The sequence below is a fragment of the Hemitrygon akajei genome, chromosome 3 (genome assembly GCF_048418815.1).
Source record: "Hemitrygon akajei chromosome 3, sHemAka1.3, whole genome shotgun sequence".
NCBI lineage: Eukaryota > Metazoa > Chordata > Chondrichthyes > Myliobatiformes > Dasyatidae > Hemitrygon > Hemitrygon akajei.
Window position 1 is genome coordinate 193960271 of NC_133126.1, and position 70983 is coordinate 194031253.

A 70983-nucleotide genomic window follows, 5' to 3' on the forward strand; every position below is an offset into this window, starting at 1 on the left:
TTTATGCAGTCCGTAACTTGCTTTTTCAGCCACGGTTGCCCACCCCTGTCATTTGAGAACTTTCTCCTCTGCGGGACTTATCTATCCTGCGCCTTGTGAACTATTCCTGGAAACTTCAGCCATCTTTGCGCTGCCGTTATCCCCACCAGTATCCTCCTCAATCCACTTGTGGAAGTCCCTCTCTCATCCTTCGGTAAATCGTTTATTCCATTGCGCTACAGATACATGTGAGCTATGCTTCTACCTCTCAAATTGCAGTATGAATTAAATCAGATTATGCGCTCTGATTCCCAAGTGTTTCTTTACATTAAGCTCGCTAATATAATCTGGGTTATGACATTACACCCAATCTAAGATAGCCTTTCCCACGTGGGCTCAAGCATAAGCTGCCCTAAAAAGACTTTTCTTAGGCATTCAGCAAATTCCTTCTCTTGCGATCCGACACCAACGTAATTTTCCTAATACCCTAGCATATTGAAATTCCGCATTGCAATTATTGTGCTATCCTTCATCGGTTAATGGCCTCGTGGATTACAATATTGGAGTACTGATTATGTACTTTGTATACATTAATGGTGAACTGTACAACAAATATATTGTAATTCGATTCCAGACCAAAGGAATCATCGATTTTCTTATCGAGAGATAAATGCAGGAATCAAACATTGAGAATGTAATGTATTGATTGAAATACCGATGGATGTATGTTGAATAGCAGCTTTTGAAATAGATTTCTAATTATACGGAAAAGAACTGCAAGGTTTTGTAAAAGTTCGACCAAATGGATCGTTATTTCAAAGGGCAGACAATAGGAGTAAACAGCTTCCATTTGTTCAATTCTTTTATTAAAAGTCCGTCCCATTCTTTAGTTTATAGTTCATTAAGTAATTATTTCACTGTTCAGTGAGCAATGCAGATTGGCTTCACCAATATGCCCGGAATTAGGTTCAGAGGAGATGTAAGGGGTAAGATTCTTAAGCAGAGAGTGGTAAGTGCGTGGAATGGGCTGCCGGCAACAGTCGTGTCTTTTAAGAGACTCCTGGAGAGGTACATGGAGCTTAGGAAAAAAGAGGGCTATGGGAAACCCGGGATAAGTTCTAAAGTAAGTTCAGATGGAGGACCGATTGGTTTGTATTGTGCTGTAGGTTTTCTATGTTTCTCTGTTTATGATATGGAATTGCATTATAAACACATCGATCTCTGTCTGAAACATTAAAATAACATGGATTACAAAGACGTTTTCTATAAAAGTACCATTTGATGTCATGTCAGTCTGGTGTAGGAGAATATGAAGAAAGCAAGCATAGGTAAGTGGTACATTCATCTGGGGAAGCCTCTGCAGCATCCGAAATGAAGAAATAGCTTCTTATCTCAATACTGAATGAGCAGCCCCGACCACGCCAACTTCTCGCAGCTGCCATCGGGACTGAAGTCCCATATTACCAGGTCCGTTCGGTTTTACACCAACAGGTATCATCCTAATTAGTCCAGTTCAGGAACACTATGGCAACTTGACAGCTTTTCACTGCTACACACTTCTGCTATATTTGGTTCTATTTGTGGTTACCACTAAAATTTGTGTTTCAAAGGTTCAAAGGTCCAATTTAATGTCAGAGAAATGTATATAATATATATCCTGAAAAGCTTTTTCTTCGCAAACGTCAACGAAAACAAAGAGCCCCAAAGAATGGACAGTTAAACGTGAGAACCCCAAAGTCCCCCCAGCTCCCACATCCCGCGCGTAAGCGGCAGAAAGCAACAATCCCTCTCCTGCCTCCCCAGCAAAAAAAAAAGCCCAGCCGCTACCGACCACGAGTGTGATCTAGGCGATAGCAAGGACACAGACCTTGCATTTACCCCAAAAACTATCGCATTTCATCCGGCATTCAACAAACCACAGGTTCTCTCTTCAGACCAGAGGTTTGGAATGTGTCTATTTAATGCAAGGAGTATTGGGAACAAATAGATGAGCTTGTAGCGTGGATCAGTACTTGGAGATATGATGTGGTGGCCATTATAGAGACTTGGATGGCTCAGAGACAGGAACTTCAAGTGCCGGGTTTTAGAGGTTTCCGAAAGAAGAGAGAGGGAGGCAAAAGAGGTGGGGCGTGGCACTGTCAATCAGAGATAGTGTCACGGCTGCAGAAAAGGTGGACGCTATGGAGAGATTGTCTACGGAGTCTCTGTGACTGAAGGTTGGGAACAGGAAAGGGTCAATAACTTTACTGCGAGTTTTTATACGCCGCCTAATAGTAACAGGGATATCCAGGAGCAGATATGGAAACAGATCCTGGAAAGGTGTAATAATAACAGCATTGTCGTGACGGGAGATTTTATTTTCCCAAATATCGATTTGTATCTCCCTAAAGCAAGGGGTTTAGATGGGGTGGAGTTTTTTAAGGTATGTTCAGAAAGGTTTCTTGACACAATATGTAGCTAAGCCTACAAGAGGAGAGGCTATACTTAATTTGGTATTGGGAAATGAACCTGGTCAGGTGTCAGATCTCTCAGTGGGAGAGCATTTTGGAGATAGTGATCATAGTTCTATCTCCTTTTCGATAACATTGGAGAGAGATAGGAACGGACAAGTTAGAAGAGCGTTTAATTGGAGTAAGGGAAACTATGAGACTATCAGGAAGGAAATTGAAAGCTTAAATTGGAAAGAGATGTTCTCAGCGAAAAGTACGCAGGAAATGTGGCAAATATTCAGGGGATATTTTTGTGGAGTTCTGCATTGGAACGTACGTTCCAAAAAGACAGGGAACTTATGGTAGGATACAGGAACCGTGGTGTACAAAGACTGTAATAAATCCAGTCAAGAAGAAAAGAAAAGCTTACAAAAGGTTCAGAGAGCTAGGTAATGTTATAAATCTAGAAGATTATAAGGCTAACAGGAAGGAACTTAAGAAGGAAATTAGGAGAGCCAGAAGGGGCTATGAGAAGGCCTTGGCGGGAAGGATTAAGGAAAACCCCAAGGCATTCTACAAGTATGTGAAGAGCAAGAGGATAAGATGTGAAAGAATAGGACTTATCAAGTGTGACATTGAGAACGTGTGTATGGAACCGGAAGAAATAGCAGAGGTACTTAATGAATACCTTACTTCAGTCTTCACTATTGAAAAGGATCTTGGTGATTGTAGTGATGACTTGCAGCAGACTGAAAAGGTTGAGCATGTAGATATTAAGAAGGAGGATATGCTGGAGCTTTTGGAAAGTATCAAGTTAGATAAGTCGCCGGGACCGGGTGAAGTGTACCCCAGGCTACCGTGGGAGGCGAGGGGGGAGATTGCTGAGCCTCTGGTGATGATATTTGCATTATCAATGGGAACAGAAAAGATTCCAGGTGATTGGAGGGTTGCGGATGTTGTTCCTTTATTCAAGAAAGGGAATAGAGATAACCCAGTAAATTATAGACCAGCGAGTCTTATCTCAGTGGTTGGTAAGTTGATAGAGAACATCATGAGAAGCAGGATTTATAAACATTTGGTGAGGTATAACATGCTTAGGAACAGTCAGCATGGCTTTGTCAAGGGCAGGTCGTGCCTTACGAACCTGATTGAATTTTTTGAAGATTTGACTAAACACATTGATCAAAGAAGAGCAGTAGATGTACTGTATATGGATTTCCGCAAGGCATTTGATAAGGTACCCCATGCAAGGTTTATTAATAAAGTAAGGAGGCATGGGATCCAAGGGGACATTGCTTTGTGGATCCAGAATTGGCTTGCCCACGGATGGCAAAGAGTGTTTGTAGATGGGTCATATTCTGCATGGAGGTCTGTGACCAGTGGTGTGCCTCAAGGATCTGTTCTGGGACACTTATTCTCGTGATTGTTATCAATGTCCTGGATGATGGAGTGGAGGGATGGGTTAGTAAGTTTGCTGATGACACAACGGTTGGCGGTGTTGTGGATGAGAGGTGAACTGATAGAGATGTATAAGATGATGAGAGGCATTGATAGTGTGGATACTCAGAGGCCATATCTCATCATTCTTATAACCATATAACAATTACAGCACGGGAGCAGGCCATTTCGGCCCTTCTAGTCCGTGCCGAACGCTTACTCCCACCTAGTCCCACTGACCCGCACTCAGCACATACCCCTCCATTCCTTTCCTGTCCATATACCTATCCAATTTAACTTTAAGTGACAATACCGAACCTGCCTCTACCACTTCTACTGGAAGCTCGTTCCACACAGCTACCACTCTCTGAGTAGAAATTCCTCCTCGTGTTACCCCTAAGCTTTTGCCCCCGAACTCTCAACTCATGTCCTCTTGCTTGAATCTCCCCTACTCGCAATGGAAAAAAGCCTATCCACGTCAACTCTATCGCCCTCATAATTTTAAATACCTCTATCAAGTCCCCCTTCAACCTTCTACACTCCAAAGAATAAAGGCCTAACTTGTTCAACCTTTCCCTGTAACTTAGGTGCTGAAACCCAGGTAACATTCCAGTAAATCTTCTCTGTACTCTCTCTATTTTGTTGACATCTTTCCCATAATTCGGTGACCAGAACTGTACACAATACTCCAAATTCGGCCTTACCAATGCCTTGTACAATTTTAACATTACATCCCAACTCAGTGCTCGGATTTATAAAAGCCAGCATACCAAAAGCATTCTTCACCACCCTATCCACATGAGATTCCACCTTCAGTGGACTATGCACCATTATTCCTAGATCACTCTGTTCTACTGCATTCTTCAACCCCCTACCATTTACCATGTATGTCCTATTTCGATTATTCCTACCAAAATGTAGCACCTCACACTTAACAGCATTAAACTCCATCTGCCATCTTTCAGCCCACTCTTCTAACTGGCCTAAATCTCTCTGCAAGCTTTGAAAATCTACTTCATTATCCACAACGCCACCTACCTTAGTATCATCTGCATGTTTACTAATCCAATTTACCACCCCATCATCCAGATCATTAATGTATATGACAAACAACATTGGACCCAGTACAGAACCCTGAGGCACACCACTAGTCAGCGGCCTCCAACCTGACAAACAGTTATCCACCACTACTCTCTGGTATCTCCCATCCAGCCACTGTTGAATCCATTTTACTACTTCAATATTAATACCTAACGATTGAACCTTCCTAACTGACCTTCCGTGCAGAACCTTGTCAAAGGCCTTACTGAGGTTCATATAGACAACATCCTCTGCTTTACCCTCGTCAACTTTCCTCGTAACCTCTTCAAAAAATTCAATAAGATTTGTCAAACATGACTTTCCATGCACAAATCCATGTTGACTGTTCCTAATCAAAACCCGTCTCTCCAGATAATTATATATACCATCCCTCAGAATACTTTTCATTAATTTACCCACCACTGACGTCAAACTGACAGCCAATAATTGCTCGGTTTGCTCTTAGAACCCTTTTTAAGCAATGGAACCACATGAGCAATACGCCAATCCTCCGGCACCATCGCCTTTTCTAATGACATTTGGAATATATCTGTTAGAGCTCCTGCTATTTCTACACTAACTTCCCTCAAGCTCATAGGAACATCCTGTCAGGATCCGGAGATTTATCCACTTTTATATTCCTTAAAAGCGCCAGTCCTCTTTAATCGTCATAGTTTTCATAACTTCCCTACTTGTTTCCCTTACCTTACACAATTCAATATCCTTCTCCTTAGTGAATACCGAAGAAAAGAAATTGTTCAAAATCTCCCCCATCTCTTTCGGCTCCACACATAGCTGTCCACTCTGATTCTCTAAGGGACCAATTTTATCCCTCACTATCCTTTTGCTATTAATAAAACTGTAGAAACACTTCGGATTTATTTTCACCTTAGTTGCCAAAGCAACCTCGTATCTTCTTTTAGCTTTTCTAATTTCTTTCTTAAGATTCTTCTTACATTCTTTATATTCCTCGAGCACCTCATTTACTCCATGCTGCCTATACTCCATTCTCCTTAGCCCCAATACACTGCCTTCACCACGAATACCTTCATGCTTTGACCACTCACCAATCTGTCAACCACTGGCTTAAATATTCATAAAGACTTGGCCTCCACATCTGCCGGTGTGAAGAGTTCCACAGCTTCACCCTTCTCTGGCTAAAGAAACTCTTCCATATCTTCGGTCCAAGAGGACGGCCCTCTATTCTCAAGCTGTTTCTTCCGCCGTAGGAAACATCCTCTGCATGTCCAATCTATAAAGACAATTCCACGCACTCAGCAGTCCCTGCGTCAAAAAGTTAACTCTGTACCTACTTGCAAGCACCTTAAAACTATGCCCTCTCGTGCTAGTTAATTCAGCCCTAGGGGAAAGTCTCTGACTATCCCCACGATCAATGCTCCTCATTATCTTGTACACATCTGTCACGTCGCATCCGTCGCTCCAAGGAGAAAAATCCGAGTTCACTCAACCTGTTTTCATAAGGCATGTTCCCTAATCCAGGCAACATCCTTGTAAATCTCCTCTGTGCCGTTTCTATGGTTTCCACTTCCTTGCTGTATAGAGGCCACCACAATTGAGCACATTACTCCAAGTAGAGTCTGACCAGGGCCTATACAGATGCAACATTACCTCTCGGCTCTTAACCTCAATCCCACGGTTGATGAAGGCCAATGCACTGTATGCCTTCTCAACCACAGAGTCAACCTGCATCGTAACTTTGAGTGTCCTATGGACTCGTGCCCAAAGATTCCTCTGATCCTTCACACTGCCAAGAGTCTTAACATTATTGCTATATTCTGCCATCATATTTGACCTACCAAAGTGAACCACCTCGGCCTTATCTGGATTGAACTCCATCTGCCACTTCTCCGCCCAATTTTGCATCCTATCAATGTCCTGTTGTAACCTCTGACAGCCTTCCACACCCTATCCACAGCACCCCCAACCTTTGTGTCATCTGACACAAAGACCTGACACCTGACCGAGTTCATTTCCCAATATCAGATCAAGTACATCCTCTCCTCTTGTAGGCGTATCTACATATTGTGTCAAGAAAGCTTCCTGAGCACATCTAAACTCTACCCCATCTAAACTCTTCAGTCTTTAGAGATGCCAGTCAATATTTGGGAAATTAAAATCTCCCTCCACAACAACCGTGTTATTGGTACTCCTCTCCAGAATCTGTTTTCCTATCTGATCCTCTATGTCCCTGTTACTATTGGGTGGTATATAAAAACCACCCAGTATAGTTATTGACCCCTTCCTATTCCTAGCTTCTACCCACAGAGAATGATTTTCAGAGAATGATGTCACATGACATCCGCCTTTTCTGCATCCGTGACACTCTCTGATCAGCAGTGCCACGCCCTCACCTATTTTGCCTTCCTCCCTTTCCTTTTTCAAACATCTAAAGCCTGGCACTGGAAGTAGCCATTCCTGCCCCTGCACCATCCAAGTCTCTGTAATGGCCACAACGTCATAGCTCCAAGTGCTGATCCACGCTCTAAGCTCATCACTTTATTCATAACACTCCTCGCATTAAAATAAACATATCTCAAACCATCAGTCTGACCGTGTCTCTTTCTCACTGTCTCCAAGCTTTCTCTATTTCTGAGCCAACCTGCTTTTCCTCCGTCACTTCAGTTCGGTTCCCCCCGCTTCCAGAAATTCTAGTTTAAACTCTCTCCAGTAGCCTTAGTAAACCTCCCCGCCAGGGTATTGGCTCCCCTCGGATTCAAGTGCAGCCCGTCCTTTTTTGTACAGGTCACACCTGCCCCAGAAGAGGTCCTAAAGATCCAGAAATCTGACTACCTGTGCCTTTCTTTTAATCCCTCAGCCACGTATTTATCCTCTACCTCATTCTATTCCGATACTCACTGTCACATGGCATAGGCAGTAATCCCGTGATTACTACCTTTGAGGTATTGCTCCTCAACCTCTTTCCTAACTCGCTGTAGTCTGTTTTCAGGACTTCCTCCCTTTTCCTACCCATGTCGTTGGTAGCAATATGTACCACGACCTCTGACTGTTCTCCTTCCTATTTCAAGATACCGTGGACGCGATCAGAAAAATCACGGACCCTGGCACCTGGGAGGCAAACTACCATCGGTGTTTCTTTCCTGCGTCCACAGAATCGACTTTCTGACCCCCCTAACTATCGAGTCCCCTGTCACTGCTGCCATCCTCTTCCTTTCCCTTCCCTTCTGAGCCACACGGTCAGACTCTGTGCCAGAGCTACGACCACTGTTACTTCCCCCTGGTAGGCCATCACTCCCAACTGTACTCAAACAGGAGTACTTATTTTTAAGGGGGACAACCACTGGGGAACTCCTAGCATCTGCCTCTTCCCCTTTCCTCTCCTAACTGTTACCCACTTCTCAGTCTCCTTGGGTCCTGGGGTGACTACCTGCCTGTAGCTCCTCTCTATCACCTCCTCACGCCCCCGACCAGACAAAGGTCATCGAGCTGCAGCTCCAGTTCCCTAACACGATCTCTCAGGAGCAGCAGCTCGAGCACCTGGTGCAGATGTGCTCGTCCGGGAAGCTGGGAGTCTCCAGTTCCTCCCACATCTGACACCGAGCACAGAAAACCGGCCTCACACACATACTTTGTCTGTATTCTAAACAGATAACCTACCTCGCCACCTCCCTTTATCGCCTAAGCCCCGTTGAGCCAAAGCCTTCCTATTCTGTCTCGCTCTACTCCGTCGCCAGTTCTGTAAATGTCTTCTTTTTAAACTCCTCCCTCTATTCTCACTGGCCGACCTAAACTCACTTGAGCAGTCGTACCCCGTTCAAACCGCTGAAGAAGTTCTTCTCAATTATAGTGAATTGTTACGCAATTGAGCTTGACTAGGACACGGAACTTGGATCTTGACTCGGACACGGAACTTGGATCTTGACTCGGACACGGAACTTGGATCTTGACTCGGACACGGAACTTGGATCTTGACTCGGACACGGAACTTGGATCTTGACTAGGACACGGAACTTGGATCTTGACTAGGACACGGAACTTGGATCTTGACTCGGACACGGAACTTGGATCTTGACTCGGACACGGAACTTGATTCTGAACTCGGGCTCGGAACTTGAATCTTGGCTCGGGCTCGGAACTTGGATCTTTACTCGGACTCGAAACTGGATCTTGCCGTGGACTTGGAACTTAGATGGGACTCAGCCTGGACTCAGAACTGGACTCGGAGCCTAAATTCGAAAGCAAAACCAGGAATAGGAACACGGAGCCTGGAACTGGAAAACGGCTTGGATCCACGAACTGGAACACGGCTTGAAAACTGGACCTGGATATGGATCACGAGCCTGAACTTGAAGGACTTGGACAATGAAGAGACAGAACCACACAACGACAGTCCTTTCATATCTAGGCTCTGAGTGGCGGCCAAACGGCCTGCAACACTCAGCTGGACAGCAGGCTCTCAACTCGACCCCAGGAACTGGACTCGGACCCGGAACTTGACTTGACTCGAGCTCGGAACTTGACTTGACTCGGGCTCGGAACTTGACTTGACTCGGGGTCAGAAGACGGTCCCTTATTCCCAGTGGCTCGGAACACGCAAACTGCACGGCTACGGTGAGTAATTCTCAGCCGGACATGAAAACGACAGGACTCGCATCCCGACTCGGAGTTGCAGCAAAATGGCCGGCAACTCAACTGGATACGAAAACGACTGAATTCACTGAGCAACCACAGGCACCAAAGCAGCTTAGAGTCCACGATCTTCGGTGGTTCCGGTGATGGTACAGACTTCTCAGCAGCCCAGAACGTAAATCGCCGGACTGGCTTCCGGTGACTAGCTTCTGATGAGCTTCTGGTGATGGTCGAGCCATGAGTAGCTGTAACCGGAACCTTTTATGTTGCTGGTTCGAAATGAAGATCAGGTGCCTTAATCAAGGCGCCCAACGGAACACGGGGAAAAGGAAATAACTGGAATGAGGAGTCAATGGTCTGGACCATGACAGTACCCCATCACCCCACCCCCCATGGGAGCCTCCGAGTGATCCAACAGGCTTTCCCAGATTATCGACGACCTGGGCGGGAGTGGGGGGGCGGGGGGGGGGGCACGAAGGGAGTCTGGTTAGCGGAAGTCTGAAGTCCGTGTCTGGGTCGCTGTGTTTGGCTGGTCCGTTCTGTTACATGCGTGCGTTGGGAGCGGACTCTAGTGCAAAACACAGACACAGGGCGAGTATAAACAGAACAGTGTTTATTGATAGTTACTAGGATGGTCAGAGATCGAGGACAAAAATGTCAACCTGGACGTAAATGTCAGATAACAAACTGATAAAACCTGGACTACGACTTGAACTCAGTCTTGACTTAGACTCGGACTCGGACTTGAAGTCGCCTCAGACTCGGAGCTTGGATCTTGATTCGGACTCAAAACTGAATCTTGATGTGGACTCGGAACTTAACTGGGACTCAGCCTGGACTCGGAACTGGGCTTGGAACCTGGAACTGGAACACGGACCACAAGCTGGACTTGAAGGACTTGGACAACGAAGAGACAGACTACCCAACTCGGAGTAATGGCAAACGGCCAGAACTACTTAACTGGAAGGGCTTGGACTACGAAGAGACAGAAACACACAAGGACAGTCCATTCATATCTAGTCTCAGCCTGCAACACAGGAACTCCATCAAGTTAGAGGCAACCCAGACGGAATATAAAGTGTTGTTCCTCCAAACTAAGGGTGGCTTCATCTTGACAGCAGAGGAGGCCATGGAGAGACATATCAGAATGGGAATGGGACGTGGAATTAAAATGTGTGGCCACTGAGAGATCCTGCTTTCTCTGGCGGACAGAGAACGAGACAGTCTCCCAGTCTGCGTCGGTTCTCACCAATATATAGAAGGCCACACCGGGAGCATGACCATTGATTTCTCTAACTTCCGAAAATGAGCTTCCTCCCCTTCTTACCCGTCCCTTATTTATTTATTTATTATTTCCTTTTTTTTTGTCTTTTTTTTCTCTCTGTCCCTCTCACAATCACTCCTTGCCTGCTCTCCATCTCCCTCCGGTTCTCCTCTCCCCCTTTCTTTCTCGCTCGGCCTCCCGTCCCATGATCCTTTCCCTTCTCCAGCTGCGTATCCCTTTTGCCAATCAACTTTCCAGCTCTTAGCTTCATCCCTCCACCTCCCTCTTCCAATTTTTTTTACTATTTCTTCTTTCAGTTAGTCCTGACGAAGGGTCTCAGCCCGAAACGTCGACTATAGCATCCTATAGATGCTGCCTGGCCTGTTGCGTTCCACCAGCATTTTGTGTGTGTATTAAGAATCACTGCTTTCTGTATAAGCATCTACGGGCCCGAGTGGATACAAAATGCTATTTTTTTTTAAATGTTCGCTCTACGCACGGTGTAATATCTAACGGCAACACAACTGCACGGAACTGATGATAATTAGAAACTGTCCGCCAGCAATCTTCTGTCCCAACTACACAGCAGAGTCTCCCAAATAAACAAAGGGAATCCCGGCTATTTTGTTGATTAGTTCTGGTTCTTTAAGAGTTGTCTTAAATGGTAAAGCATAGTTAGTTCTAAGGTAGGGATATGTTCGGCATAGCTCTGTGGGCCGAAGGGCCTGTATTGTGCTGTAGGTTTTCTATGTTTCTATGAATAGTCGGTTGCCCCACCCAATTAACCAGAATCCACTGTACATTACTTTTGCAGACAGGTTCCATCTTGTTCTGTATTTCATATTGTTCACCTCCAACTCTTCCCTTTTTAGACTTCTTTGGAGCCGTCCAAGGGAACAGGTGAGGATCTAGAACCCATTACAAGCCCATGCTCTCTCAGCTAGTTTGACAACACTTCCAAATAAGAGAAAATCTGCAGATGCTGGAAATGGCCCAAAACGTCGGCTGCACTTTTATCGATAAATAAAAGTTGAATTTTATTGAATTCCACAGGCATTTTGTCAGATTGACAATACTTCCTCCCACCCTGCTGCTTGCAAGAACATTTTATTCTCGCAGTATCCTCTGCAGCATCATATCTACTGTCAGGATGAGACTTTCCATCAAGATGCCTTTGTTTCTCCTGACCCATGGCTTCCCCTTTCCCATGATGAAGGCAGAACTCTTCGCCAAGTTTCATCTCTTTTGACTCTATTCATCTTCATAGGTGCTGCCTGACCTGCTAATTTCTTCCAGCATTTTGTGTGTGTCGCTTTGGATCTCCGGCATCCACAGAATCTTTTGTGCTTATCATCTATCTTCTATATGTCTGCTCAAGTCCCATGACAAAGAAAGGATGGGATTCCCCGGTCCTGATCTTCTACTGCACCAAATTCTACATTCATTGCTTCATCTTCAGTAATTTCTGCCACCTACAGCTAGATTCCAGAACCTGACACATCTTCTCCTCCCCTCCCAGCATTCCAAAGACATCCTCCATTAGCATATTTCATGGCTCTGTTTCTCATCATCCTCTACTCGTCGCCTTTTTATCCACTTTTCCATTTAACTTCGGGAGATGCAGTATCTGCACACTAATCTTGTCCCGTCCCACCATCCAGGACGCCAAAGAATCTTTACCAGGTGAATTGCCTGCATTTTTTCTAAATGTATTGCATTTGGTTCCCACACGTGGTTTACTCTACATTTGAGAAACCCAACGTAAACTGGGTGACCACATTGAGGAACATACACTCCGTCCATTCGGGTAATGCAGAGTTACCGAATACCTCGGTTCCCTTTAGTTTCTTTCTTATGACTAATAATTAACAAATATTAGTCATCCTCCACCCAGCTGAAAAGTTCTCACATAATACAACCCCACACATTTCCTCGAAGACGTTACTTTGGGAACCTATATGTTTCGAGTTATACCAGTCTCTGAAATATGTGAAGTATTCTTTTTTTTTTCAGTCTTACATGAGTCCCGAATCTAATCTGTTATTGATTTACACAGGTGACTGTAATTTGAAAATCCTTTCAAAACTGCTGTCATGTTCCAGCTTTCCTCACCTCCGTGTGGTCTATCTCCCAATCTCTCCTTGCTTCGCGTTCTAGTTCAAGGGGGAGGGACTATTTTTTTTTGTTAACACCGCAATTATTTTCACTATAAATCCCCCCACTCTGTATCTGAATGCCGAAATCCTTGGGTCGAATTGCCCCAAGGTCAGAGGAACAACGTTTATGAATCCAGAGCAAGATAGTTAGATTGGAGGCCTGATGCCTGCGAGACTGCCACCAAGGACTGGAGGCCGGGATGCAGCCTGTGTATCGGAGGGTGGATGGGAAATCTGTTATCTTGTTTTGTTTTGTTGATGTTGTCACTGCTCGTGTTATTCTGCTGAACACTGTGGGCATGCTAAGTGGTGACACTTACAAGGTAGCCCCAGAACATCCTTGGGTGTGTTGTTTGTCAGAACAAAAGGTGCATTTCCATAAGACCATAAGATAAAAGAGCATTGAGTCCATTGAGTCTGCTCTGCTATTTCATGAAGGCTAGTCCTATTTTCCTCTCAGTCCCAATCTCCTGCCTGCTCTCCATATCCCTTCATGACCTGACCAATCAAGATTCAATCAACCTCTGCCTCAAATGTGCATAAAGACTTAGCCTCCACAGCTGTCTGTGAGAAAGAATTCCACAAATTCACCACTCAGTGGCAAAATGAATTCTTCCTCATCTTCAATCTGAAAGGGGAGCCCTCTAGTCTAGGTTGTGTCCTGCTGTCTTGGACTCACATACCATAGGCAACATCCTCTCCACATCCACTCTATCAACATTCGATAGGCTTCAATGAGGTCATCCCTGATCTTTCTGAATTCCAGCGAATACAGGCCCAGAGACATTAAACACTCTTTATATGACATGCGGTTCAATCCTGGAATAATTTTTGTGAACTTCCTTTGAACCAGCTCCATTTACAGCACAGCATTTCTAAGATAAGTGGCCCAAAACTGCTCGCATTGCACTGTGCAAACTCACCAGATCATAATGAAGTCTCAACATTACATCCTTGCTTTTATATTCTTGTCCTCTTGAAATGAACTATGACATTGCATTTGCCTTCCATAGAGAATCCTGCACAAGGACTCCAAATACTTTTGCACTTCAGTTTTTATTTATTTTCTCTCTATTTAGAAAATACCTAACCGTTTCATTTATTCTACCAAAGTGCATGACCATACACTTCCTTATACTGTATGCTATCTCCCATTTCTTAGCCCATTCTCCTCAGCTGTCTGTTCTTCTATAGTGTCTTAACTTCTTCAACACGACTTATCCCTCCACACATCTTCATATCGTCTGTAAACCTTGTAACAAAGCCATCAATTCCATTACCCAAATCATTGACAAATAACGTAAAAGGAGCGATCCCAACACAGGCCCCTGTGGAACGCCAGTAGTCACCAGCAGGCAGTCAGAAAAGGTTCCCTTTATCCCCGCTCTTTCCCTGCTGCCAATCAGCCAAAGATTTATCCATGCTAGAATCTTTCATGTAATACCATAGCGTCGTAGATTGTTAAGCAGTCTCATGTGTGACTCCTTGACAAAGGCCAGGTGAAAATCCAAATATACAACATCAATCGATTCTCCTTCGTCCATCTTCTCTGTTATTTCTTCAAAGAATTCCAACAGATTCTTCAGGCAAAATTTTCACTTGAAGAAAATATGCTGTCCACGGCCTATTTTTCAAGTGTCTCCAAGTACCCTGAGACCTTATTCTTAATATTCGATTTCAACATCTTTCCAGACACAAAGATCAGACTACCTACCCTATAGTTTCCTTTTTTCTGCTTTTCTCCCTTTTTGGAGACTGGAGTGAAACTTGCAATTTTCCTGTCTTCCAGAATCTAGTTATTCTTGAAAGATCGTCACTAATGCCTCCAGGATCTCTTCAGTCACCTCTTTCAGAACGCTGGGATGTACACCATACACCATACATGGGACCTTCACGCCTTTCAGTTTACCCAAGAACGTCCTTTGAAATTATGGTAACTTCATGACCCCTGACACCTGCAACTTCCACCATACTGCTAGTGTCTTCCTCGGTGAAGACTGGTGCGAAATACTTTTTTTCAGTTCGTCTGCAATCTCATTGTACCCCATAACTATCTCTCTAGGATTGTTTTCCAGCAGTCAACTATCCACTCTCACCTTTCGTTTACACTTTATGTATCTGAAGAAACGTTTGGTATCCTCGTTATTACAATTGGCTAGCTTAACTTTGTATTCCATCTATATCTTCTTAATACATTTTTAGTTGCTTTCTGTTGGCTATTAAAAGCTTCCCAAACCTCTAACCCCCAATAAATTTTGCTCTATTATATGCCCTCTCTTTAGCTGTTATGTTGGCTTTGACTTCTTTCATTTGGGCACGATTGTTTCATTTTTCCTCAAGAACCTTATAGTTGAGGTGTCGTATGGAGGGCCACTACCCAGCATCTATAGAGTGGAATTACAGTCGACATTTTTGGCCATTAATGAGGCCAAATTTGCAGAACTGTTTGCAGCAGCTCTTTTTATGTTTCAGTGTACATGTGATAAATAAATCTGAATCAGAATAATTCCATTTTCTTCAGAATACATTCTGACAATGCTCTCTTCCGTGCTGCTGTTCTTGTTGCTCTTCCACCAGTTGACAGAGACATGGTCACGCGTCAGTTTTATTTCCAGTATCTCAACTCTTACCTCTTCTTTCCTCCATCCTAAAACCATATTAAGGTCCCAGCCTGTACATGCAACAGCTCGACTGAAAGCCCTTTGCAAAACACCTTTTCCTCTTATTAATCATAAACACAAGAGATTCTGCAAATGCTGAAAATGCAGAGTAGCACACGTACAAAATGCTGGAGGAACTCAGCAGTCAGACAGAGAAGTAAGAAGATAAAAGCAAATTTACTATCAAGGTATATACATGTCACCATATACATCCTTGGGATTTATTGTCTTGCGGGCGTACTCAATAAATCTACAGATTATTAACCACAACAAAATCAATGAAAAAAAGATGCCCCCACCACCAACAACAACAACTTGGGCGTTCAACCAGAATACACAAAACAACAAAGTGTGCAAAAACGAAAAGAAATAAATAATAATAATATTATAAGCATATTATATTATATATTAATTATAATATTATAAGCAATAGGTATCCAGAACACGAGAACACGTGTCCTTAAAAGAGAGTCCGTTGGTTTTGGAAACATTTCAATGATGGGTTAAGTGAAGTTATCCCCTTTGATGCAAGAGTGTGATGGCAGCTACGTAGCGGAATAAGCAGTTGTCATAATGGGGTGGTAAATTGGATTAGTAAGTATGCTGATGATACTAAGGTAGGAGGTGTTGTGGATAATGAGGTGGGTTTTCAAAGCTTGCAGGGAGATTTATGCCGGTTAGAAGAATGGGCTGAACGTTGGCAGATGGAGTTTAATGCTGAGAAGTGTGAGGTTCTACATTTTGGCAGGAATAATCCAAATAGAACATACAGGGTAAATGGCAGGGCATTGAGGAATGCAGTGGAACAGAGAGATCTAGGAATAACAGTGCATAGTTCCCTGAAGGTGGAGTCTCATGTAGATAGGGTGGTGAAGAAGGCTTTTGGAACGCTGGCCTTTATAAATCAGAGCATTGAGTACAGAAGTTGGGATGTAATGTTAAAATTGTACAAGGCATTGGTAAGGCCAAATTTGGAATATTGTGTACAGTTCTGGTCACCGAATTATAGGAAAGATATCAATAAATTAGAGAGAGTGCAGAGACGATTTACTAGGATGTTACCTGGGTTTCAGCACTTAAGTTACAGAGAAAGGTTGAACAAGTTAGGTCTCTATTCATTGGAGCGTAGAAGGTTGAGGGGGGATTTGATTGAGGTATTTAAAATGTTGAGAGGGATAGATAGAGTTGACGTGAATAGGCTGTTTCCATTGAGAGTAGGGGAGATTCAAACGAGAGGACATGATTTGAGAGTTAGGGGGCAAAAGTTTAAGGGAAACACGAGGGGGTATTTCTTTACTCAGAGAGTGATAGCTGTGTGGAATGAGCTTCCTGTAGAAGTAGTAGAGGCCAGTTCAGTTGTGTCATTTAAGGTAAAATTGGATAGCTATATGGACAGGAAAGGAGTGGAGGGTTATGGGCTGAGTGCGGGTAGGTGGGACTAGGTGAGATTAAGAGTTCGGCAGGGACTAGGAGGGCCGGAATGGTCTGTTTCCGTGCTGTGATTGTTATATGGTTATATGGTTATATGGTCATTTTGTGCCATTGGTGAGGTAAAGTATGGAGTATTGTGTGTGGCACTTTTCACCTATTACAGGAAGTATATTAATTAGCTTGAAAGAGTACAGAGAAAAACTTTCCACTGAAGTTCAGTGAGCATAGAGAGAGGTCATAGGTTAAAGATGAAAGGTGAAATATTCACTCCGAGGGTGGTGAGAGTGTAGAATGAGTAGTCAGCATGAATGTTTCGATTGCAACATTTAAGAGAAGTTTGCATCAGTAGATATATTCTTCGTACAGGTAATGTTTGATAACTGTCTTGTCATGTGACATTGATATATAGGTAGTCCTTCCAGTTCCAATCATTATGCAAACTAATTCAGGAAATATTGCATAGTTAGATCTCAACCACATGCTCTTTTTAAATATTATGTAAGTTTACAGAGAATGGTGGAGAGAACAAAAGGAAAACAGTTGTCACACTCGAACATCGCCACAAGAGGGAGCAAGAGATAACAAGGCTTTTTGTTCAATTGCCGATTAGGCATGTTATTAGTTCATTGTTCTCATCTATGCTTTGTTTGCAGCCAATAAGAGTTCCCTGTCCCTTGATTCTTTGCTCAGCCTGTGAGTTATCCTTTGCAAGTGCAGTCTTACTTATGTTTCTGGCAATCTTCAGTTTCTGAAGCAGTAGTTAATGTTTCTTTTGGATTGTGATCTTGCCTGTGAGATTTCTAGACCCTCTGCTTAATCCTTCCCGAAGAAATGTTGGAAGGAGTTAACAAAAAACTCAAAAACCTCTATAGGTGTACTGTGGAAAGCATTCCTGGAAAGCAGGCTGCATTACTGTCTGCTATGGGGGAGACAGGGGTGTGCGTCTACTGCACAGGACCGAAAGAACCTGCAGAGTCGTAAATTTAGTCGGCTCTGTCTTAGGTGCTAGGCTACAAAGAACCCAGGAAATCTTCAAGAGCGGTATCTCAGAAAGGCAACGTCCATTATTAAGGGCTTCCAGCACCCAGGGCATCCCCTTTACTCATTGTTACGATCAGGTAGGAGGTACAGAAGCATGAAGGCACACACTCAGCTATTCAGGAACAGCTTCTTCCCCTCTGCCATCTAATTCCTAAATGGACATTGAACCTGTGAACACGACCTTACATTTTTAATATATATTATTTTCCATGATTTTAATCTATTTAATATGCATATACTATAATGTATTTACCTATTTATTATACTTTCTCTTCTATATTACGTATTGCATTGAACTACTGTTGCTGCAAGTTTAACAAATTTCACGTCACAGGCCACTGGTAATAAGCCTGTTTATGATTCTGGTTCTGTTTCTGAGAAGTCAAAATTGAAGAAATTAGCAGCTGGCTGTGACCAAAGTGAGGTCCATGCAGACTGGTTCAAGCTGACAGGAAGGCGACAGTAATTCAAACAGCCACGTGTTACAACAGTGGTGTGGAAAAGAGCATCTATGAACGTACAACACGTCGAGCCTTGAGGTGAATGGGCTGCAGCAGCTGAAGAACGTGTACGTACATGACGTGGCCACTTTATTATGTACAGTACAGACCTGAGAAGGCAATATGGTTAAGACGGATATACCTCTTTCTTCCTTATTAGGGGGAGCGAGAGCCTGCGGTATGTGGAATAGTGAAGGAGTGAAGGAGTAGTCTTTAGGCTATTGCAAGTCTGTGTCATTCCTAATGATTTGCTGCACGCTTGAGTGCTCGGTGGTGGGTGCTGATGCATTTTCTATTGCTGGTGGGGGAGAGGGGATTGTTGCATTGCTGCTGCTGATGCGTGGGAGGTTGTACCTGGGGGGTGGGTCTTTGGGGTTCTAACATATACAGTCGTTCATTCTTTGGGACCACTCCTCTGCTTTCGTGGATGGCTGCGAAGAAAAAAGAATTTCAGGATGTATATTGTATACATTTCTCTGACATTAACGTACCTTTGAAAGCTTTTGAGGCCAAAATACAAAGGAGCAGAATTAGACAATTTAGTCCACCGAGTCTTTTCCGCGATTTCATCATGGCTGATCCACTATTCACAACACTCCACATGAAGTAACACCAGAGTTTTATAAAGGTCAACATTGTATCCTTGTTTTCGTATTCTAGTGCAGTACTCTTGAAATGAATGCTAACATCACGTTTGCCTTCCTCGCCACAGACTCAACCGGCAAATAAACACTTCGGGAATCCTGCACAAGGACACCAAAGACTAAGCGTTTATTTCTTCTACCACAGTGTATGGCCATACACTTTCCGACACTGTATTCCATCTGCCACACTTTTACCCATTCTCCTCGTCTGTCTAAATCCTTCTGCTTAAGTCCATCAATTCCATTATCCAGACATTTAGCACATAACACAAAAAGAAGTGTTCCACACACAAACCCCTGTGCAACACCACTAGTCACCGTCAGCCAACAAGAAAAGAGCTCACTTTATTCCCACTCTTTGCCTCCTGCCTTATTTATGACTACATCAATATATTGGGACCAGATTGATTCTCAGAGATCTTGACACCCAGGAACTTTGAAGCTGCTCGCACTCTCCACTTCTGATCCCTCTATGAGGATTGGTATGTGTTCCTTTGTCTGACCCTTCCTGAAGTCCACAATTAACTCTTTCGTCTTACTAACGTTGAGTGCCAGGTTGTTGCTGCGGCACAATTGTTTGGAATATCTCACTCCTGTACGTCCTCTCATCACCACCTGAGATTCTACCAACAATGGCTGTATCGTCAGCAATTTTTTAGATGGTATTTGAGCTATGCCTAGCCACACAGTCATGTGTATACAGAGTAGAGCAGTGGGATAAGCACACACTCCTGAGGTGTGCCGGTGTTGATCGTCAGCGAGGAGGATACGTTATCACCAATCTGCACAGACTGCGGACATCCGGTTAGGAAGTCGAGGATCCAATTACAGAGGAAGGTACAGCGGCTCAGGTTCTGCAACTTCTTAATCAGGATTATGGGAATGATGGTATTAGATGCTGAGCTATTGTCGATGAACAGCATCCTGACGTAAGAGTTTGTGCTGTCTGCGTGGTCTAAAGACGTGTGGAGAGCGATTGAGAGAGCGTCTGCCGCTGACCTATTGTGGCGATAGCAATTTGCAATAGGTCCAGCTCCTTGCTCAGGCAGGAGTTCAGTCCAGTCATAAACAACCTCTCAAAGCATTTCATCACTGTCGATATGTGTGCTACCGGGTTGCAGTCATTAAGGCAACCCAAATTATCATTCTTTGGTACGGTATAATTGTTTCCTTTTTGAAGCAAGTGGGAACTTCTGCCCGAAGCAATGAGAGGTTGAAAATGTCTTTGAATACTCCCGCTAATTGGTTGGCATAGGTTATCAAAGCCTTACTAGGTACTTCATCAGGACCTTCTGCCTTGCAAGGGTTCACTCTCTTTAAAGATAGTCTGACCTCAGCCTCTGAAACAGAGATCACGGGGTCATCAGGTGCAGCAGGAATCTTCACAGCTGTAGTTATGTTCTCCTTTACAAAGCATGTATAGAAGGTGTTGAGTTCATCTGGTAGTGAAGCATCACTGCTATTCAAACTACAGTATTGGGTTCCGCTTTATAGGAATTAATCTCTTGCAGTCCCTCCCAGAGTTGCTGTGCATCTGATATCGCCTCCAACTTCGTTAGGAATTGTCCCTTCGCCCTTGAATTTGCCCTGCGTAAATCATATCTGGTTTTCTGGTACAGGCCTGGGCCACAAGACTTTAATGCCACAGATCTAGCCTTCAGCAGACGACGTACCTCCTGGTTCATCCAGGGCTTTTGGTTTGGGAATACACAGTAAGTCTTTGTAGGCACACACTCATCCACACAGGTTTTATAATGAAGTCAGTAACAACTGCAGCATACTCATCCAGGTTCGAAGATGAATCTCTTCTACTTCTGTTTTCCAAGTCGATAATCTTTTGTCTTAATTTTTCATTAGAATTTGACTGTTTTTCACAAAGCTTTTGCAGGTCTTCAATTTTCACATCCAAACTCGTCAGAGTATCTTCATTCTCTTGTAATCGTTTATCACGTTCACTTAATGTTTTTTTTTCAATAAAATCAAATTTTACATCAATTTGTTTAATTTCAGAGCTGAGTTGCTGGAACCTCTGCTAGAATTCCTCAGAAATTTCTTTTTTATGTTTCCGAAGCGTCTCCATAATAGATTCCAACGTTACAGGAGGGTCCTCTTCTTTCTTAGTAACTTTGTCATCCCTCACAATAAAACAATATTATGTTTAAAAGCAAGATTTAAGAAGAGGTTGGAAACAACAAAGTAAGTAATATAGGAGCAGCTACAAAAAGTTGTTACTCCATCAACAACCAGTAGGCATCCCTGAATACAGTCCAGTCCACCGATTCAAAGCAGTCCTGTAGGCGCTCTTGTGTCCAAACATTCTTGGTCCTCACTACTGGTGCTGCAGTCTTCAGTCTCTACCTATATCAGGGAGTAGAGGTACAGCCAGGTGATCAGGCTTCACGAAGTGAGTGCGTGGAATAGCACGGTAGGCATCCTTGATGGTGGTGTAACAATGACCCAGTGTGTTATTTCCTCTGGTATTACAAGTGATCTGCTGATGGCAATTGCTTAGTTTTTTTTTCAGACTGGACTTGTTAAAATCTCCCAATGTCATGGTCCAGTCCATGAAGTCCACGTTCCAGTTCACGGTCCGGTTCATGGACTCAGGACTCAGAGTCTTCTGGCTGTCCCTTGTTTCAGTTGGCCTTAATCACAGGCACCTGATTCTCATATTGGGGCTGGAATATAAGTGGTCCTGGGTTCGAGTGGGGTGCTGGTTCGTCTCGTCAGTATCCCGTCCTCGCCTCTGTGGGGAAAGCCAGGCCGTCTTTGCCGTAACCCTGAGGCAGGACTGTTCGCTTCCCTTCCCCTTCTTTCTGTAGCCCTGGCCTGGAGCCTCGCCTGTTACCTTCGCCTGGAGCCTCGCCTGAGTCCTCGCCTATTCTCGCTGTCAGGTCCAACCATCGGAGCATGACCTGAGCTTTGCTGTGTCCAGATAAGGAACCGTCTTTCTTTGTTTGGAACTGACTCTTTGTGTCCACGCCTTCGTTAGGTAGGTCCGGCCGTTTGCTGCTACCTTGAGTTGGAACTGTCTCTGTGTCCACGCCTTCACTAGGTAGGCCCAGCTGTTTGCCGCTACCTAGTACTGGGAACTGTCTCGTCGTGTTCAGCTTTCTGTGTCCCGGCCCCACGTCCTGTTCCCAAGGAGGGGTCCCGGCTCTGTGTCTGCGTTCCTGTTCTCCCTCGACCAAGGCTCTGCGTTCCTGCTCTCCCTCGACCAAAGTTCTGCGTTCCTGTTCTCCCTCGAACAAGTCCTTCATGTCCTCATCCAGCCCAGGAGTCCCGCGTCCTGCCCGCACATCCAGTCCTGTTGCCTTGTCATGTCTTGTCCTCGCCTAGATCCAGAGTCCGAGCCCAAGTCTAGACCCAGGTTCCGGATCCCTCTCTAGTCTCTGGCTTGGTGTCCTTGTTCAGGTTCCAAGTCCCTACTTCCAAGTTACTAGTTCCTCGTCCAGTTCCCGCTTTCCTAGTCTAGCTAGCCCAGGCCCTGTATCCTAATCTCGTCCTGGGCCTGTGTCTTGCCCAGTGTCGTTTATTCCCCAGTTCCCTTGCTTTCTTGAAACAACTAGTCCTTTCCCTAGTACTTCAGTGTCTGTGTCTTGCATTTGGTTCCTCTCTCAACGCCCACATTATGACACCCAAAACGAAGGTGAAGGCGTTAGGATGCCCTATTTCGTGCATGTTAATCCCATTGCTCAGATCATATAAAGCCTGCTTGATATTGGCCTGAGGTGGAATATAAACTGCTACGAGAATAACTCCAGAGAACTCCCGTGGTAAGTAAAAAGGACGACACTTTACTCTTAGGTATTCCAGGTCTGGTGAGCAGAATTGGGACAGCACTGATATATTCTTGCACCAAGAAGAGTTGATCATCAGGCATACTCCTCAACCTCTGCTTTTGAGATACTCTATAGATCTATCCTGACGAGATATAATTTATTAGGAGATCTGGCATGTCAACAAATACACTCAAAAACTTCTGTAGTTGTACGTTGGAGTGCACTCTGGCAGGCTGTATCAATGTCTGGTCTAGAGGGGCTACTGAACAGGACCGAAAAAAGCTGCAGAAGAATGTAAACCTAGTCAGCTCCATATCTGGAAGTAGCCTACAAATACCCAGGACATCTGTTTCTCCTTTTCGGTTTTGTCTGCCTTTTACATTGCATCTTGTTAACAACAGTTTTGCCCCATCATCGGACTCTCCTTACTAGAAGTCTCACTACAGAACGACTTTGTTTGTAAGCCAACTATCTCATCCTCAGCACTATCACTCCAGTTCCCACCCAGCTGCCAAATCAGTTTAAAACCTGCAGAGCAACTCTAGCAAACCGCCCCGCAAGGACCGGCCCCTCGGGTTAAAGTGTAATCCGTCCCTTTTGTACATGCTAATCTTATAGATAATATTAGCATTTTATTAACATATTTGAACCAAGCAACTCTATGAGATTAATCAAAGCAGATTGACGCAGGAACAGATGGAAATAATACATTGTTTAGGACAGTTACAGCATCCTTGTTCTAATATGGCGATTCTGTGCCCATTTCTCTCGGGTATTTAGTCATGCTGAACTTGGTTTAGCAAAAACCCCTTTTGAAAATTAACAAGACTTTGAAGACATTTTGCATTAAAATTAGCATTCACAGTAAGGCAGAAACTCTTCCGCTATGCACACCACAGACTTGATCTGATGGCACAGGAATCTCAGTTGGGTTCATTAGAACTGTAACTCATTTGGACTTAACTCAGACTGTAAAATTGGAAAAAGTGGATTGTTTCCTATGGAGAGTCAGCCACTGATAGATTCCACCCCGTCGCCAACACTCCAGAGTTGAAACGGCGAAGTTTAAAAGGCATTGCTTTAAGGTGAGGGAGAAAATTTCAAGCTGTTTGGAATAGGTTTTTTTTCACACGGGGTGGTATGATTCACACAATGTGCCAGAAGACGTGGTGCTGGAAGCAGTAATGATAGTGTCGTTTAACAGGCAGAAGGATCTGGGGGTACGTGTCCACAGATCCCTGAAAGTTGCCTCACAGGTAGATAGGATAGTTAAGAAAGCTTATGGGGATTTAGCTTTCATAAGCCGAAGGACAGAGTTTAAGTGTCGCGAGGTAATGGTGCAGCTCTATAAAACTCTGGTTAGGCCACACTTGGAGTACTGTGTCCAGTTCTGGTCGACTCACTATAGGAAGGATGTGGAAGCATTGGAAAGGGGACAGCAGAGATTTACCAGGATGCTGCCTGGCTTAGAGAATATGCATTATGATCAGAGATTAAGGGAGCTGGTGTTTCACTCTCTGGAGAGAAGGAAGATGAGAGGAGATATGATATAGGTATACAAGATATTAAGAGGTATAGGTAGAGTGGACAGCCAGCGCCTCTTCCCCAGGGCACCATTGCGCAATACAAGAAGACATGGCTTTAAGGTAAGTGGTGGGAAGTTCAAGGGGGATATTAGAAGAAGGTGTTTTGCTCAGAGAGTTGTTGGTGCGTGGAATGCACTGTCTGTGCCAGATACACCTGTGAAATTTAAGAGACTACTATACAGGTATATGGAGGAATTTAAGCTGGGGGATATATGGGAGGCAGGGCTTAAGGGTTGGAACAACATTGTGGGCCTAAGGGCCTGTACTGTGCTGTACTATTCTATGTTCCATGTTCTATGTAAACAGGCACAGGAATGTTCGTGGAATGGAGGTGTATGGATCATATGCAGGCAGATAGATAAAGTTTAATTCGTTTAATTTGTCATGACGTTTGGTACAGACTTCTTGGGCCAAAGGGCCAGTTTATATGTTCTACTGCTCTATGAATCAAATCTCATGCGAAAGTTAACCACACAAAAACAAAAATAATAGCAGACCTGCAAAATGTGCCAATTATTTGCAGCTTCATAAAACTTTGGTTAGGCTACATCAGGAGTGTTGAATACCGCTCTGGTCACCCTATTATAGAAAGGATGTGGAAAATTTTGAGAGTGTGCAGAAGAGGTTTACCAGGATGTTGCTTGGATTAGAAGTCTTGGGCTGTAATGAGAGGTTCGACAAACTTGGTTTATTCCTCTGCGGCTGTGGAGACTGCGCGGAGATGTGTTAGATGTTTATAAGTTTATGAGAGACATGATTGAGTGGACAGACAGTATCTTTTTCCAAGGGTCGAAATGTCAGAGGGCACATATTTAAGGTGAGAGGGGATCATTCCAAAGGAGATGAGAGGGTCAAGCTTTTTACACAGGTTGTTGGGTGCCTGGAGTGCGTTGCCTGGTTTGGTGATAGGGGCAGAAACATTAAAAAAAACTTCAAGAGATGTTAGATAGGCACAGGCATGTGAAGAAAATGGGAAGGTATGGGCATTGTTCAAGCAGAATAGATTAGTTTAATTGCCCATTTGATAGCGAATTTAATTGATTCGGTACAACATCGTGGGCCGGACGACCCATTCCTGAGCTGTACTGTGCTGCGTTCTATATGCTTAACCAATGAATATTGCATTGATGTAACGGGAGACTTACAAAATTAAAGCAAACAGTGCACACTGAAAATTAAGGAAAGGGAAAACACAATCATAAAACATAGTTATTTCCTTCTTCATTCTTAATGCTTACTGGATGGCATTTTTCCCATGACATGTCTCTTTGTGTTCTGCTCTCGCTTAAAGAGTATAATGTAACATTTGGGAGCAAAAATACAGAACAGCAGCGCGTAGCTGGACGCTAAAATGGCAAACACTTCCACTGCCACCGTGTACTTCCCAGGAGAACTCACGTAGGCTGGGATGAAGGTAATCCAAACTGCGCAAAAGATAAGCATACTAAATGTGATGTGTTCGGCTTCGTTGAAGTTGTCAGGAAGTTGTCGAACTAGAAAGGCGACTACAAAACACACACAGGAGAGGAATCCAATGTAACCCAGCACACAATAAAAGGCAAGATCAGACCCAACGTTGCATTCAAAAACTATTATCTCAGTAAAATATTCCGTACTCCTCCGAGGGTATGGCGGGGATGTGGCGAGCCAGACGGTGCATATTAAGCACTGCGGCGTAGTAAGGCTTAAGACGGTCAGTCGCTGCTGGGTTGGGCCAAACCACTTCATTATGTTACTGTTCGGCAGAGTCGCATTGAACGCCAAGACAACAACAATCGTTTTACCCAAAACGCAAGACACACAGAGAACAAATATAATACCGAATGACGTGTGGCGAAGCATGCAAGACCATGTTGACGGTTCTCCGATGAACGTAACTGAACAGAGAAAGCAAAGCATTAAAGCAATAAGAAGAAGGAAACTTAGCTCTGAGTTAGTAGCTTTAACAATGGGTGTCTCTCTATAAGTATAGAACGTTGCAAATATCAGCATTGTAATACAGAATCCAGCTAATGCCAGCATCACCAGGATAATCCCCATGATTTCATTAAATGATAGAAATTCGATCTCTTTTGGTATGCACTCCACTCGTTTCTCATTGGACTTGAACTCTGCTGGGCATTTAAGGCAATCGGTTGAATCTATAAAGAAACAAAGCAATATTAGGGAATTGGGGAGAAATGGGGACAGGTTTATATTTCAAACATTATTCTGGACTGGCAGTTAATTAGTGGAATTTCACGTGGATGTCTCACCAGTAGTGTTGCTAATTTCTCCTTCGGGACATTGTACGCAGTCATAGCAACACTTGGGTTGTCCTTTTTTAGGAGCCTTCCGTGTTCCGGGATCACAGCTTTCAGAACAGGCAGCTCGTGGAACCTATGGAGAGATTAAACACGGAATCTGGCAATAAGAAGTAGAAATTGGAAGAAATGTTTCACTCACCCCAAATATGAACTCATTCCAAAACCCGTGAGGTCACTTTCAAGGACTCTACATCTCACGTTCTTAGTAAAACATGCAGAATACAGGAGGAACTCAACAGGTCAGGCAGCATCAATGTATAAACAGTACATAGATAATGTATAAATGTATAAACAGTCGGTGTTTTGAGCCGCGACTCCTTTTCAGAACTGGAAAAGAAGGGGGAGATGCCAGAATAAAAGAGGTGGAGAGGAAAGAGGACCAACTAAAGAGTGATAGGCAAAAACAGGTGAGTGGAAAAGGTAAAGGACTGGAGAAGAAGGAATGTGATAGGACAGGGGAGTGAAGCTTGGCGGAAGGGGAAAAAGGAAGGACACCAGGGGAGGTGATAGGTAGGTGAAAAGAAGAGATAAAAGGCTGCGATTGGGAATAGAAGAAGAGAGAATTACCAGAAGGAGAAATCGATGATCATGCCATCAGGTTGCAGGCTATCTCAATGGAATATGAGGTGATCCTCATCAATCCTGAAATTGGCTGCATCGTGGCAAAAGAGGAGGTCATGGACCGACATGTCATATCAGCAATGAGGATAGGATTAAAGTAGCTAGTCACGGGAAAAATTTCGCTTTTGCCAGATGGACAAACTTACATCACTCTCACCAATGCAGAGCAGGTGGCATCGGGAGAACCAGATACAATAGAAGACACCAGCTGATTTTCAGATAAAGTGTTGACTCAGCTGGAGGGATTGTTTGGGGCCCAGAATGGATATAAAGGAGGAGATAAGTGGGCAGAATATATCTATCGCTTGCAGAAATGTGTACCAGGAGGGGGAATAGCGGGGCGGGACGAATAGAAAAGGGAATCTCAAATAGAACAGTTTTTGTAGAAAGCGGACAGTGGTAGTGAGGTAAAGATGTGGTTGGGGATAGAATCCGGTTGAAGATGGCTGAAGGTGCAGGGAATGATGAGTTAAAAACGGAGGTTCATGGGATGGTAGGTGAGGACACAACGAATTTTATCCCTGCAAGGAGGCGGGAAGAGAGGGTGAGTGCGAATGTCTGGAAAATGGAGGAGATGTGGGTGTGGGTAGCATCAATGGTGAAAGAATGAAAACCCAAGTCTTTGAAGAAGGACACCTCACATGTCCTGGAAAGGAAAGACTCATCCTGAGAAGAGATGTGGCGGAGACTGCGGAACTGAGAAAATGGAACAGCATTTTTACAGGAGACTGTGAGAGGAGTATATTCGAGATAACCATGGGAATAGTTAGGCTTACAAAAGCTGTCCGTAGGCAGATTGTTTCCAGAGATGGACACAAAGAAATCGAGAAAGTGGTGGGAGGTGCCAGAACTGGATCAAGAGAATTTTAGAGTAGAGTAGAAGCTGGAAGCAAATTTGGTGACATTGATGAGCTCCGCTTGGACGCATTAACAAGCAATGGTGCACTCAGTATTATTTTCTAACTGATTTATTATGAGTATCAGTTTTTCTTTTGTACTGTAAAATATTCTTCTTTGGCGCAGGTTATTTTTTGTGAATCGTCTTTTATTGCTTCTGAAGTATTTCTTTTTCTACTGTTAATGGCTGCAAGAAGGCCAATTTCAGGGTTTATATGGTGGCATGTAAGTATTTGATAATAGATTTATTTTGAACTTTGAAAAGTTGAGCAATTTAAGCCAAATATCAGAATCGGGAAGAAAGGCAATCGAAATATCAATTACAATGAAATCATTGTTGATGCCAGCCGGGGTGGATTTTGTGGCTCAGAAACTGCTGATGTACTGCAGCTTTCATGAAGAACAGTTTTTAGAGTTTACAGAGAATGGTAAGAAAATCGGGGAAAATACATCCAGCCAGCGGTGCTTCTGTGGGTCAAAATGCCATGATAATGAGAGAGGTCAGAGAAGAATAGCCAGAGTGGCTCAAGCTGACAGGAAGGCACCAGTAACGCAAAGCAACGCGCATTTCAACAGCTGTGTGCAGATGAGCACCTGACCGCACAAAATGTCGTACCTTGAACTGGATGGGCCTCAGCTGCAAAGGAGTACGAACGTACACTCAGTGAACACTTTATTGGGTGCATGAGGTAACTAATGAACTGGGCACTGAGTGTAGGTTCCAAAGATCTTTACAAAAAATGAAAAAAAACACAAAAATACAACGGCAGATGCTGTGGATCAAAGAATACGAACACAACGCTGGAAGAACTCAGCAGGTCAGGCAGCATCCGTGAGATAAGAGTAGCCAACGATTCGGGCCGAAACCCTTCATCAGGAATGGGGAGGGGGGAAGAGAGGAACGAAGCCCAGTAATAGAGATAGGGGAGGTGGTAGGGCCTAGAGGCGCCAGGTGGAAAACCAATCAGAGGAAAGATAAAGGAGGGAGGGGGATCGTGCCTTCAGGTTGCAGGCTATCTAAATGGAATAGGAGGTGAAGCTCCTCAACCTTGGGAGTGACTGCACGGTGGCAAAAGAGGAGGGCATGGACCGACATGTTGGAACAGCAGTGAGGATAGGATTAAAGTAGCTAGTCACGGGGCGTCATCAAAGGTGCCCTCACCCGCATCTCCTCCACTTCCCGCACTTCAGCCCTCAACCCATCCTCCCGTCACCACAACAGGGACAGGGTTACCCTTGTGCTCACCTACCACCCCACCAGCCTCCAGATCCAACACGTTATCCTCCGCAACTTCTGCCACCTTCAACAGGACCCCACCACCGAGCACATCTTTCCCTCCCTGCCCCTCTCAGCTTTTCGCAGGGATCGTTCCCTCTGCGAATACCTGGTCCACACGTCACTCCCCACAGAACTCCCACCTGGCATTTATCCCTGCAAGCGCAAATGCTACACCTGTCCACACACCACCCCCTTAACACTTCACCTGCGGATCTGCTGGAGTCGTCTATTGCATCCGGTGCTCCCGGTGCGGCCTCCACTACATCGGCGAGACCCGACGCAGATTGGGGGACAGCTTAGTCCGTCACAATAGACAGGACCTCCCGGTTGCCACCCACTTCAACTCTGGCTCTCACTCCCATTTGGATATGTCCATACATGGCCTCCTCTACTGCCATGATGAGGCCAAACTCAGGTTGGAGGAGCAACACCTCATCTACCGTCTGGGTAGCCTCCAGCCTGGTGGTATGAAAATTGAATTCTCCAATTTCCGGTAATTCCCTCTCCCTCCCCCTTCCCCTATCCCAGGTCCCTCTCTGCCTCTCTCCCCTTTCAACTTTCTGCTTCTTTATCCCTACATTTCTTTCATGCTTATCCCCTCCCCCTACCCCCTTTATCTTTCCTCTGATTGATTTTCCACCTGGCGCCTCTAGGCCCTACCCCCACCCCTATCTCTATTACTGGGCTTCGGTCCTCTAGTTCCCCCCCCCCCCCCATTCCTGATGAAGGGTCTCGGCCCGAAACATTGGCTACTCTTTTCTCACGGATGCTGCCTGACCTGCTGAGTTCTTTCAGCGTTGTGTTCGTATTCTTTACAAAAAATGTCATTCAAGAACCTGGTGCACCTGCTGATTTCACCTGCAGCACATGAGATACAGTCAAAGCAACAAAAAGGTTGTCCACCTTGTACAGTCTTCCTCATTCCAGAGGGATTGCTCTCACTCCAGATGGAATTTATTAGTTACAGGAAATAACCGAATAAAGTGGCACCAGAGGAAGCTCCTCAGTGCTGTATTGACACATTAGGAGCTTATATCTTGTAAGATCCTTCCTCACCGTTCAGTTATTTTTATTTATGTATTTTATTTATAGTGTGTAACAAGCCCTTCCTGGCAAACGAGCTGCCCCGCCCAGCAACCCACGTATTTAACACATTTAATCACAGGAGAATTTACAAAGACCGATTCACCTACTAACCGTTACGTCTTTGGACTGTGCAGGAAACTGGAGAACCCGAGGAAACCACCGCTATTCACGCAGAGAACGTACAAACTCCTTACAGACGGCGCCGGAATTCAACTTTGATCTCCAGTATCTCCCTACCGTAGCAGCGTTGTGCTAACCGCTATACCACCGTGCCGCCCACTGAAGATTTTTCTGAACTTCAAACAAAATACCGATCTGCCTTTGGACAGGTTAATGCTCTCACCCCAGTGATTAGCCTTGGTGGAGGGAAAGGAATTTGCTGCCACCACACCTCCAGCTCTGACTTCTACCTTATTATTGTCAAGGAAGAAACGTAAAGCTATTGGCTTTTCCATTTTGACTCTGGTGCTCTCGTGATTACACACTTTTTTTAGTCTAAACTCACGTCAGAATGATCGACTGAACAGAAATATCACTGTAACTTCCAAGGTCTTGTCACACACCCCTTACCGTGGGTTGTCCTCCCGTCCATATGATTGACTCTTCGGCTAATATAAATTTCTGTCCATCGGGCGCCGCTCCATCATACTGCCCCACTGTTACAGGGACAGCGCCGGTGTCTGCCGGCTGCCAGTTTACGATGTCATATGTTGGGATCGGATCACCGTTGTCATCGAAATAGATCCTTTCTCCAATTTTTGTCGTGAAGTTTACTGTTTTCAGGTATTGTAGAACCTAAATCAGAAATTCATAGTGCGGTGAGAAGTAGTGTCTAGAACGATAGAAGCATAGAACACTACAGCACAGTACAGGCCCTTCAGCCCTCCATGTTGTGCCGACCCATACAATCCTTTAAAAAATTACTAAACCCACACTACCCCATAACCCTCCATTTTTTCTTTCATCCATGTGCCTGTCCAAGAGGTTCTCAAATATCCCTAATGTTTTAGCCTCCACCACCAGCCCTGGCAAGTCATTCCAGGCACTCACAACCCTCTGTGTAAAAACCTACCACTGATGTCTCCCCTAAACTTCCCTCACTTAATTTTGTACATATGACCTCTGGTGTTTACTATTGGTGCCCTGAGAAACAGGTACTGACTATCCACCCTATCTATGCCTCTCATAATCTTGTAGACCTCTATCAAGTCCCCTTTCATTCTTCTACGCTTCAAAGAGAAAAGTCCCAGTTCTGCTAACCTTGCTTCATATGACTTGTTCTCCAAACCAGGCAACATCCTGGTAAATCTCCTCTGCACCCTCCCCATAACTTCCACACCCTTCCTATAATGAGGTGACCAGAATTGAACACAATACTCTATGTGCGGTCTCACCAGAGAGTTGTAGAGTTGCAACATGACCTCTCTACTCTTGAACCCAATCCGCCTGTTAATGAAGCCTAGCATCCCATAAGCTTTCTTATCTCCCTAACAACCTGTGCAGCGACCTTGAGGGATGTATGGATTTGAACCCCAAGGTCCCTTTGTTCATCCACACTCTTAAGTAACTGACCACTAATTCTGTACTCAATCTTCTATTTTGTCCTTTCAAAATGCATCACCTCACACTTGTCCGGATTGAACTCCATATGCCATTTTTCTGCCCAACTCTGCAGCCTGTCTATATCCTCTGGTAACCTTCGACCACCTACAACTCCATCCACAACTCCTCCAATCTTTGTGTCATCCGCAAACTTACTTACCCATCCTTCTGCCTCTACATCCAGGTCGTTTCTAAAAATCACAAATAAAAGGGGTCCCAGGACAGATCTCTGCGGCGCTCCACTAGTCACCGACCTCGAGGCAGAATACTTACCTTCCACAGCTGCACTCTGCTTACTTCCTTTAAGCCAATTTTTATCAGCCAAGGTTCCACTTATCCCATGCCTCATGACTTTCTGGATGAGTCTCTTATGAGGGACCTTGTCAAGTGCTTTGCTACAGTCCATGTAGACCACATCCACTGCCCTGCCCTCATCAATCTCTTTTGCTACCTCTTCAAAAAACTCAGTCAGGCTCATGAGACACGATCTTCCCTTCACAAAGCCATGTTGACTATCCATGAGTAGACTGTACTTCTCCAAATGCTCGTAGATCCTATCCTTGAGAATCTTTTCCAGTAGTTTGCATACCACCGACGTAAGATTCACTGGTCTACAGTTCCCAGGTTTCTCCCTATTACCTTTTTTAAACAAGGGAACTACATTTGCCAGTCCTCCGGCATTTCCCCTGCAGCGAAAGAGGATTCAAAGATCAGAGATAATGCTCCTGCGATCTCTTCTCTCAATTCCCACAACAACCTGGGGTGTATCATATCCGGCCCTGGGGATTTATCAATCTGAATGTTTTTAAGAAGATCCAACACTTCTTCTTTCTTAATCTCCACATTGTCCAGCACACAGGCCCGCTCTACTTCGACCTCATCCTGATCAAGATCCTTTTCACTTGTAAATAATGAAACGAAGTATTCATTTAGGACCTCCCCAATCTCCTCTGTCTCCAGGCACATGTCGCCCTCTTTAGGCTTTAGCGGTCCCACGTTCGTTCTCGTCATCCTTCTATTCTTCACATATGCATGGAACACCTTGGGGTTCTCCTTAATCCTACATGCCAAGGCCTTCTCATGCCCCCTTCAAGCTCTTCTAAGTCTTTTCTCCTTCCTGGCTACCCTATATTTCTCATAAGCCCCGCCTACTTCCTGCTTCTTATATCTAACATATGATTCCTTTTTCTGTTGACGAGTTGCCTCACATGTTTCGTCAGCATGGTTCCCTTTTCCTACCATTTTTTCCCTGCCTCAGTGGGACAAACCTATCCTGAGCCCAGCTCAAATGGTCCGTAAACTTCTCCCACATTACTTCTGTGCTTTCCCCTTTGAACATCTGTTTCTAATTTACTCTCGCTAGTTCCTGCCTCATCCCTTCAAAGTTAGCCCTTCCCCAGTTAAGCACTTTATCATTTCGCCTGATTTTATCCCTTTCTATAGCTATGCTGAAGCTAAGGGAGTTGTGGTCACTCTCGCCAAAATGCTCCCCCACCAATAGGTCTGTCACCTGATCAGGTTCATTACCCAGAACTAGATCCAATATAGCCTCTCCTCTCGTCAGCCGGTCCACATACTGTGTCGGGAATCCTTCTTGAACACACTTGACAAATTCAGCCCCACCTATCCCCCTTGCACTCAGGAGGTGCCAGTTAATATGAGGGAAGTTGAAATCACCCATAACTACTACCCTGTATTTCCTGCACCATTCTAAAGTCTGTCTGCTTATCTGTTCCTCGGTGTCCGGAGGGCTATTTGGGGGGCCCTTAGACTACTCCCAGCATAGTGTTTGATCCCTTCCTATTGCTGACTTCCACCCAGACTGACTCCGTGGACACTCCTTCTGCAGCGTCCTCCCTTTCTATAGCCGTGATACTATCCCTGAGCAGCAATGCCACTCCCCCCCCCCTTTGTACCTCCCATCCTATTCCTTTTAAAACAGCTGAACCCCGGGACCTGCATCATCTAATCCAGCCCTTCCTCCAACCAAGTTTCAGTAACGGCCACAACATCGTAGTTCCACGTACTAATCCATGCTCTAAGTTCATTATCCCTGTTCCTAATACCCCTAGCATTGAAATATACACATTTCAACCCCTTTAATTGGCTGCAATTATGTTCTGTCTCCTGCCTGTCCTTCCTCATCAACTCAAAACTCTTAAGATCGTGCTCTTGTCCTTGTACCTTAATCCCTGCACTCATGTTCTGATTCCCACCTCCCTGCCAAACTAGTCTCCAGGTTCACGATGAACAAGAAATATTTCAACCAAGTTCACTAAATGTTAAATAAATGAAGTTACTGCTGGAAGAACTCGGCAGGAAGTGAACAGTTGACGTTTCTGATCGAGATTTTTCATCTGGATTGAAAGATAGGGGAGCGAAAAGCAGTACAAAGAGATGTGCAGAACAAGAGCCAGCAGCGGATAATTGGATCCAGGAAGGGGAAAATTGGAAAATTGAGGAGCGGAAGCAGGAAATGTCCTAAATTTTCAAAATTACTCAATGAATGCATTGATTTGCTTCACAAACCTGTTCAGATATCAATTAAGTGCTTACCTTCGAACATGCCATCAGCATTATATAAAACTTTACAGATGAGGGTAAGTGGAAAATTGGTTTATTGCTGTCACATATAACGAGGTACAGTGAAAACTTCGTTTGCATGCTATCCAAACGGATCAATACAACACATTAGTGCATTGAAAACGGTAACAGAATGCAGAATAAAGTTTTACAGTTGCAAACCATCTGCAGTGGAAGTTGCTTTCATTTTATTTAGGCAAGGAACAGGCTCTTCCGGCTGAACGAGCCACACCGCCAGCCTAGTTAACACTAGCCTAAGCACAGGACAATTTACAATGGCCGATTCACTTACTAAGCGATATGCCTTTGGACTGTGAGAGGGAACCAGAACACCCGGAGAAACCCTGCACAGTCATGGGAGAACGTACAAACTCCTTACAAGTGGCGCCAGTTGAAATCTGAACTTCGAGCCTCGAACTGCAACAGCGTCATGCTGACGGCTGCGCTGCCGTGACCCCACAAGAACAATGTGTAAAGCCATACCGAACGAGATTGTGAGGTCAAGAGTCTACCTTATCGTACCAGGACACCATTCAATAGTCTTATTTGTGCTTACCTGCCACGGTTGGAAATTTGAAATATTGGCACAACTCTGTTTGGGAAATGGTCCGTTACCATTTTGACAGCTAAGCATATTATGGAAAGCGTGGGCGATAGCGTAGGTCGATTTATATACATTGTAAGTCACTCTGTACTCAGACCCATCAGTAAACTCGTTGTGCGCTGTAAGAAGAGTTTCATTCCCCGTGCATTCTCGAAACACCGAATCGGATTTGTAGTTGACTGTGTTACTTCCTGTATTCCTTAACTTGCAACTAAAGGTTCTTTCCCAAAACTCTTGCACTAAAGGGTTTCCGGGATAAAGAGACGGGTGAGTGTGCATTAGGAATTCTTTCAACCCTGGTATTTGCACTTTTCTGATCGCGATTCCAAGTGCACCGACAACAAACAGTTTACTCTCCTGCGGGGGGAGAAGCGGTGTGGTGATCCAAGCCTCGCTTCCTATCCATTGTATACCAGTGACATTCTGTCGTACAACTTCTTGCAGTAATATGCCCATGTCCGGTTGCGCAAGGAAAGCTAATATTACCTTTGTGGAAGATTTCTTTATGATGTCTATAGTTCGAAATAATTTCTCCCTTGGGTACGTTCTGTGAAAAGCTTCAGAGAAAGCAATGCAAATTCCCATCTCTCCCATCGCTTCATTGAACGCCTGCATCCCAAAATTACCATAGTCATTGTCACTGCTAATTGTTCCGATCCAGGTCCATCCGAAATGCTTGATGAGTTGAGCCAAGGCCCTCACCTGAAAGTAATCGCTCGGGATCGTTCTAAAGAACGAGGGATATTCACGTCTGTTGCTCAGACAGGCACACGTGGCGACATAGCTAACCTAGAGGGAGACAAGTTTATAATCGACATATTACAATTGTTTATTTAATCTCTACATTGTAATTGTATTCAAATCACAAACAAGATAAAATCTCCAGATGCTGGAAATCTGAGGTCAGCGTTGTATGTGTGTGTTCCATTGTAACTGTATTGCCCAGCGAGCTAGCACGTCTGCGCGCACGAGATTGAAAGGAATTTGGTAAATCATGAGAGATGCGAAAGACGCTGGGTGAGTGTAAATGGGAAAGATCAGTGTTCTGGGTCTGTAGCTCATCGTCAACACTTTATGGAAGACTAGAGGGGACTGAGAAGCTGTTGAAGGTGGACAAAGAGACAGTAATATACAGAAATCACGCCAGAGGAGATCGGGTTAGAGGATGGGGCGCGTTGACTGTTATTCGCTTCCCACTGATGCCGCTTCACTTCCTGAGATTTTCTGGAGGTTTCCGCTTCTTTTATTTTCCAGAATCTAAAGATTGGCTTCATGGAAATGTAAAGTTTTGTTGGTCTCCTCTCTCGCTGAGGTGACACCACTTTGCCCATTGTTAGGGAGAGAGGGTGGGCCTGTAGTCTATCGAATTGTCGGGTGAACAATTAGATATTGGTGGACTGCAGATCATGATCTCATTATGGGCTTTGCTATTGCTTGCTTGGTGGGTGGTGAGTGTTGATGCTACCTTCTGAAATGCATGAGGGAGGGAGAGGGCTGATGCATTGCTGCTGTTTGTGCGTTGAAGGGGAGGGGAGGGGTCTTTGGGGTCCTCTTCTGTTTTCGTGCATGTATGTGAAGAGAAAGAATTTTAGATTGTATACTGTATATATTCTCTGATGTTAAATGGAAAAGTTGAAACTATTGAACAGAAAAACATTTTAAACGTATTACAAGAATCTTAATTCAAGCCTGACATTGTGTGTGACATCCAAACACAGACATTTGAGGTCGATTGTTCTGTTCTGCATATCAGATCATGAATGGCGTAGACAAGATGGAAGACACACAGTCATTTTTTCCAAGGAAAGGTGTTAAAACAAAAGGCCAAAGTTTAAGATAAGGAGTGAGAATTCACAGGAAGTTCTTCTTCACACAAAGGGTGGTACGCATTTGGAATGAGCTGCCAGAAACAGTGGTCCTATCTGTATAAGTGCACGGAGAGGACAGCTGTAGAGGTCTATGGGCCAAAGGCGAGCCAATGGGTCTAGCTCGCCGGGCAGTAGAGTGGCATGGATGAGTGAGGCCGAAGGGTCATTTTCTATGGGTATGATTTTCATTGTAAATAGTGATAATCCTCTTCGACAAATTTGTGCTTGTAACATCTGGAGGCACCAAATATCTGCTTCGGTTTTCTTAACCACCACTGACCCCCGCCCACAACTCGTTTGTAATTCTTTGTAAAAGACGACAACAGAGATATAACTTCTCATTGTAATAATAATCTGCCTAATTGCCTAAATAAATGTTTGAACTAGACATCACTTAAACGCCGTGTATCAGTTTGCCGATGATAAGATTTCTCCCTTATTGGCAGAATCTGAGATGGTGACAAGGTGGTGTAAAGGAACGAGACAAATTAGCTGTCGAGTGGTGTCACAACAACAGCATGGCACTTAACGTCAGTAAGACCAAGGGGGAGATGGCAGACTTTAGAAAGAGAAGTCCGGGAACAACACGCAAGTCCTCATCGAGTGATCAGCAGTGGAATAGGTTTTTCCAACAGCAATAGATGACCAAAGGAATCAGTTGTCATGACCAACTCCACGATCCACGCTACGGCTATATATTGCATCCATAATCGATTTGAGAAGATTTGGCATATCACAGAAAACGTTGATATAACACTGATTCTGATTCTCATTCTCATTCTGACCAAATAATATGAGAAAGCAGCTTACCTGAAGTAAAAAAAATAACGACTTAATTTATATTTCCTACCAGACCTACGCAAATGCACCAATATAGTAATGGATTAAGTAATTACTTTTGAAGATCTGATCCGGTTTACGACACAGGTTCATAAAGTTACGTATTAGCCAGCTAATAGAAATTCATCAACAGGCTTACCACAGGTATCCGAAAGGGACCAATTAATGACGCGATCACTGAAGTCTGTGATGATCCAGAATCCCCGACAATAGCGGGAACCACCGGAGCTCTTCGACAGGTCGAATTTGTTGCGTCCAGGCTGTTTAAAAACTCAAAGGCTGCTTTTAATGATACAGCAGGCCTGCCACAAGAATCGTAAATCCTGTAACCCAGCGTAACGTTTGGAAGCAGTTCCAGGTTCTTATTAATTTCCTCTATTGCAAAGAGCATCGTTATTGCTAAACGGAACATTATGAACCGGAAGCTGCACAAAATACAATTGTGTAGTTATGAAGAGGGTATAACAAAATATAATAATTACATACAGTATCTTGAAAAAATAATTCAGCCCCCACAACTATGTTCACTGGTTGCTGGCTCATTTCCTATATTTGAAAGGATTTTAAGTTAACCTGTAAAACATTGCGCATCACGTCAAATCAAAGGAAAATTCCAAAACCTGTCATCATTTTACTAAAAATGAAAAACTAAAATTGGGAGGCAGACAAAATATTATTTTCCTTTATATTTACTACATTAACTTTTCTCGGGTGCAAGATACGTATTACCTTACCAACTTACCCAATTTGTTGAAGTGCAAAATTGGAGGCTCACGCTCTCTCTGTAAGATCCAACAGTATGGCAGATTTTCAACTGACCACACTACAATGAAGGCAAAAGAGTATTCAAGGCAAATCAGGAAAATTATAATAGAGAAGCACAAATCTGGAAATGGGTACAAGATCGTATCAAAGGCATTAAATATACCTCGGAGCTCAGTGCAGTGCATTGTAAGAAAGTAGAACAAATATGAAAACACGGCAATACTGCAAAGGTCACGGTGGCCCTCAAAGCATATTCGTAAGAGAATAATGGTACTTGTAAGGGAGGCTACTGTGACGCCATCAATCACTCTGTGCGAGCTGCAGAAGTCGGCGGCTGTAAATGAAGATGCCGTTCTTGGCTCCGCAATGTCTAAGGCGTTTCACTAAAAGGGTATTTATGGACGAGTAGCAAGGAAGCCCTGACCAAAAAAAAACTTATTCTTGCCCGTAAAGGTTTTGTAAAGTTTCGTTTACACGTGGAAGGGCTTATGGTCGGATGAAGTTAAAATGAAGTTCTTGACTTTAACATTAAATGGTCCGTACTGTATTAAATCTAGTAATGTCAACCAGGTAACACCGTCCCTACTGTAAAGTATGCTATGGGGAATGCTGGGCAGGAATGCTATGATCTGGAAATCTGGGCAGCATTGATGGGGAGATGAATGCTGCTAAATCCTGGATAAAACCTACTCTCTTCTGCCGGAAACCTTAAGCTGTGGAGGAAGTTCGACTTTCAGCAGGATGACACAAAGCGCACTGCCAAAGCAACCATGAAGTGGCTTCAAATGAAAAAAATTGAAGTCCTTCTTTAACCCAGTCGGAATCCTGCCTTAACCCAATGCAACATTCCAGCGGTTCAATCAGTGGCTGGAGCACCGCACAAGGAGGAGACTTCCCGCAGGTCGGCGGCGGTCGTTTAAACGGAGCTTCTCGGGCGTTCGGTATCATTCTGGCGGTCCAGTCAGCGCCGAGAGCAGCAAGAGTGGAGTACACAAAAGTACAGAAGGGACAAGCGGAGCTTCCATTGTTGGGAGTGAACCAATGCTGAGAGTGCGAGTTTCAGGCATTGGGTTTCGACTAGGAAGAAGCGCTGGCTCTGGGTAAGTTGCCCGGTTAAGTTTCTGTTAAGTTTCCCTTTTTTTTCTTACTGAGTCAGGGGTACTTAGTGTAGTTTAAATGACCGTTGTGTGTTCTTCATGCCAAATGTTAGAGTCCTAGGACCCAGAGTCTCCCAGGGAACTACGTCTGCGTGAAGTGTAACCAGAGGCAGCTGCCTGAAGACCCTGTAGGGATCTGGTGCAGCAGCTGGATGGCCTTGGGATTGTACGGAAGAGTGAGGAGATTATCGATCAAAATTACGGGGAAGTAGTCACTTCCAGGTTGCGGAGATGGCTAGCTAGGTGACTGTCAGGGGAAGGAATGGGAAGATTAGCAGTTAATTATCGCAGAACACCCCTGTGGTCATTCTCCTCACTAATCAGAATACCGTTTTGGATCTTGTTGTGGAGGATGACCTCCCAGGGGAATGCAATGGAGACAGTGTTACTAGCACTGAGTTTGGTTCCGAAGTGCAGAAGGAAAGGGGACTGAAGAGGGGAGCAATAATGTTAGGGGGCTTAACAGTCAGAGGAACAGACAGGAGATTATGTCGACGTGTACGAGACACGCGGATAGTATGTTGCTTCGCAGGTGCCGGGGTCAGGGATATAACATAGAACATAGAATAGTACAGCACATTACAGGCCTTTCGGCCCACAATGTTGTGCTGACCCTCAAACCCGGCCTCACATATCACCCCACACCTTAAATTCCTCCATATACTGTCTAGTAGTCTCTTAAACTTCACTAGTGTGTCGGCCTCCACCACTGACTCAGGCAATGCATTCCACGCACCAACCACTCCAAGTGTGGCCTAACTAGAGTTTTATAGAGCTGCATCATTACATCGCGTCTCTTAAACTCTATCCCTCGACTTATGAAAGCTAACACCTCATAAGCTTTCTTAACTACCCTATCTACCTGTGAGGCAACTTTCAGGGATCTGCGGACATGTACCCCCAGATCCCTCTGCTCCACCGCAGTACCAAGTATCCTGTCATTTACTTTGTACTCTACCTTGAAGTTTGTCCTTCCAAAGTGTACCACCTCACACTTCTCCGGGTTGAACTCCATCTGGCACTGCTCAGTCCAATTCTGCATCCTATCAATGTCTTTCTGCAATCTTCGACAATCCTCTACACCATCTAAAACACCACCAACCTTGGTGTCGTCTGCAAACTTGCCAACCCACCCTTCTACCCCCACGTCCAGGTCGTTAATAAAAATCACGAAAAGTAGAGGTCCCAGAGCAGATTCTTGTGGGACACCACTAGTCACAACCCTCCAATCTGAATGTACTCCCTCCACCACAATCCTCTGCCTTCTGCTGGCAAGCCAATTCTGAATCCACCTGGCCAAACTTCCCTGGATCCCATACCTTCTGACTTTCTGAATAAACCTACCGTGTGGAACCTTGTCAAATGCCTTACTAAAATCAATGTAGATCACATCCACTGCACTACCCTCATCTATATGCCTGGTCACCGCCTCAAAGAACTCTATTAGGCTTGTTAGGCACGTTCTGCCCTTCACAAAGCCATGCTGACTGTCCCTGATCAGACCATGATTCTCTAAATGCCCATAGATCCTATCGCTAAGAATCTTTTCCAACAGCTTTCCCACCACAGACGTAAGGCCTACTGGTCTATAATTACCCGGACTATCCCTACTACATTTTTTGAACAAGGGGACAACATCCGCCTCCCTCCAATCCTCCGGTACCATTCCTGTGGACAACGAGGACATAAAGATCCTAGCCAGAGGCTCAGCAATCTCTTCCCTTGCCTCGTGGAGCAGCCTGGGGAATATTCCGTCAGGCCCCGGAGACTTATTCGTCCTAATGTATTTTAACAACTCCAACACCTCCTCTCCCTTAATATCAACAGGCTCCAGAACATCAATCTCACTCATATTGTCCTCACCGTCATCAAGTTCCCTTTCATTGGTGAATACCGAAGAGAAGTATTCATTGAGGACCTCGCTCACTTCCACAGCCTCCAGGCACATCTTCCCACTTTTATCTCTAATCAGTCCTATCTTTACTCCTGTCATCCTTTTGTTCTTCACATAATTGAAGAATGCCTTGGGGTTTTCCTTTACCTTACTCGCCAAGGCCTTCTCATGACCCCTTCTTGCTCTTCTCAGCCCCTTCTTAAGCTCCTTTCTTGCTACCCTATATTCCTCAATAGACCCATCTGATTCTTGCTTCCTAAACCTCATGTATGCTGCCTTCTTCCACCTGACTAGATTTTCCACTTCACTTGTCACCCATGTTTCCTTCACCCTACCATTCTTTATCTTCCTCACCGGGACAAATTTATCCCTAACATCCTGCAAGATATCCCTAAACATCAACCACATGTCCATAGTACATTTCCCTGCAAAAACATCATCCCAATTCACACCCGATATCTCGGATTGCATCCACAGCATTTTAGAGGGCAGGGGTAAGCAGCCAGATGGCTTTGTACATGTTGGTACCAATGCCATAAGAAGGAATAAGAAGGAAAAACAAAGAGATCCTGAAGAGGCAACTTAGACAGTTCGGCAGAAGGCTGCAAGGTATGACCTTCAGGGTGGTAATTTCTGGATTGATGTCTGTGCCATACGCCATTAAGGGTAGAAACAGGATGATTTTGCATGGCTGAGAAGCCGATACAGGCGGCAGGGCTTCAGGTTCTTGAATCATTGAGATGTTTTCTGACGGAGCTATGACCTGTACGAAAGGGACGGATTGCACCTAACAAGAGAGAGCCCAATAATCTTGAGGGCAGGTTTGATAGAGCTGTTGCGGAGTGTTGAAACTAATTTGGCAGGGGGATTGGGAATCAGTGTGAAGGAACTCAGGATAAGGTGGTTAGTTAAAAAAAGCAAAGGTAGCGTGTAATCAGACTCTCAGGAAGGGCAGGCAGATGACAGGACAAAATTGTAGCCAGCAGGGTGGGTATTACTGCATTGCGGATGCAGAACCTAAAAGCATTGCAAATACAGTACTCAAACTGTTATATCTCAATGTATGAAGTATAAGAAATAAAATGGATGAACTTGTTGCACTATTACAGACTGTCGGGAAAGGTGCTGTGGCCATCACCGAATCGTGGTTGGAGGACGTTTTTAGTTGGGAGCTGAACGTCCAAAGATACGCATCGTATCAAAGGGATAGGAAGGTAGACAGAGTGGATGACATGGTTCTGCTGGTAAAGGAAAAGGTAGATCAGGAAAATCGGGTTGGTAATGGATCTCAAGAGAGTGAAATTGCTGAATGCCTGTGAGATTACTTTTTAGTGCAGTTTGTCGTCGAGCCGACAAGAGCATCAGCTATACTGGATTGGGTGCTACTTAACGAACCGGAGCAATTAGGGAACTTGGGATTTGGGGGGAAATGAGGAAGGTGCAGAATAGATGTATTCCAAAACAAAGAAATACTCAAATGGCAAAATAGTACAACCGTGGTTAACAAGGGAAGTCAAAGCTAATGTAAAAGCAAAAGAGAGGAAACACCACAAAGCAAAAATTATCAAGAAGATAGCGGATTTGGGAAGCTTTAAAAAAGATCTGCAGATAGCAGCTAAAAGAATCATTAGGAGGGAATAAATAAAATATAAAATCAAGCTAGCAATAAATATCAAGGTGAATAGAAAAAGCTTTTTCGGATATATAAAATAATAAAAGAGAGATGAGAGTGGATATAGGACCGCTGGAAAATGGTACCGGAGAAATTATAACGAGGGACAAGGAGGTGCCAGAGCATGTATTCAAAAAGCTTTCGGCTAGGTAAAGGTACATAGCTATCAGGTAATGGATCAGATGAACCGCACCCTAGGATTCTGAAAGAGGTAACGGTAGACATTATGGAGTCATTAGTAATGATCTTTCAAGAACCATTGGATTCTGGCATGGTTTCAGAAGACTACAATAATGCAAATACCACTCCTCTCTTTAAGAAAGGAAGAAGGCAGCATTAAGGAAATTACAGGCCAGTTATAGATCTCGGTGGTACGGAAGATGTTGGAGTCAATTCTTAAAGATAAGATTATGGAGTATTCGATGACACAGGACAAGATAGAATAAAGTCAGCATCGTTTCCTTAAGGGAAAATCGTGCCTGACGAAGGCAATTACAAGAAGGATGGATAAAGGGATGCATGGGTTCGGGTATATTTGGATTTTCAGAAAGCCCTTGACAAGGTGTCGAATGAGGTTGTTCACCAAGTTAAGAGCCCGTGGTATTATTGGAATTTTACTAGCATGGTCAGAACATTGGCTGATTGGTAGAAGGCAGCGAGTGGGAATAAAGGGATCATTTTTAATTGGCGGCCAGTAGCTACTAGTGTTCTGCAAGGGCTGGTGTTGAGAATACATCTTTTTATGTTGAATAGCAATGATTTAAATGAAGGAATAGATGCCTTTGTTTCCAAGTTTGCAGATGATTTGAAAATTCATGGACGAGCAGGTAAGCAGGAAGTCTCCAGCAGGATTTAAACAGATTGAAAGAATGGGCAAGAAAGCAGTTCATGCATTTTGGTAGGAAATAAATGACCAGGCTCTTTTCTAAACGGGGAGAAATTTCAAAAATCTGAGATACAAAAGGTCTTTGGAGTCCTCGTGCAGAACACCCTAAAGGTTAACTTGTGGGTTGAGTCGCTGGGGAAGAAGTTGCAATGTTAGCATTCATTTCAAGAGGTCTAGGCTTTAAGAGCAGAGCTGGAGTTTTATAAGTCACTAATAAACCCAGTTCTGGGCTTCTTATCTAAGAGAAAATGTCGAGGCATTGGAGAGGGTTCAGATGAGGTTCACTCAGATGATTCTTGGAATAAAAGGGTTAATATATGAGGATCGTTTGGTGGTTCTGGATCTGTACTCTCTGTAATTTAACAGGATGAGGGCAGATCTCATTGAATCCTTTCGAATGGTGAAAGGCCTAGACAGAGCCGATGTGGAAAGGATGTTTACCATGGCGGAGGAGTCTAGGACAAGAGGGCGCAGCCTCAGTATTGAGGATCGTCCATTTAAAACAGAGATACAGAGACATTTCTTTGGCCAGAGGATGGTGAATTTGTATAACTTGTTACCAAAGGCAGCTATGGATGCCAGGTCGTTGGGTGTATTTAAGGCAGAGATTGATAGGTTCTGTTTGGCCCCGACATCAATGGTTATGGGGAAGAGCCCGGGAAGCAGGGCTAAGGAAATGGAAAAAGGATCAGGCATGATTGAATGGCAGAACAAACTCGATAGGACAAATAACCTCATTCTGTTTCAATGTCTTATCCTCTCATGGTCTTACAGTCCACCATCTCCGGCAAGACCTCAAGATTGCAGTCCACTACGGTTCCCCAAGCTTCAGTAATTTTGGCAAGGAGTGAATGGGAAAGTCTTGCCCCATCACGTTGTGCAAGGTTAATAGAGACTTATCCTAAAGAACTACTGGCTATATTAGCTGTGAGAGGTAGTTCTGCTATGTACTGGTCAAAACGGGTGATTTCGTTTGATGGGTAGAAAAGTCAGATTTGAATTTTTCGTTTTCTTTTTGGAATCTACGGTGAAAAAAAAATAAACGTGTGATTAACAAATGATCTTTCCAGTTAATTTGATTAAATTTCTCGGTTGTAATACAGATTTGTGTGAACAAAGAGTTGGGGACTGAACACTTTTACAAGATACTGCATAAAAGCAAAACCAAGCAGACTTCCTTTCAAGATAGACACACGAGAAACTGCAGATACTCTAATACGGTGCAACATATAATCCGCTGGAGGAACTCAGCATCTGTGAGAGGAAAGGAATTGTGAACACTTCGGGTGGGGAAACTACATCAGGACCTGGAGCAGGGTTTGAACTACATAATCCTTTCCACCCACGGATCCTAAGATCTTCCAGTCTATTGTTTGTTGCTTAAAATTAAGTTACTCTCAATATCTAGAAAGAATAATATTTCATTCATGTACCGACGGAAACAAATTGAATCTTCATGGACGGATTCTGAATGAAGAAGAAATTACTTACAATGTGTTTTACTGAAATTAATGCCGCTCTAAAATGCACAAAGGTTTTCAAACCATTTAAAACTCGCCAATAAAATGGACGAGAATTGCAACTTCGAACGCAGGATTTCAGAATTTATGGAAAAAGAAATTGAGTTTATGTCTCAGGTCGAATATTAGTGTCTATATCTAAATAGAGCAGCATTGTTTTCTCTCCATGCCCATTTCGCATAGCTGCAGTCGGGAAGGAGGTACACGAGCCTTAGGTCCCTCACTATTTGGTTCAGGGACAGTCCTAAACCAGCGTGAAAAACTTCACTCACCTCAACACTGGACTAATTCCACAGCCTGTGGACTCACTTTCAACGACTCAATATTATTTTATTATAATTATTTTTTTAGTTGTTTCTCATCTCAAACTGGTTAAACCTGAGGTGTGGACATTGCTAAGCACGCGTATTTATCAACTTTCAGACTATTCTAGTAGCATTTAGTATTACGGATTGCTGCAGATTTACATACATATTACTGTGTAGCCCAATTGTGTAGTGCCTTTGGGATGACACCAGTTTTAGATATTATTATCAGAACAATGTATACCTTATTCATGTTCCAAAGTCTTTCAATTTCCTCTTTTAATTCAGCAGTTTTCTGGTGTTTTTCACGTCTTGATTTCTGTAAATTATCTGTGTTTGTAATAGCTATATCTATTAAATAAGTTATTCTTTCTTGTTTATCCTTATTATTGTATCCAACAATTATGGATTATTAGTTTTATCGTATATGCACTGTCTGAGCAAATCTGTGCATTGCTTGTTTGTCAAGCTCTGCGTGTACTTTTTTGAATTCTATCGTATTTTTTGACCTACTGTGAATGCCAAAATAAAATGGATCTCAGGATATTATATGGTGACATATACGTACTTGGATAATAAATTTCCTTTGAAATACGAACGTTGAACTCTTTCCTGCTGCTGATAGAACATAGGACGTATAAGGAGTGCAACGTATGAACAGGCCCTTCGGCCCACAGTGTATTACCCAAAAAGTTACACTAATAATTACTAGAAACATAGAAAACTTGCAGCACAATACAGGCCTTTCGGCCCACAAAGTTGTGCCGAACATGTCCCTACCTAAGAAATTACTAGGCTTACCCACAACCCTCTATTTTTCTACGCTCCAAGTACCTATCCAAAAGTCTCTTAAAACACATTATCGTATCCGACTCCACCACCATTGCCGGCAGTTCATTCCACGTACTTACCACACTCTAAGTATGAAACATACTCCTGACATCTCCTCTGTACCCACTCCCCAGCACCTTAAACCTATGTCTTCTTGTGGCAACCATTTCATATCTGGAAAAAAGCTTCCGACAGTCCACACGATCAATGCCTCTCATCATCTTATACACTTCTCTCATGTCACCTCTCATCCTCCGTCGCTCCAAGGAAAAAAGGCCGAGTTCACTCAACCTATTCTCATAAGGCATTCTCCCCAATCCAGGCAACATCCTTGTAAATCTTCTCTGCACCCTTTCTATGGCTTCCACATCCTTCCTGTAGTGAGGCGATCAGAACTGAGCACAGTACTCCAAGTGGAGTCTGACCAGGGTCTTATGTAGCTGCAAAATTACCTCTCGGCTCCTAATTTCAATTCCACGATTGAGGAAGGCCAATATACCGTATGCGTTCTTAAACGCAGAGTCAACCTGCACAGCTGCTTTGAACGTCCTATGGACTCGGACCCTAAGATCCCACTGATCCTCCACACTGCCAAGAGTCTTACCATTAATACTATATTCTGTCATCATATTTGACCTACCAAAATGAACAACTTCACACTTATCTGGCTTGAACTCCATCTGCCAATTCTCAGCGTAGTATTCCATCTTATCAATGTCCCGCTCTACCCACTGACTGCCCTCCACATTCTCCACAACACCTCCAAACTTTGCGTCATCAGCAAACTTACTAAGCCATCCCTCCACTTCCTGATCCAGGTCATTTATAAAAATCACGAAGAGTAAGGGTCCCAAAACAGAACCCTGAGGCACACCACTGGTCACCGACCTCCATGCAGAATATTGAACATAAAATACTCTGCAGATGCTGGGGTCAAAGCAAAACGCACAACACGCTGGAGGAATTCAGCAGGTCGGGCAGCATCAGTGGAAATGAACAGTCAACGTTTCGGGCCGAGAGCCGTCGTCAGGACCCGACGGCGGGTCTCAGCCCGAAACGTTGACTGTTCGTTTCCACGGACGTTGCCCGACCTGCTGAGTTCCTCCAGCATGTTGTGCGTGTTTCCATGCAGAGTAAGATCCGTGTACAACCACTCTTTGCCTTCTGTGGGCATCCCAGTTGTGGATCCACAAAGCAATATCCCCTTGGATCCCATGCCTCCTTACTTTCTCAATAAGCCTTGAATGGAGTACCTTATCAAATGCCTTGCTGAAATACATATATGCTACATCTACTGCTCTTCCTTCATCAATGTGTTTAGTCACATCTCAATGTGTTTTGTCACATCGTCTAAACTATTCTCTTCTGCCTATAAATTATCATATCTTCCACACCACCATGCCCAATTATCTGCGCGATTTATATGCCTATCTATGAGCCTCCTAAACGCACATCTCCATTACTATCCTGGTAGCTCATTCATTCACACTCCAGTTGCTACGGAAGGTACCCAGCCTGAAACACAAAAGGTATCTGTTCCCATGGATGGTGCCTGACCAGTTGAGTGTTTCCTGAAATTACAGTTTTTCAGACATGACACCATAAGAGTAGAAGACATAGGAGCTTAATCGGGTCGACGCATCGAATCTACTTCGATATTCCATCGTGGCTGATTTATTTTCCCTTGCAATTCCATTCTCCTGCCTTCTCCACGTAACCTTTCACACCCTCAGCAATCAAAAACCTATTAACCTCTGCCTTATATAAATACAAAGACCTGACTGCCACAGCCGCCACTGACAATGAATTCCATAGATTCAGCACTTTCCTCATCTCCATTCTAAATGAATGTCACTCGATTCTGAAGATGTACTATTTGGTCTTAACTCTCCCACTATATGAAACATCCTCTCCACATCCAACCTATCTATTTCTTTCACTGTTCGATTGATTTCAATGATATCCCCCTCATTGCTCTAAATTCCAGTGAAGATAGGCCCAGAAACATTAAATGCTCCTCAAACGACAAGCCTTTCATTCATCATTAACGTGAACGTCCATTGATCCTAAACTCCTCACTATACTCCAACTGCGGCCTCACCAATGCCATATAAACTTCAGTATTATGCCCTTGTTTTCATAACCTAGTCATCTCGAAATCAATGGTAACATTTCATTTCTCTTCCACACCATGGACTCAACCTGCAAGGTAACATTTAGGGAATCCCGCAACTGTGCTCCCAAGTCCTTCTGCAGCTCCGATTTTGGAATTGTCTCCCCTTTTCAAAAATAGACGACACTTTTATTTATTCTACCGAAGTGTATGACCTTCGCTTTCCGGCTCTATATTCCACCTGCCACTTCTTTACCCGTTCTCCTAACATCCATAGAACCATAGAACATGTAGCTCAGAAACAGTGCTTTTGGCCCTTCTTGGCTGTGCCGAACCATTTTTCTGCCTAGCCCCACTGCCCTGCACCTGGACCATATCGCTCCATACACTCCTCATCCATGTACCTGTCCAGGTTTTCTTAAATGTTAAAAGTGAGTCCACTTTTACCACTTCATATGACAGCTCATGCCACACTACCACCACTCTCTGTGCGAAGAAGCCGCACCTAATGTTCCCTTAAAACTTTTCCCCCTTCAACTTTAACCCACGGCCTCTGGATTTTTCTCCCCCAGCCTCAGTGGAAAAAGCCTGCTTGCATTCACTCTATCTATACCCATCATAATTGTATATACCTCTTTCAAATCACCCCTCATTCTCCTACGCTCCAGGGAATAAAGTCCTATCCTATTCAACTTTTCTCTGTAACTAAGTTTCTCAAGCCCCGTCAACATCCTTGTAAACCTCCTCTGTACTCTTTCAACCTTATTAATATCCTTATTGTAATTTGGTGACCAAAACTACACACAATACTCGAAATTCGGCCTCAGCTATTCCTTATACAACCTCACCATAACACTCCAGCTCTTATACTCAATACTTTGATTTATAAAGGCCAATGTACCAAAACCTCTCTTTACGACCCTATCCACCTGTGTCTCCACTTTTAGGGAATTTTGTATCTGTATGCCCAGATCCCTCTGTTCTACTGCATTCCTCAGTGCCCTACCATTTACCTTGTAAGTTCTTCCTTGGTTTGTCCTTCTAAAGTGCAATAACTCACACTTCTCTGTATTAAACTCCGTCTGCCATTTTTCTGTCCATTTTTCCAGTTTATCCAAATCCCTCTGCAAGCTTTCAAAACCCTCCTCACTGTCCACTACGCCTCCAAACTTTGTATCATCAGCAAATTTTCTGATTTAATTTACCACATTATCATTCCGATCATTGATATAGATGACAAATAACAATGGATCCAGCACTGATTCTTGTGGCACACCACTAGTCACAGGCCTCCACTCAAAGAAGCAATCCTCCACTACCACTCTCTGGCTTCTCTCATTGAGCAAATGTCTAATCCAATTTACTACCTCTCCATGTATACCGAGCGACTGAATCTTCCTAACTAACTTCCCATGCGGGACATTGTCAAAGGCCTTACTGAAGTCCATGTAGACAGCATCCACTGCCTTCCTATCATCCATTTTCCTGGTAACGTTCTCGAAAAGCTTTAATAGATTTGTCAAACATAACCTGTCACGCACAAAGCCATGTTGACTCTCCCCAATAAGTCCCTGTCTATCCAAATACTTGCAAATCCTATCTCTTAGTACTCCTTCCAATAATTTACCTACTACCGACGTCCAACATACCGACCTATAATTTCCCAGATTACTTTTAGAGCATTTTTTAAACAATAGAACAACATGAGCTATCCTCCAATCCTCCGACACCTCACGCGTAGATACCGACATTTTAAATATATCTGCCAGGGCCCCTGCAATTTCAACACTAGTCTCCTTCAAGGTCAGAGGGAATACCCTGTCACTTCCTGGGGATTTATCTACTCTGATTTGCCTCAAAATAGCAAGCACCTCCTCCTCTTCAATCTGTATATTTTTCATGACCTCAATACTGGTTTGCCTTATTTCGATTGACTCCATGCCAGTTTCCTTAGTAAATACAGACACAAAAAAAACCATTTAAGATCTCCCCCTTTTCTTTTAGTTCCATACATAGCCGACCACTCTGATCTTCAAGAGGACCAATTTTATCCCTTACTATCCTTTTGATCTTAATATACCTCTAGAAGCTCTTTGGATTTTCCTTCATCTTGACTGCCAAAGCAACCTCATGTCTTCTTTTAGCATTCCTGCTTTCTTCCTTAAGTACTTTTTGCATTTTTTATACTCCACAAGCACCTCATTTGCTCCCTGTTTTCTATTGATGTCATACATCTCTCTCTTCGTCTTTATCAGATTTCCAATATCCGCCTTTAATCCTGACTGAAACATACAAACTCTTCACTCTCAAATTTGCTCCTCCAAATCTCGCTGACTATTGGCTGGTCAATAATACAACCCCATTAATGTGGTCATACCTTTCCTGTTTCTCAGCTCCACCCATATAGCCTTGGTAGGCAGGCCCTCTAATCTGTCCAGCCTGAGCGCACTGCTGTAATGTAATCCCTGACTAGCAATGCCACGACCCCACCTCCCACCCTTCATTCCTCTGACTCTACCACGTCTGAAAAATCGGAACCCTGGAACATTAAGCTGCCAGTCCTGCCCCTCCTGTAGCCAAGTTTCACTAATGGCTATAATATCGCAATTCCTTGTGTCAATCCACGCCCTCAGTTTATCGGCCTTCCGCACAATACTCCTTGCATTGAAATAGACACACCTCAGGCGATTATTACCACCACACACAATCCTTCTATTTGAGACTTTCAATGAACTTTTAACATCATTAATTTTCACCCCAGCTCCACTATGTGCTCTGGCACTCTGATTGCCATCACCCTGCAAATCTAGTTTAAACCCTCCCCAATAGCACTAACAAACTTCCCTGCAAGGATATTGGTCCCCTTGCAGTTCAGGTGTAACTCGTCTCTCTTGTACAGGTCCCAACTGCCGCAGAAGAGGTCCCAATGATCCTGAAATCTGAAACCCTGCCCCCTACACCAGTTCCTCAGCCACGTGTTCATCCGCCAGAGCATTCTATTCTTACCCTCACAGGCACGTGGCTCAGGTAGCAATCCTTAGATTACCACCTACGAGGTCCTGCTTTTTCACATCCTGCCAAGCTCTATATACTCACTCTTCAGGACCTGCTCATTCTTTCATCCTATGTCATTGGTACCGATGTGTACCACGACATCTGGCTGATCACCCTCCCACTTCAGAATGCTGTGCACGTGGTCAGAGACATCCCTGACCCTGGCACCCGAGAGGCAACAAACCATCCGGGTGTCTCTATCGCGACCACAGAACCTCCTGTCTGTACCTCTAACTATCGAGTCCCCTATCACTACCGCTCTCCTCTTCTTCCACCCTCCCTTCTGCACTGCAGAACCAGACTCAGTGCCAGAGATCCGGCTACCGCAGCTTGTGCCATGTAAGTCATTCCACCCCCCCCCCCCCCCCCGCCCAAAGTATCCAAATCGGTATACTTGTTGTTGAGAGAAATGGCCACAGGGGAACCCTGCTCTGCCTGCCTTTCCCCTTCCCTCGCCTGACAGTAACCCAATTACCTGTGCGCTACTCCTTTGGTGTAACTACCTCCCTGAAACTACTAACTATAAATGATCCCGAATGACCCGGAGGTCATCCAGCTCCTGCTCTAGTTCCCTAACGCGGTTTGTTAGGAGCTGCAGCTGGTTGCACTTCTTGCAGGTGTCGTTGTCAGGGACACCGGAGATCTCCCTGACTTCTCACATCCTGCAAGAGGTGCATTCCAACATCCTGCCTGGCATAACAAACAAAACAAAACTTACTGGAACCTACCCTCGCCTCTGAATGTTCACGCCGAAGCCTGTTAAGCCAAAGCCGTCCCACTCTGCTCGCTCTCATTCCGCTGCCCGCTGTATATGGTGGTCTTCTTTTAAAACCTTTGACGCTCTACGTCACGCGCCTGCGCAGTCTAGCCTCTTTTCCCCAAGCAGTGTAAAAGAAAATGCCTTCTCTCCGAGATTCCTTTATCCTGGCTCTCAGCCTCTTGCTTCAATTTAAAAGAGACCACTGAAAATTCCTCTCCTTTTTAAACCTTTGCGGCTGTACGTCATGCGCCAGCGCAGACTAGCCTTTTCTCCCTTAGCAGTGTGAGAAAAAGACTTCTCTCCGAGGTTCCTTTATTCCTTCACTCTCAGCCTCTTGCTTCGATTTGAAAGAGACCACTGAAACTTCCTTTCCTTTTTAAACCTTTGGCGCTCTGCATCACGTGCCTGCGCAGTCTAGCCTCTTTTCCCCGAGCAGTGTAAAAAAAATGACTTCTCTCCAAGATTTATTTACTCCTTCACTCTCAGCCTCTTGCTTCGATATCGCTAATTCCTTCTGCAGCTTCCCTGTTTCGTCAACACTACATGCCCCTTCATATCTTCCTCAAACGTGGCCACAAAGCCATCAATTCTGTCATACCGATCATTGACAGAGACGGTGAAACAAAAGCAGTCCCAACACCGACCCCTACGGAACACCACTGGTCGCCGGCAGCAAATCAGTAAAGGGTCCATTTATTCCCACCATTTACCTCCTACCAATCGACCAATGCACGATTCATGCTTGTGCCTTTCTTGTAATATCATGGGCTCTTTTCGTCCTCATCTGCCTCATGTTCGTCACGTTGCGAAAGGTCTTCCGCAAATCCAAGTGCACCACAATCATTGATTCATCTTTGTCCATTCTGATTGATACTTTTTCAAAGAATTCCATTAGATTAGTCAGGCAATTTCCCTTGAAGAAAGCATGCTGATTTTAGCCTATTTTATCACGTGCATCCAGTACCCGGAAAGCTCATCATAAACAACCGACTCCATCATCTTCTCAGCCATTGAATTCAGGCAAGCTGGCCTATAAATTCCTTTCTTCTGCTTCCCTCCCTGCTCAAATAATGGAATGACTTTAACAATATTCCACGCTTTCGGAGTCGCGCCAGAATCTATTAAGTCTTGAAAGATCATTACTAATGTCTCTACAATGTCTTCAGCTACCTCTTTCAGGGACATGGGGTGTAGTCGATCTGGTCCAGGTGGCTTATCTACCGCAAACATTTCAGTTTCCTAATCACCTTCATGCAAGTAATATCAACTGTGCTCACTTCCGCACTCTAACGCTCTCGAACTTTTAGCATACCGCTCGTGCCTTCCACAGTGAAGACTAGTGCAAAATTCTTATTAACTTAGCCCGCCATTTTTGTACCCCATTGCCATCTCTACAGCATCATTTTCCAGTGGTACAACATCTGCTCTCGCCTCTCTTTTACTCTTTTATATCTGAAAAAATATTTTGCTAACCTCATTTGACATTACTCGCTACCTTATCATATTTCATCTTTACCCTCCTTATGGCTTTTCAGTTGTCTTCTGTTGGTTTTGGAAAGCTGCCCAATAACTATTTTGCTGGATATTATGCCTTCTCTTTTGCCTATATGTTGGCAGTCACTTCCCTTGTCAGTCACAGGTACTTCATCCTGTCCTTAAAGTACTTATTCTTCTTTGGGAAGTGTCTGTCTTGCACCTTCTGAATTGCTCCAAGAAACTCCAGTCATTACTGTTCTACCGTCAATCCTGCTGATATATTCTTTCCGTCAACTTTTGCCAGCTCCTCTTTCTGGACTGCGATTCCATTTACTCGAATATAATATAGATACATTTGATTTTAGCTTCTCTTTCTCAAATTGAAGGGTGAATTCTCTCTCCTGGGATCCAAAGACACCAACAAACTGATTTTCCCAATCAGCCTGCAAAAGATCATAACACCATAGGATATAGGACAAGAATTAACCCATTTGGCCCATCCAGTGTGCCACGCCATTGCATCATGGCCGATCCAATTTTCTTTCCGCCCCAATCTCCCGCCTTCTTCCCGTATCACTCCATGCCCTAACTGATCAAGAATCTATCAACCTCCACCTTAAATAAACATGAATACCTGGCTACCACAGTGGCTTGTGTCAAAATATTACACAGATTCACCACTCTCTGGCCTCACTATTCTGAGACTGTGTCCTAACAGGTCTTAGACTCTCCACCATAGGAAACAATCTCTCTACATCCACTCTATCATCACCTTTCACCATTCCATAGATTTTTCTAGGGTCACCCCTCGTTCATCTGAATTCTGGAGAATGCAAGCCCAGAGCAATCAAACGCACTTCATGTGACAAACCGTTCAATCTTGGAATCATTTTCATGAACTTCCTTTGAACCATCTCCATTTCAGCACATCCTTTCTAAGTTAAGAGTCCCAAAACGGCTCACAATATTCCAAATGAGAGCTAACCATTGTTTTTAAGGTCTCAAGATCACATCCTTGCTTTTTATTCTAGTCTTCTTGAAATAAATACGAACATCTTATTTGCCTTCCTTATCACCGACTCACTCTGCAATTTGGCCTTTAGGAGATCCTGCACACGGACTCCTAACTCCCTATGTGCCTTCCTTTTTTTTTTGTATCTTCTTCTCATTTAGAAAATTATCTGCTTTCATTTCTTCTACCAAAATGCATGACCATACACTTTCTACCATTGTATTCCATTTGCTAGTTTTTGCCCTTTCACCTCATCTAAGTCCTTCTGTAGCCTCTCGTCTTCCTCAAAACTACTTGTCCCTTCAACTGTCTACATATCGTCTGCAAACTTTGCAACAAAGCCTTCAATTCCATCATCCAAATCATTAACACATAAGGTAAAGAGAATCGGTCGCAATACAGACCCCTGTGGAATACCATTTATCACATGCAGCCAACCGGAAAAGGCTCCTTTATTCCCAATCTTTCCCGCTTGCTAGGCAAACGCTGTTTTATCCATGCTATTACCTTTCCTATAATACTACGGGCTCGCAAACAGCTTCATGTATTCCACCTTGTCAATCAACTGATTCTCATTTGCCTAATCTGTTTGTTGTTTCTTCAAAGAATTCCAACAGCTTTCAAACCTCTGGCATGTACAACATAAGGTCCAGGTGACCTATCTATCTTCAGACCTTTCAGTTTCCCAAGAGCCTTCTCTCTAGTTAAGGTAACTTGAAGCATTTAATTTCCACACTAATTTTCAATACAGTTTCGCTTGCATCGAGTGGTTGTGCTTTCCTGATGGGCGCATGATCCTTCTGAACCTTCCTATTTCCAGGAATTGTGACCCAGGTCACAAATGACCTGACGTGGACTAACCAAGCAGAGTCCACTGCCAAGAAGGCCCACCAGCGCCTTTACTTCCTGAGAAAGCTGAAGAAATTTGGCCTGTCCCCTAAAACCCTCTCTAATTTTATCGGTGCACCGTAGAAAGCATTCTTCTAGGGTGCATCACAACCTGGTATGCGAGTTGTCCTGTACAAGACTGGAAGAAGCTGCAGAAGATCGTGAACATAGCCCAGCACATCACACAAACAAATCTTCCATCCTTGGACTCACTTCACACCACACGCTGTCGGAGCAGTGCTGCCAGGATAATCAAGGACAAGACCCACCCAGCCAACACACTCCGGGAGAAGGTTCAGGAGCATGAAGATTCGTACGGCCAGATGTGGGAACAGCTTCTTTCCAACTGTGATAAGACTGCTGAACAGATCCTGACCCGGATCTGGGCCGTACCTTCCAAATATCAGGACCTGTCCATCGTTTTCTTTTCTACAGTACCTTACTTTCCCTTTTCTATTTACTAATTATGATTTATAATTTAAAATTTTATTATATTTACTTCGATTTGTACTTCAGGGAGCGCGAAGCGCAGAAACAAATATCACTGTGATGATTGTACGCTCTAGTATCAATTGCTTGGTGACAATAAAGTAAAGTATTTGAGTAAAAATTCAAGATTCAAACCAAAAGGAAGATAAATTTTACATGATATATTTTGTTAATTGGTAGAATGTAACATTCATAATCTCAAAATAAAAAGCTTCATCCAGAATCACCACTACTTCACATCGACAGAAATGAGAAACCCCCCAACAAGAGAATTACAAAGTTATACTGACAGTTTGCATTTTTCCGCTTTAGGCTGCGTTCTAAAAGAAATGGCTTGATCTTCAACGTCGACGTGGACACTGAAAACTCCGCCGAGGACAATATCAGCATCCTTAGAAAACCCGAGCAAACCAAAATCAGTCCAGCGTTTGCAACTTGGGTCCTCCGTCAATCCGGCGGGAATAAGGCTAGACAGTAACAGCAGGCAGCAATGTAGACAACGCATCATCACCGAGAGGAGCTATTCTTGTGCTAACGCTCCTTTCCTCGTCTTTATAAACTGAGAGTGCGTGGCAAAGCAAACGTTCAGAAGTGCAACTTGGCTCTTCCTCGAGGGACTGAGGCATAATTTCCAAAGAAGAAATTAATGCAACAGTCGCGAGTAGAAAAAAAAATCCCCAGTACGCTCTACATCACCGGGTTCCGTAACAAAGAGCAGTACCCTAGATCTAATCAATCTGCCTTTCCCCGGTGTAATCTGAAATGCCTTACGGCTACTCACATCTAGGTGAGTATCAACAAAAATAATTATCGAATCAGCGAAGCAATATTTTACATTAATCCGGACCGGAGAGTGGAATTTGCTGGTGACCGTATGGTCCAAACAGCAGCAGTACGTGCAAAGTTGGGCGCGAGAAGAGGAGAGACAGAAATGTTGGGCCAATGGGCATTTTTCCATCCAGTTTCACTCTCCGTTCACTGATACTGATCACAGTCTGTCTAGTCTAAAACTAAGTTAAACATAGAACATAGAACATAGATTAGTACTGCAAAGTGCAGGCCTTTCGGCCCACAATGTTGTGCCGACCCTTAAACCCTGCTTCCCATATAACCACCTCACCTTAAATTCCTCCATATACCTGTCTAGTAGTCTCTTAAATTTCACTCGTTTATCTGCCTCCACCACTGACTCTGGCAGTGCATTCCACGCACCAACCACTCTGTCAGTAAAAAGCCTTCCTCTAGTATCGCCTTTGAACTTCCCACCGCTTACCTTAAAGCCATGTCCTCTTGTACTGAGCAGTGGTGCCCTGGGGAAGAGGCGCTGGCTGTCCACTCTTATCTATTCCTCTTAATATCTTGTAGACCTCTATCATGTCGCATCTCATCCTCCTTCTCTCCAAAGAGTAAAGCCCTAACTCCGTTGATCTCTGATCATAATGCATACTCTCTAAACCAGGCAGCATCCAGGTAAATCTCCTTGTACCCTTTCCAATGCTTCCACATCCTTCCTATAGTGAGTCGACCAGAACTGGACACAATATTCCAAGTGCGGCCTAACCAGAGTTTTATAGAGCTGCATCATTATCTCGCGACCTTAAACCCTTTCCCTCGACCTATGAAGGCCAACACAATGGTGTGATGGGGATATTTAAAGGAACCTGGAGGACAATCTTTTCAGACGCAGGGTGGTGTGTATATGAACATGCTGCCAACGGGTCCAATTACAAAAGTTAACATATTTTCGGACAGATGCTTGGATAAGAAGGTTTGCAGGGATATTGGCCAGACGCAGGCAAAGATGCCACCCGTATATATGCAATTTGGTCGGCATTGATGAATTAGCCTGAAGGGTCCTGTTTTCGTGCTGCATAACTCCAAGAGACTATTGAAAAATTCGTAGTCACCCTTAAGTTTTGTAGAAACGGTTTATCTATACTTAGAGTACTGCACGCATTTCTTGTCGGTATATTATTGAATTATTGGAGCGATAAAGGATGAGAGGTGACCTGACAGAGGTGTATAAGATGATGAAAGGGATTGATCTTGTGGATAGTCGGAAGCTTTTTCCCAGGGCTGAAATGGCTAACACGAGAAGGCACGGTTTTAAGGTGTTTGGAAGTAGGTACAGAGGAGATGACAAGGATAGGTTTTTTTTATGCAGACAGTGGTGAGTGTGTGGAATGGGCTGCCAGCGACGGCGGTGGAGGTGAATACAATAGAGTTTCTTAAGAGACTCATCGATAGATACATGGAGCTTAGAAAAGTAGAGGGCTATGGGTAACCTTGCGCATTATGGGCCGAAGGGCCTGTATTGCGCTGTAGGTTCTCTATGTTGCTAGGTATCTATGAAAGTATCTGGAGACAAGGAAAGGGTGCAGATAGGGTTTGCATGGATGATTTCAGGAATACAAGCTAAGCAAATCAGACCAGTTGGATTAGCACTCTGAGCTATGAGACAGTAGCACTATTTAGTGAGGTGAGGGTTACCATCGGTCAGATATTGCTTCCTAGCTGTATAGATAAGCAAGCCTGGGCAGCACGATATGGACAGCAAGCTTCTGCCATTGTAGCAAGCTCCCCCTCTCCACGTATCTGAAGGAATGGCAGAGACCAATGCAGTTTGGTACCAGCAGCGTCGGAAGAGTTGCCAGTCACCATTGAACTCAATGTAGGACCGCCTTCAGTACTCCAGCTCCAGATTTTTTTTAAGGTTTATTCCCGAATTCTTTCCCATGAGCGGGTATCGCTGCAATGCAGCGAAGGTTTATCAGAGTTTTCCTTCTCCTAGATGAACTGTCAACTATTGCTGACGAGCCACATCTGCTGGAAGCGACGGATTTTAAAGTGCCAGTAACCCTTCTTTGCCCTATCTCCTGTCATTAGTTCTGCCAGGCTTAGTAACCAAGCTATACGTGAAGGCCATGAGCTAGACTTGGTTGTTCGCAACTATTTGAGGCGCATACCATTGGGAGCATTTAATAGGTAGTGGGAGTTGTCCCCATTACCACAGCCGGCTGTAACAACGTGAAGGAACTTACCTCAGAAGACGATAAGTCAAGGAATTATGCTATTCGCCCCATCGATTCTACTCCGTTGTTTCATCATGTCTGAGTCATTATCCCTCTCGACCCCAGAGGTTGTTATAGACGGGTGTGGAAATGGGGACAGCTTTCACCTCGTAACCTTTGACAAACTTACTAGTTAGGGCCTATCAATCTTCACTTTAAAGATACCCAGTGAATTGGTCTCCACAGTCTCTGGTAATACATCCCAAGGATTCACCAACCCCTGGCTCACCAACGGAGAAATTACTCCTCATCTCTGTTCTAAAGTGAAGGCAGTGTTTTCGAAATGCCAATCTCCCCCAATATTGGAAGCATCCTCACCACGTCCACTCTATCTACGTCCTTCAATATTAGGTAGGTTTCTATGATATCTACCCTCATTTTTCTAAACTTCAGTGAGTACAGACCCTGACCATTCAAACGTTACTCATCATTAACTATTTCATTCTCTGGATCATTCTCGTGAACCTCCCCTGGGTTCTCTCCAAAGCCAACACATCCGTTCTAAGATAATTGGCCCAAAACGTCTCAATACACTCCGTGTGTGGTCTCTCCAATGACTTATAAAGCCTCAGTATTCCATTCTTGTTTTCATATTCTCGTTCTCTCGAAATAAATGCTAATATTGTATTTGCTTCCCTTGCCACCGACTCAGCCTGCAAGTCAACGTTAGGAGATCTTCCATGAGGATTCCCAAATCACTTTGCACCTCTGCTTTCTGAATTTGCCTCCCGTTTAGAAAATAGTCTACACCTTTTTCCTTCTACCAAATTACATGACTATATATTTCCCTCACTACATTCCATCTGCCATTTCTTTGCCCTCTATCCCAACCGTCTAAGTCTTCCACTAACTCCCTATTTCCTCAACCCTACGTCCGTGCCCCTTAGAAGAAATTGAAAGTTTTAGTACCTGTACATCAGGTAATTATTGAGGTAATGATCAGGCTGTTCCCATGTGTTTGCAGCCCTTCTTCCTCCAGGTTACAGAGGTTTCAGATTTATGTGGATCTGTTAACTACCTGCATGATTGATATGAAATGCATTTTATAGCTGGTTCACACTGTAGTAGCAAAGTGAAGCAGAGGAAGTGAACACTCAAGGTATTGGACAGCGTGGAATTCAAACAACACACACAAAATGCTGGTAGAACACAGCAGGCCAGGCAGCATATATAGGGAGAAGCGCTGTCGACGTTTCGGGCCGAGACCCTTCGTCGGGACTAAACGAAAGGAACGATAGTAAGAGATTTGAAAGTAGTGGGGGGAGGGGGAAATGCGAAATGATAGGAGAAGACCGGAGGGGGTGGGATGAAGCTAAGAGCTGGAAAGGTGATTGGCGAAAGTGATACAGAGCTGGAGAAGGGAAAGGATCATGGGACAGGAGGCCTCGGGAGAAAGAAAGGAGGGGTGGGGGGAGCACCAGAGGGAGATGCAGAACAGGCAAACAACTAAATATGTCAGGGATGGGGTAAGAAGGGGAGGAGGGGCATTAACGGAAGTTAGAGAAGTCAATGTTCATGCCATCAGGTTGGAGGCTACCCAGCCGGTATATAAGGTGTTGTTCTTCCAACCTGAGTTTGAATTCATTTTGACAATAGAGGAGGCCATGGATAGACATATCAGAATGGGAATGGGACGTGGAATTAAAATGTGTGGAATTCAAGTCGGCTACATTCTTCCAGTGGCAGAAGAAACTGCAAATGATGTGGAGCAACACACAAAAAGTTGAAGAACCTCACCAGGACAGGTTGCGTCGGTGGAGGAAATTGAGCAGTTGTCCTCAAGTCGAGACTCTTCATATAGAGGTTGACTTATCTAGGTAGTACTGAAAGCTTCAAAGTATTGGAGTAGCACTTGTCTGGAGAAGTGTCCTTGTACTTGAGGGTGACGAAGGGAACAAGCTGCCGGCGAGATGGTGGATGCTGGATCGATTTCAACACTTCAGAAAATTTTGGACAGGTACATAGATGGCAGAGGTAAGGAGGGCTATGGTTCGGGTGCAGCTCGACCAAACTATACAGTATAATAGTTCGTCACGAACTAGATAGGCCGAAGGGCCTGTTTGTGGTTTAGTGCTTTCCGTCTCTTCTACTTTCCTGGAGTCAGAAGGGGTTTGTTGGTAAATATCAAGGAAAACGAGCAGACTCTCTTTGGCTGAAGGTTGCTTGTGGCTGTTGATTGTCTGCTACAGATGTTTCTGCTTTTTATCATCCTAAGTCTGAATCATGCCTATTTTTTCCTTTGTGATGGATTGCTTCTTATTCGGAGGAGCTTCATATAAATCTGAATACAGTTGTCTATCAATAAACATTCCCACCTCTGATCTTACGATGATTGGGAAAACTGCTGAAAATGGTTGACCCTAGGTTCATTTCAACATAGAACAGTAGAGCACAGTACAGACACTTCGGCCATAATGGGCCGAAACCCTGAGTGATTATCTGAACTGCCTCCTCTCCAACAACCAACTATTGGGTTAGATTTTATATAACTTTTCTCTATTTCACATTGTCCATTTTTTATTATTTATTTAGAGATACGACGTAGTAATCGGCCCTTGCGTTCCAACGAGCCCACGCCGCACACCAAATTAAATATTAATCCTACTTCTGAAGATAGCCCTGGCGCTATTCGGGGGAATTGACGCGGGCTACTCACAAAACTGTTAGATATGCTACTGTACATACTTATTCTGACCTACGGTCGATATAATCCGCAGGCTGTAATTTCACTTTGAGGAACATAGTTTTGAACCGTCTAAGGGTAGACTGATTCTTATGATTTCCTGAAGGATTCCACGAACTTGACTCGCAAGAATGGAGATACAGCACCTTGTAGTGGGAAATGATCGGCCATTGCCGAAAGAGAGAGCGTCTGGGCGGACTTCAAGCCAGATTAAAGCGTCGAGTCCCCAGAGAGGAAAAAGATCCAGTGTACAGACCGACTACCCCGTGTTATTCAATATCGCCACCTGTTCCCGCCCCATCCGCCTGCGTTTGACTCGTCTACCTCTCCTCTCGCTACTACCATCGGGGATGAGGTTCAGGAGACTTGGGTTCTACACCAGCAGGTTCATGAATAGTTGTTGCTCTATACCCAACAGCCTCTTGGACCGGCATGTGTGGCTACACTCGCCTCAGCTCTGAACCGTCTCCACTGCCTATAGACTAATTTTCAGGGACTCTGGCCTTGTCATGTCTGTCCTTTCATGGATTCTGCTGTATTTCTTTATTTTCCTGTGGATACCTAGAAGAGAATGACTCTCAGAGTTGTAAATGGTATATATCCTGAATGTGTGGAACATGCCCCGGAGCGCAAGTGGTGGACGCGAGATCAGTTTCAACATTTATTTGAAGTTTGGATAGGTACGTGAGTGGGAGGTGTATGGAGGGTCATAGTGTGGGTACAGGTGGACGGGACTGTGCAGTTCAACTACACGGGCTGTCGGGGCAGTTTCTGTGTTGTACTTTTCTATGACTCGATGACTCTAGGACATACTTTGATAGTTTCTTTACTTTGCCCTTTGAGCTTCAAACAGGTACAGCTTTGGAATGTGGAAGGAAATCGGAGCTCAGCAGGTTAGGCTGTATTTTGAGCAGGAGAAGTGGCTTACCGTTCAGGTCGAAGATTCTTTCAGGCAGGGGTTCCCAACCCGGTGTCCACGAACCCCTTGCGTAATGGTATTAGTCCATGGCATAAAATGGTTGGGAACCCCCTTACTTCCGAAATGGGAAGACAAGAAGTGTTTTTAAAAAGATAAGATTAGTTTGATTTATCCCCTGTACATTAAAACAGCAGTGAAATGTGTCGTTTCTGTCAAATAAGCGAGGATTGTGCTGGGCAGCCTATAAGTGCCACCACGCTTCCGACGCCACTGTACCATGTCCACAACTCATTAACCCTATCCGTAGCTCTTTGGAATGTGGTAAGAAATAAAAACGACGGTAGGAAACACATGTGGCCAAGGGGAGGACACACAAACTCCTTAAAGATAGCAGCAGAATTGAACCCTAGTTCCTCGTGCTGTAATAGCATTAAGCTAACGCCTGCGTTACGTTTGCCGCCCAGATTGTTCGTATTCAATCCGTTATGGGTCACTGCTCTCAGCTTAGAATCAGAAGTTATTGATTCAAGTCCCTGCTCAGAGATTTAAACATAATATTTCAGACTGACATTCAACTGAATTAATAGCAGCTTGGTACTATTAATAAAACAATGTTATTTTTATTGTTACGGTATAGGGACCCATGGTCGAGAAAGATGGTTCATAGTGTCCTACAGAAACAGGCCTTCGACCCAATTCTTCCACACCAACTATGATACCCAGCGAGCTGCTCTCATCTCCTCGCAATTCAAAGTTCATATTAAATGTATTTTCAAATTACACATACTGTATATCATATATAGCCCTGAGATTCATTTTCTTATGGACATCCTAAATAATTCCATAATGGAATAATAACCATGACAGAATCAATTAAATGACAGGATCACACCAACCTGGGCACTCAACTAGTATGCAAAAGACAACAAACAGTGCAAATACAAAAATAAAGTATTAATAATAAATAAATAAATAAATAAATAAATAAATAAATAGATAGATAGATAGATAGATAAATAAATAAATAAATAGATAAACATTTGATATCGACAACATGAGATGCAAAGTCCTTGAGGTCCATAGGCTGTGGAAACATTTTAGTATTGACTGAAGTTAACCTCTTTACTTCAAAAGCCTGATGGTTGAGGGGTACTAACTGTTCCTGAGCCTGGTGGTGTGAGTTCGGATATTCTTGGACATTCTTCTTTATGGAAACAGCGAGAAGAGAGCATGTCCTGAGTGTTGGAGGTCACTGATGACGGATGTTGCTTTCCTGCGACAGCGTTTCTGTCATAAGGGGGGCATTGAGACTGGACCCAAATGCAGGACACAGACACTAAAGTACTAGGAACAGGACGGAACAAAACTAAAGGTCGGGACAGGTCGCAGACTAGGATAGGGAAGCAGGACCAGGACGAGGGACTGGGAACAAGGAGCCTGGGGTGGACTCCGAGCCCGAGACTGTACACCGACCCAGAACTTGGGCCTTGAATCGGGCTCGGGCCCAAAAACAGGCGAAGACAGGCCTGGGTTCTAGGAGCTTGAGACTTAACGCTGGGGTCTTCAGGCTTGAGACGAGGTTGGGGTCTTGAGGCTTGAGACTTGGGTTCTTGGAGCTCGAGGCTTGAGGCTTGGGTTTCGGAGATCGAGGCTTGAGTTTTGGAGCTCGAGGCTTGCTTGTGGCGCTGGAGCTCGAGGCTTGAGGCTTGTGTTCTCGGAGCTCGAGGCTTGAGGCTTGGGTTTTCGGAGCTCGAGGCTTGAGGCTTGGGGGCTTGGAGCTCGAGGATTGAGGTTTGGGTCGTTGGAGCTCGAGGCTTGAGGCTTGGGCTCTTGGAGCTCGAGGCTTGAGGCTTGGCTTTCGGAGATCGAGTCTTGAGGCTTGGGTTCTTGGAGCTCGAGGCTTGAGGCTTGGGTTTTCGGAGCTCGAGGCTTGAGGCTTGGGGTGCTAGAGCTCGAGGCATGAGGCTTGTGTTCTCGGAGCTCGAGGCTTGAGGCTTGGGTTTTCGGAGCTCGAGGCTTGAGGCTTGGGGCTCTGGAGCTCGAGGCTTGAGGCTTGTGTTCTCGGAGCTCGAGGCTTGAGGCTTGGGTTCTTGGAGATCGAGGCTTGAGGCTTGGGCTCTTGGAGCTCGAGGCTTGCTTGGGGCGCTGGAGCTCGAGGCTTGAGGCTTATGTTCTCGGAGCTCGAGGCTTGAGGCTTGGGTTTTCGGAGCTCGAGGCTTGAGGCTTGGGGCGCTGGAGCTCGAGGCTTGAGGCTTGTGTTCCCGGAGCTCGAGGCTTGAGGCTTGGGTTTTCGGAGCTCGAGGCTTGAGGCTTGGGGCGCTGGAGCTCGAGGCTTGAGGCTTGTGTTCTCGGAGCTCGAGGCTTGAGGCTTGGGTTCTTGGAGATCGAGGCTTGAGGCTTGGGCTCTTGGAGCTCGAGGCTTGCTTGGGGCGCTGGAGCTCGAGGCTTGAGGCTTGTGTTCTCGGAGCTCGAGGCTTGAGGCTTGGGTTTTCGGAGCTCGAGGCTTGAGGCTTGGGGCGCTGGAGCTCGAGGCTTGAGGCTTGGGGCGCTGGAGCTCGAGGCTTGAGGCTTGTGTTCTCGGAGCTCGAGGCTTGAGGCTTGGGTTTTCGGAGCTCGAGGCTTGAGGCTTGGGGTGCTGGAGCTCGAGGCTTGAGGCTTGGGTTTTCGGAGCTCGAGGCTTGAGGCTTGGGGCGCTGGAGCTCGAGGCTTGAGGCTTGGGTTTTCGGAGCTCGAGGCTTGAGGCTTGGGTTTTCAGAGCTCGAGGCTTGAGGCTTGGGGCGCTGGAGCTCGAGGCTTGAGGCTTGGGTTTTCGGAGCTCGAGGCTTGAGGCTTGGGCTCTTGGAGCTCGAGGATTGAGGTTTGGGTCGTTGGAGCTCGAGGCTTGAGGCTTGGGTTCTCGGAGCTCGAGGCTTGAGGCTTGGGTTCTTGGAGACCACTCCTGGGCCGGATGCGGGACTCCATCCGACGGAGGCGAGGAACAGGAACGGACAGAACAACCCGCAGGGTAACGGCAATAGGTCAGGCTTACCCGATGGAGGCCAGGGACAAGAAGGGAGCTCGGTCTGGTGAAGCTCCAAGACTCGAGGCGGCCGGTAACCACGGCGGGCTACGGAACCGCCAAATCCATAATTCAATGAATATACTAGCCTTCCACCGGTGGGTTGCTCCAAGGGGAGACTGGCAAGGCGACCCCCCAACCACACTCAATCCAAAGCCACTTATATTCCCAGCCCCCAAGATGAGCAGCAGATAGTTATGTTTAAGTCCAATCAAAATAAGGGACAGTCAGAGGACCCGGAGTCCGGAGTCCGCAGACCAGACCGTGAACCAGAATGCAGAGTTCGGACCGGACAATGACAGTTTCATGTAGATGTACTCAATAGTGGGGAAGGGTTTTGCCCCCGCTGGACTGCACCGTATCCACTACTTTTTGTTGGATTCCCTTTCAAAGGATTTCGTATTTCCACACCAGGCTGTGATGCAATATACTCTAGTCAACCTACTCTCCACCACACATCCACACAGCAGCGCCTCCACTCCTAAAAAGATTGAGGAAAGCAACCGCCATCCCCACCCCTGGCCGTTTGTAACTCCTTTTTTTACGGGGTCACTATTAACAGCGCCCTGACAAGTTGCATCTCCATCAGGTATGGGAGCAGTCGAACATCGAATGAAAAGTTCCTACAAAGGACTGTGAGAACAGCTGAGAAGGTAATAGGGGTCTCCTGCCATCCATCAGGGACATTTATCAGGAGCACTGGGTATGCAGGGCCCTTTGTATTATTACGGATCCCACCCATACATCCAACATTCTCTTAGACTTTCTATCATCAGGTGGGAGACTACAATGCATGAAAAACAAGAACGGTCAGGATGAGAAATAGGTTTTTCCCCGCAGCCATAAGGCTTCTGAACTCCCTGTCGCACCGCATTCTAACTGCCACCGGCTAATCTGTTCTATATCTTACAATGTTTAGTATTAATGTAATTCATTTCGTTTGTTATTATGTGTGTTTCATCTGTAGATTTTACCCTTACCTACATACGTTGCCGTGTGTTATGTGTACTGCAGTGCTTTACACCCTGGTTCGGAGAAATGGTCTCTCGTTCCTATATACGTTATACGTTTTTATACATGCATATAGTTAAATGACAATAAACTTTACTTGACTTGACTTGATCTATAGACGTTTGTGAAAGTTTTAGATGTGATGAATCTTTGCAAACTCGGAGGGAAGTCAGTCGAGTAAGTCATACTCCTATCTAGATGGCTTTTAAATGTTGCTAATGTGCCCGCCTCAATCACTATTTCTGGTAGTTTATTCCAAATGTGCACCACATTTTGTGTGAAGAAGTCGCTCTTAATATCTCTTAAATCTCCCTCTTTTGTTATTACCTACGCTCTAGGTAATGAAGTTCCCATCAACATATTCTCTTCTTGTAAGTCAAGTCCCAGAGTCCAGGCGATATTCAGGCAAAGTCCAACGGCCACTTGATTAGGTATACCTGAGCAGGGATACCTGCTCGTTGATGCAAATATCTATTCAGCCAATCGTATTGCAGCAATGCAATGTATAAACCCATGAAGGCGTGGTCATGAGTTGTTGTTCAGACCAAATAGTAGAATAGTAAAGAAGACCATAAGATAAAGGAATAGAATTAGGCCATTTGTCCCATCGAGTATGCTCCACCATTTCATCAAGGCTGATCCAATATTTCATACAGCCCCAAACTCCTGCCTTCCCCCGGATCTCTTCATCCCCCGTCCAATCAAGAATACATCAACCTCTGCCTTAAATATACACAACGACTCGGCCTCCACAGCTGCCGATGGCAATAAACTCCATAGTTTTACCATTCTCTGGCTAAGGAAATTTCCTCTCTTCTCCATTCTAAAAGCCCCATGCCCCTCTAATCTGACACTGTACTGAAATACACTGAGCAATAAACAGAAAGGGAGATGATAGGTGGAGCACAATGAGACAGAGGTGGCTGCAATACAGGTATATAATGAGAAGCAGATGAGAGACGGCGTACTCAGTAATACAGGGGCCAGAGTAGAGCAGGAGCGGGGTCAGGAGCACATGGCAATACAAAACCCCAGGCTGACAGCTAGGGTGGCATTCAGTAGACTGACACACAAAAAGACAGATTAACTCGATGTACTGACCCCTCTACGGACGCCTCCTGGCTGGGTGCTGCCGATGGAAGTCCCTGATGAGACAGAGGTCCAGGATGTTACAGACAGGGACTCAGCACCTCTCCTTAGGACCATAGCTCTCCCAGTCCAAAAGGAAGGTGGGATGAATGCGGCGGAGAGTGGAGGGGAATATGGAAGGCAGCAGGGCTGATGACTTTAGCAATGAAAAATAGGCCGATGAAGTATGGCTGAGCTTGCGGGAATCCACCTTGAGGGGCAGGTCTCGGATTGAAATCCACACACGCTGTCTCTGGCATTAACTTGGGGCCTTGGAGCGATGGTAGTCAGCTTGACGCTTGATCCTAGAAGGGCAAAGCGAGTGAGCCTCCACGTCCGCTGGCAACGGCAAATGGAACACCAACCTCCTCGTTCTGTGCAGGAAACAATGGAGGTTGGCAGCCAAGGGAGCACTCAAAGGGAGACAGACCGGTGGATGAGGAGGGGTGAGAGTTTATCGTGTTCTCGGCCTAGGATAGCTGACTCCATTCAGAGGGGTTCTGGGAGACCAGACGCTGCAATATTGTCTCTAGCTGTTGGTTGGCCCGCTCGGTCTGGCAATCCTGAAGACAGACTCACAGAGGCACCCAGAAGATAACAGAATGCCCTCCAGAAGTTGGATGTGAATTGAGAGCACCTGTCTGACACAAAATCTACAGGTAAACCATGTAATTAAAAATATCCAGTACTAGTAACTTGGCTGTTTCTTTGGCAGAGGGGAGTTTAGGTAAAGGAATGAAGTGTACAGACTTGGAGAAATGATCAACTACAGTGAGGATGGTGGTGGGGGAATATAATGGGGGAAGACCGGTGACAAAATCCATGACAATTTGGGACCAGGGTCTCTTGGGGATAGACAGGAGTTGTAACTAACTAGTGGGTGACCATTTAGAGCTCTTGCCTCAGGGACATACCGAGCAAGCTGAGACGATGCTACTGATGTCATCTCCCATGGAGACTGATGAAGGCCTGAGTATGCTTGGTTCCAGGGTGACAGAATAACCGAGAAGAATAACCCCACTGCAATACCTGTGAACGGACAGAGCTGGGAACATAAACACAGTTCGTGAGGCATTGACTAGGGGCTGCCTCGCTCTGTTGAACAGCTTGCGCAATGGATTCAATATCCCATTGCGCTGCACATACGAAACAGCGAGCAGGGAAGATTACATCGGGGACCTCATGGGTCTCGGGGGAGTGGGGGGAGAATCTTCGGGAGACGGCATCAGGTTTCCTTCCCTTAAAATTGAATATTGTGAAAAACAGGGACCAACGAGCTTGACGGGAGTTGAGACTATTGGCAGTACGGATATATTTCAAATTCTTGTCATCAATCCAAACTAAGAATGGCACATTGGCTCCCTCTAGCCAATGCCTCCACTCCTCCAAACCTAACTTCACAGCCAGAAGCTCCCGGTTTCCGACATTGTAATTCCGCTCCGTGGGAGTGAGGCGGTGAGAGAAGGCGCTGCAGGGGTGTACCTTCTCATCCTTGGCCGAGAGCTGAGAGACCACAGCTCCTCCGCCAATGTCAGACGCATCCACCTCCACAAGGAACTGCCGGTCGGTATCGGGTTGAATCAGAATGGGGACAGAAGAGAAACATTCCTTCAGGTCAGAGAGTGCTATTTCAACAACAGGGGACCAGGAGAATCTGACAGCAGATGAGGTAAGTGGTGCAGCCAGTGTACTGTAACTTCTGATGAAGCGGCGATAAAAGTTAGCAAAGCCGAAGAAGGTTTGTACTGTCAGAACGCTGGAGCAGGAATCCAATCGCAGACCCAGTGCTGTGCACACAGTGATATTAATTGAGTAACAAATGCCGAGGTGCAAACAAAGTCGGCGTACAGCTCAGGCACAGATCAAAACATCCAGAGAAATCCAAAAACCAGAATCGGGAAGCAGGCAGAGTCGAGATTCAGACGGACAGAATACAGATACGAAGGTTGGACAGGTTCAGGAAAATTCACTGGCACAATCTGGCAGCAAAAAAGTGAAAACACAGGAC

At 44.7% G+C, this 70983-nt stretch overlaps 1 protein-coding gene across 1 annotated transcript; it reads right to left on the reverse strand.

The window, feature by feature from the left end:
* Positions 1-25824: 25824 nt before the first annotated feature.
* Positions 25825-38674, reverse strand: LOC140724518 (extracellular calcium-sensing receptor-like). Its single transcript, XM_073038962.1, has 5 exons — positions 38423-38674; positions 35528-36364; positions 31357-31581; positions 26853-26976; positions 25825-26738 (listed from the first exon to the last, which is right to left on the reverse strand). The coding sequence occupies exons 1-5, from the start codon at positions 38672-38674 to the stop codon at positions 25825-25827; spliced, it is 2352 nt and encodes a 783-aa protein (XP_072895063.1).
* Positions 38675-70983: the final 32309 nt, after the last annotated feature.

Excerpts from the sequence above, each read along its gene's own strand:
- LOC140724518 (XM_073038962.1), bottom strand. The coding sequence starts at position 38,674 with ATGCTCTTTGCAATAGAGGAAATTAATAAGAACCTGGAACTGCTTCCA. Across the intron at positions 31,582-35,527 it reads CAAATTTCCAACCGTGGCAG|GTTCTACAATACCTGAAAAC; the intron begins GTAAGCACAAAT and ends TTTCTGATTTAG. Across the intron at positions 26,739-26,852 it reads AGAAATTAGCAACACTACTG|ATTCAACCGATTGCCTTAAA; the intron begins GTGAGACATCCA and ends GTTTCTTTATAG.